General features: G+C 41.5%; 1 protein-coding gene across 1 annotated transcript; it reads left to right on the top strand.

The window, feature by feature from the left end:
• Positions 1-21,646: 21,646 nt before the first annotated feature.
• Positions 21,647-49,718, top strand: Tnfsf8 (TNF superfamily member 8). The gene is made up of 4 exons (XM_042678705.1): positions 21,647-22,114; positions 33,990-34,032; positions 46,002-46,073; positions 47,576-49,718. Exons 1-4 carry the CDS (start codon positions 21,920-21,922, stop codon positions 47,968-47,970), a joined length of 705 nt encoding a protein of 234 aa, XP_042534639.1. The 5' UTR covers positions 21,647-21,919; the 3' UTR covers positions 47,971-49,718.
• The last annotated feature ends 22,371 nt before the right edge of the window (positions 49,719-72,089 follow it).

Here is a 72,089-nt window from a genome sequence, read left to right as displayed (position 1 = left end):
CAGTAGTCCCATGCTTTGTTTTCTCACATAAAATGAAAAAGGCCACATTAGTAACAGAAGAGGAGGAAATGCCCCTGGCTAACAACACAACCCAGGATTAATAGCTGTTTTTCAGGGAGTTCACCAAGACCATTGGACCACAGTTTTGTAATCATGGGTATAAAGCTTGCAATCTTACACTTCCTATGATTCAGCTCTGCCATCCTACTCGGCTATTCACGAAATTAAACCGCATTTCAGAAAAGGAAACCATCATCATACTTATAATACTTTCTGTTATAAAGCAGGCATTATAAACCAAATGTGAAAACCTGTGCAGTGACAACAGATTTTTATTCCACCTTCTAGTCACAGAAATGTTGAGTGTGAAATACTTTGAATTCCAATTTCAGAAACAAAACTTTCTTTGCTGGCTCTGGTTGTTTCTCATACTGTTTCACAACCTACACACCCATGCTCCCACTCTCACAGCATTGCTTCCTCTTCTTCTCCAGACCCATGCCATGAACCCAATAGTACACTGTAGAGAGGCCTGGGAGACCAAAAACATGCGGAAAGGCCCTAGATGCCCTGCTCCAGGGCTTTCTCAGGCTCTTCTGGCTGCGTGAGAGTGGAGGAAGCCAGGCAGGATGTCAGCCTCGCTTAGATTCTGGGAATTGCTATTGGCCACAATTTTCTCTGGCTTTAACCTTAGCAGTGGGCAGGATAGAAAGTGCAAGATTGTACAGCTGATCCTTTGGAAGAATTCTTCAGAAGGAAAGCAGGCGGAGTCTTCAAGAGACCTCCTCCTTAACCAGGGCTACATCACTGTGCAGAACCTATCCATCCTAAAGCCCTAGCCACTTGCCCAGGCTCTGATGGATCTGATAGCATCAGCCTCCTCCCTTCAGGCTTCATTCAGTCTCTGTTGCATTCATATCTTCATTTGAGAAGAGACTTGTCTTGGTACATGTGAGGGCTATTCAGAGACAAATCATAAGATTTCTGTTCTTCTAGGATGCCTCTTGACCAAGTTTTAGAGTCAATACACTTTTATAGCTGACCAAGGACTAAGTCAAATCCTGAGTCTGTCAATTACCAGATATGACCTTGAAAAACACCTTTCTCTTCATGTCATCATTTCTTTCAATTCTTTGTGAGAACAACTCCTTACTCTATTTTCATTTTCTACCTGTCATGTTGCCAACAGTCTGACAAAGACATTTGTTCAGCCAGTGCTCCAGTACCCCAAATACAAGAACAAATGCATTGTCTACTGTTACCCCCATTTCATCCTTGGCACTGCTCTTTCTGCCAATAGGAACCACCAGTTACAGAAAGTCATCTATAACTCTCCAGATCAAATCAGTACAGTTTCCTGACTGATTCCTAATAAATGATGTATGATTCAGTTCTTTTCTCAGAGGATGATCAGTTCAGGATCCCTATATTCCTGCCAACCTAGCCTCATACTATAACCTGAAATCTACTCTACCTAAAATCCTTCTGACCAAAACACTCTACACTGCCAACACTGACACCTCCCCCAAAACACCATCAGTGAACTTCCAACCAGGAAAAGTCAATCCTTGGATTGGCACTCAAGACTCAGTTCCCATGTTTCCTCTTGTCAAACTTCTTCACTCTGGGCATATGTTTATCCAACAAATAATTGTATGGCTGGGAATGAAGCTCAGTGGCATAGTGCTTGTTTACAAATGCCTGGATTTGACCCCCACCACTAAAGACAGACAGATAGACAGACAGACAGACAGACAGACAGACAGATACTGCTCAATTTGAACCAAACACCTTTTCTTCCTAGTGGGAGAGCAAACAGGTGAGGAAACACATGGATAATTACAAGTCATGAACTTCTGCTTTTTGTTTTTAGGCGTTTTTTTTGTTGTTGGTTGTGAGCTTGAACTATGGGCCCAGGCTCTGTCCCTAAGCTCTTTTTGCTCAATGCTAGGGCTCTATCGCTTTCAGCCACAACTACACTTCCAGCTTTCTGGTGGTTAATTAGAGATAAAGAGCCTCAGACTTTTCTGCCTGACTGTCTTTGAACTGGGATCCTCAGATCTCAGTCTCCCGTATCTAGGGTTAAACATGTGAGCTACTGGCGCCCAGCTATAAACGTCTGTTTAATACTACAAATTGACCACAAATTTTTATCTTTTGTTCCTCCCAAGAAAAATGAGCTCCTCCCATACACAAAAATTTGTTTTAAGGTATAAGTGAAGAGGCAAGCTTAATTCAATTGTGTAAGGGAGGGAAGGGATGGTAGAGGGAAAACAAAGAAGGAGGCAACAATGCTCAATAGGAAATGTACTCATTACCTTGCTCATGTAACTTAACCCCTCTGTACAGCATTTTTACAATAAAAAACGTACAAAAAAAGAAAACATTGCAATAAAAAAGACAGGATATAGTTAGTTGAATAATGACTAACTTGGAAGAATTTTCTTTCAACTTAAAGGGCCTGAAGAGGAGAACACTGAACATAGCCATTCTGTGTGCTCTGGCAGAACCTGGCAGGTGAGACTCTCAAGAGTACTGATGCCCCTGAGAAGCAAAGAGATATGAATCCGCTTACCTGAACACAGGTGTTAAAACAGCTCCCCACCACACTGGGCCCCAGAGGCTGATGGCAACTCACAAGCAGAAGACAGGGAGATACATGTCTAGAAAACTATTTAAAGGATTCCAAACCATATACATCAGATACAGAGAAACAGGGGGCTTTCATGCCACCAAGATACATCACCAGGCCTTTCAAAACTGCCAAAAAAGAAATGATGCTAAGAGGTAGGAGCAGACAGAGAAGATTGGAATCATATACCAAATCATACAAATCATATAGAGAATTGTACACAAACAGGAATCTGACTGGAAATCAGCCTTTTGGAAGAAATAACTGGAGAAATCCTTCAAGGTTCTGATGAAGTCTCTCATCTAAAATACATAGGAGACAGATATTTTCAGACATTTGCCTCCCAGACACACCCTCTTTTTTTAGGAAGTTACTTCAAAACATCCTCTAGTTCAACAAAGGAATAAAGAGGAAGATGAAGATGCTGAAAAAAAAACAAACAAGGGAGTCCAAAAAAGGAAAATGGTGAAGTCAAGTCTCAGGATGCCAACAGGAAAGAGACAGAGAATGACAAGCACAGAAAGATCATCTGAGAGCGGGGCCCAGAAAGAGCTTCAGGGCACTGAAAAACCATCCAATAATGGATACCCTTCCATCTCTAGGAGGACAACGGACCCAAGAGAATATAAAAATATAATAAAAAAAAAAAAGAAGGGCACCACAGAGTAGGCCTATAGCAGAATCAAAGTGTCAAAGCAGGGGTATTGCTTTGGCTTAGTAAAATGCTCCTTTCCAGACTGCAGAAAAGACATGGCCACATGCATAAGCATGTCCCGTGGCTCCTGTGGCAGAAGCCTGTCCGTGTGAAATTCCCACAGGTGGACTTCCTCTTTTAGTTTTCTCCGTAAAGAGCAGATTCTTTCTCTGTTAGAGGAACTGCAATTAATATTTAAGAAAATTGTGTTCTAATTACCTTTCACGATCCCTGCCCTTGGGTTAAAAAGGTACCTAGCTATAATTATTTTTTATGAAATTGCACGTTCGTCTCTGCATATTAATTCTTGCTCCCCCTTTGAAAGCAGCAGGCAGTCTCTACATCGTTGCTGCTGGCATTTCTTGTTGAAATTACTAAGGATTAATTACAAATTATTTTTATTGTACTGGGACCAGGCAGCACTGAATTAATAATGTGCCCTCAACATTAATACTGAGCTAGGCCAAATTCTCAGTGGTTTGGCATAAGAACTCCTTATCGTCTTAAAAGCTGAAGACCCCATCCAATGAACTTGTGTGTTTATGGCTTTACGTATGAATATTATCAGAAATAGAAATATAAACTGAGAAATTTTCAAAATCTTTATTGATTTGTTCACAAAAGGGTCCATTGGATGTTAGCATCAATAACATATTTTAATGAAAAATATCACCATATTTTTAAACTACTATGTAGAAAGTTGTTGATGTAATATTGTTTCACACATCTCTTTCATGTCTGGCTTCATGGACAGTTGGATTCCTACACATGCTCCTTCCTTCAGTCTGACAGCAGATGCCCCTTGTCAAGTCACCTCTGAGAAAGCTACTCAGGCTCATAAGAAAACACATCTGTGGGGCTGGGAAGGTGGCTCAGTGGTAGAGCACTTGCCTTGCATGCATGAGGCCCTGGGTTCGATTCTTCAGCACCACATAAGCAAAAAGAAAAAAGCTGGAAGTGGTGCTGTGGCTCAAGGGTTAGAGCGCTAGCCTTGAGCTGAAGAGCTGAGGGACAGCGTCCAGATCCAGAGTTCAGGCCCCAGGACCGGACCCCCCCCCAAAAAAGAAAGAAAATACATTTGCAAAAGGTCCTGGGTATGTTGGTGGTAATGAGAAAGTAGTCTGACTTCATGAGTATTGTAAAGGGGTTTTAAGAATTCTCAGGAATCCCTGGGCCACATTATTGAATTTTTATTTTGTATATGAATTAGTATAATTAGTATAAAATCCTACTATGAACAATAGTTTATACTATAAACAATAGTAGGATTTTATTGTGATTTCATATATGCAAAGAACTTTAAACAAGCCCACCCTTCCCATTATATTCCCATCCCTTCTCTTCTTTCTCCTTGGTTTTTATACTGTCTTTATATATGTGTATATGTCTATCTGCATGTATATGTAAGTTACTTTAGCCTTCTTTACCCCTCAGAAATCTTTCTTTTATTCCTTTCTGCCACGGATTCCTCATATGGTCATCTTTTTATGTCCATTTCCTATCATCATCATCACCATCATCATCATCATCATCATCATCATCATGGTTATCACCACTGTAGGTCTATATTCCACAAAGGTGCAAGAGCACATAATACTTAGCTTTTTTAGCGTGACTTATTTCACTTTGCATAAGGATCTCCAGTTCCATTCATTTCCCTGCAAATGACATCATTTTACTTTATAGAATGAGTAATATTCCATGGTATATATGTCATATTTTCTTTATCCACTCATTGATTCATGTCAACGATGAACTGTATTGATCAAACAGGTCCACTCTATCACTGACAAAATTTTGTCCCTTGGCTGATATTTAGGATGTCATTTTCAATTCATCCATCCTTAATGCCCAATTCCTGCTGGTCCATAGGCTGACCTCCTGAGGGAGAAGGATCTGCCATTCACTGTGGCTGCTCCAAGCTCACAGTTGTGGGTTAGACTTCTTCCTTTATCTTCCTGAAGTTATCACAGCCTCCCCTCATCCAATGATCAGTTCTCATACCTGCTCTCAAGAGTACCATGATGAATCACCCTTTGCCAGTTACCACCAGCTTTAATTAAATAACAAGACAGCTTTCAAAAAAATGTTTACTTAGCTGGATTAGTAAATAAAACCAAGATCAACATAGAAAATGTGTTGCCAGCTGCTTGGTGACTCATGCCTGTAAACCTAGCTATTCAAGAGGCTGAGATCTGAGGATTATGGTTTGAAGTCAGCCCAGGCAGGAAAGGCTGTGAGACTCTTATTGCCAATATTAACAAGCATAAGAGCCAGAAGTGGACCTATGGCTTAAAGTGGTAGAGGGCTGGCCAAGAACACTGAAGTTCAGGGACGGCATTCAGGCCCTGAGTTCAAGCCCTAGACTGTGCATATGATCATATAAAGTGATGCTTATCAAAATGAACTCCGAGAAGTGGAAACAAAAGGTTTTTTATTTTACTTTTTGTGATATTTTTTCTGCTTTCCCCTTTTGTTGCTGTTTTTGATTTCTGTATTTTTTTGTCTTCTATGTAAGTTTATCTGATTTGGGGAGGGGAAGCCCAGAAAGATAGGACTAACGGTAAACTAATACAGTAGTGATACTCACTAGACACTATGTTGGAAATGAACTACACAACTTTGCAGGGAGAGGGGTTGGGAGGGGAAAGACTAGGAGAAAATGATGGAAGGGGTGAGTCTGTTCAAAAAGAAATGTACTCAATACCTGACTTATTTAATTATAACCCCTCTGTACATCATCTTTACAATAAAAATATAAAAACAAAATAATGTTCAGAAATGACATAATAAAAATAAAATATGTTGATAATTTTTTAGGAAGCATTTATAGGGGGGAAAAGATTAAGCTGAGTGAGGACAGTGTGAAGTGTTGTAGTGAGGACCGAAATATATTCAGAAAGTGACTTCAGATCATTTAGGAGTCTAGTTCTGAGGATTTCAAAGGGAAGCCTGACTCCAACTCAGACTTAGTTTCTCCTTCTGCACATTTACAGTCCAGATCACCCCAACACCAGATTTATGAGGGTTTTCCCTACCCATTAACCAAGCCATCCTGCAGCAGCCAACATCATCTGGTCATCCTCTAATCCAGTTCAGTTATAGCTATATCTGGACTTACTGTCACATCCCACATGTGGTAGACTCTGTTTTCAAGACCTTCCCCCTCCCAGCTCAGATTTCAGTCACAAGACTGAGGTTGTATTTATCTGTCTTCTTGGAGGTACACTGTCCCCACCACTGAGCTACAGGCTTGATGCCAGTTAATCCATCTACCTGGAAAACATTCTCAAGAAGCTCATTCTTCCTTTCCTCTAACTGCAGGTAGCTTCCCCCTCCCCTCTTTCTCTTATAAATATTTTGGAGCCTTTATTAATGGAATACTTGATCTCTTCTCCACCATGGAATGGTGTGCAGGTGATTCATCAACTTTCTTTGAATAACACTGTGAAAATGGTGAATCCTCCTCACATTCTGTAATTTCTCCAAATTCACACAAGTCAGAGGGAGGCTAGATTGTCCCCCAGCTCACACTTAAAAACCAAAACTGAAGATTAGCATTCTGCAATTCACTCACTTTTCATCTCAAGAATTCTATTCTATTTTATTGTGATTTCTGGTTTTGTTCATCAAAAGTAATCATCATCGAAACTAGTATGGAATGGAGGAGGTAAATAATAGTTCCTTAAAAGATAAAGCAGCTCTTGTTCAATGAATGAAACCGCAAGAAAGAGAGAATTGAGTCTCCATTGTCCTACACTCTCTTCCCTGGGATCTATCCAGTCCTGTACTGCTAGGTAATGTTCCTACATGCAGCTCTTAACTTTCCATTTTTCTCACCAATGTTCCATGGCCCGCCATTGTCCACAGTACAAAGGCCCAAATCTTACCCTGAAATGAATATCCTTCTGTGGTCTGATCTGGCTGCCCCCACTTTACCAATGTTTCAATAAATGCTAGGTGACCCACAGTAAGGCTTCTGGCTGAAGAAAGCAATGTATCTATTTACGTTCAGACACAAATTTCTATCTCATCACTCACTATACTGACCAGCTTGTTTGAACAGCACTGGCTAACTTAGTCCTAGCTCCATTTCATTAGGCAGCTTCCTGGAACCAGCAGAAGATGGATGTATAGAACGTCTCTCTGTCTATCCTCGGTAGGTAGAAAGGAAGTTGCAGGGAAGACTTTGGTGTAGATGGTAGTGTTTGGTTGGAACTTTAGCATATAGACTGTAGAGCTGGACAGTGGAAATGCATCCTGGACACACTGTGTCAATGGATAGCTCTAAGCAAATTAATGCACTAATGTATCAAAACTGATCATGACACACTCCTGCATAAAATCCTTCAGTGACTTTTATTGCAGTCAAATCCAAAGTCCCTAACAGCTTCTACAGTTCATTTCTCCAACCTCCTTTCCCTGCATATGTGTGTCCTCAGTAGGTCCTGTGAACCCATGAAGTTCTGTCTGGCTAGATGGCCTGTATACATATTGTTCCTTATTACTGAAACTCACCTCTTCCCATTAATTATCTGGTCCACATGGTAATTTCAGGAAACCTGCCATTTCAGGTTTGAACATAAGATACCTTATCTTCAAAAGCACCCTGTGGGATGCTCATCCATCAGGTAACAGGTATCACATAGCAAATGGGTAATACATTCATAAAGTAGCTATACAAGGCATAGGCAGGTTCAGGGACACCCGGGAATACTCCATGGCTATTGACAGCAAGGAAAGGCCTGAGGTAAAGAGGGAAGGAAACAGGTCCTAGTATAAGGAGAGGGCAAGAATAGCAAGTTGGCCACTTGAAAGAACTGGTAGAAGGCATAGGGGCCATGGCTCATGTCTGTCCTAGCTATTTGAGAGACTGAGATCAGTAGGATCAAAGTTCAAGGTCAGCCTGGAAAGAAAAAAAAATTCAAGACTCCATCTCCATGGCAGAAAGCAGAAGACGATGATGTGAACCTGCAACACAGGAAGCCTAATGTATAGGGATCGTTTGCCAGGTACTTACTTAGGAAGAAAGAGAAGTCCTACCCTAAATATAACCAGCCAAAAATAGGGGTGTTACTCAATGGTATAGTACCAGCCTTGAGAAGCCTTGAGTTCAAATCTCAGTATTGCCAAAAGGAGTGGTGAACTTCAGTAAAGGGTCACAATCAAGCAGGAAGATCTGGTAGGGAGGGACCAGGGAAGAATACCCCAGGCTTATTCTGCTCCCTCATTCCAATGGCTTATCCCAACAGAATGGCAGAGGAGCTCTTTGACACAGCAATAGGCAATCAGATTCCCAGGGTTGGTGAAGAGTAGGAACAAGGATTTCTGGGACAAACAAAGCTCCTCAGGGCATCTCCTATCTCTTGTTATTCTGCCTTGTAATGACTGATTCTTTTCTTCTTGGTCAAAAGAGCTTTCACTTCCACAAGTCTATTTCTGAATAACTTTTACAAGCACCTTCAGAGTATCCATCAATGACATGAATTCTATTTTCAAGAGATTATTACTACATTCCCAGCACCTACCATCTAGGATTTGTTTAAATAAATACTTGTTATACAACACAAGGATCCATCATAAATGTTGACATGTCTTTTGTATATGGGCAATGCACATATAATATAATATAATATAATATAATATAATATAATATAATATAATATATAATTATGTACCTACATATCTCAACTTCACAGAAAGAAACCTCTGTGGAGCAAACAATTGCAGGACATTCATTCCTAAGACAATTCAATGAAACAAAATGCTGCCAGAAAATAAAAACCCAGCTTCAAAAAGAGCCAATCGTTTGCTCAAAAGAAGAAAAGGCCTTTCCTATAACCATTCAATAAACACATTTAGAATCAAACTAGACAAGCTGTCACAGGATTATCCAAAGATCATTACCTTCCCTGATCCATAGTGTAGATTTAAATGAGCTCAGGTACAAGTATGTCCTCCTTGAACTCACAATCCTCCCAGCGCAACCACATTCAACATCACCATAGCAAATGAGAAAATGTGATAGCAAACCTAAATGCTCTCCTGCTGATATGGGGTTTTATGCATCCTAATCTCACATTTCTCTGAGTCTTATGGTAACATTATGAAGAATACACACACACACACACACACACACACACACACACACACACAAACTTCAACGCAAAATCTCTCTAACTTCATATTACATAGTGAACATATTTTCCATATATCTGTGTTTGATGGACACAAAGACTTTTACATTTGCTTTTTTCCTCCTTCACTCAACATATTCATGGGTAGCAAGTCTTCTCCCTTCAGCATTTTATCCAGTGTGACTCCAAATACCTTCCTCCAGTTCCTCACATGAGTCATAAGCCACTTTCTTTCCAACCACAAAGCCTTTGTACTTCCTACTTTTTACTGGACCATGCCCCTCCACTTCGGCAACAAATTCTGCAAACAGAAAGGGATAAGGGCTATCATTAACAACTAGACCTTAAAGCATCATGAGACATTACTGAGGTAATAGAAAACAGCTCCATCCCTAGTAAGATCTTATAAGTGCTGTCATCATCATTGTAATCCATCATTCCAAATGATCCTCCAGGTCTATAATCAGTAAGTTTTTATGGTCCCAAGACTAAATCAGGTACCTTTACTTTCTAACATTAATTGAATATCTATAATTAGGCACAACAATAATGCATATGTCTCTAAGGAAAAAAGAAGTATGCGAGGATTTATTGTTGGTCAACAAATATCTGATTTCTAGAAAAAAAATTGCATTTAGTACTCAAAAAAAAACATGTTATCCAAGCCTGGTGGTGCACACCTGTAATCCCAGAACTCATAAAAATAGTGATGCAAAGACTGGCCTGGATGTTAAATGAAAAGCTAAGGAATCAACATCTCTCTTTCTCTGATTGTACCATGATAATTACCACTTTCCATAAATCTCCTTCCTGTTCATGATTCCGTAAGCTATAAAAATAGTCACTGGAACTAAAGCATGGAGAAGCCACATGACTAGAAGTCACAGTTCCCAGCATCACAGGTGGGCCCAACCCACAGTTCTGGTCAGAAAGTGTCCCAGGCAAAGAAAGAAAAGTGGAAGAAAATATCTGTTATCAACTGAACATATAGACTGAACATAAATTCCCAGCCCAAGATTCATATATTGAGTGCCCTGTGTGAGATTTGGCAGTAAGACCACGAGAGGTGATTAGGTCTCTCTAAAATTATGAAGGGGAACTCATAATGTGATTAGCGTCCCTAATAAAATCAGAGTGCAATCCCCCTCGTCCATCACACAAGAAGAAGGCAGGTGTCTGCAAGCGAGGAAGACTAACCTCACCAGCAGGTTGGTGCTGTGGGAAGTGGTGTCTGGTAGGAGGTGCTTGGGTTGCTGAAGGTGTGCCTTTGTGCTGTGGGACTCCAGTGTCTTCCTCTTTGGATTCCTGGTAATCCACATGAGGAGTCTGCCTGCCACTTGCTTCCTGCCATTGCCATCCAGCACTCCCATTAGAGGCATAAATGCAATAGCACATCACATTACGGACTACAATCTCTAAAGCTACAAGCCCAAGTAAACCTTTGCTCTTTATAAGTTATCGTATCTCAGGTATTTTATTATAATAATGGAAAACTGACAAACACCCACACCTTGCAGGCTACAGGGCTGCCTGTCACCCATTATATCTCACATACATGAGAAAATATTTTATTTGGACCCTGATATTTAAGAATTAACTTGTTACAGAAGCTTATCTGTGTATTGTACTAAAACAGAGGCAGAGTGAAAAAGGAAAAAAATCAAGCTTGAGGCTTCTGTCACAGCAGATAAAAGAAGACTGCAGTGTGATATAGATACACAATGGAATTCTATGCTTCCATCAGAAAGAATGGCATTGTACCAATCGTAAGGAAATAGAAAGACTTGGAAAAAATTATATTAATTGAAGTAAGCCAGATCCAAAGAAACATAGGTTTCATGGTTTTTCTAATTTGTTATAACTAGAATATGCCTATACATCTATAAGTAAACACACTGGATGGTCAAAGACCAAATACATTTTTTACATGATAAATTAAACAGGACTCCAAACATTCAGACCAAAGGAGGATATTCTTAGGAGAGGATCACCAAGGCTCATTTATTGACATAAACTCCAAGATATGGAATCAAGAGGATTTTTGTTGGTTTTGTTTTTGTTTTTGTTCTGTTCTGTTTTTCTCCTTTGTTGCTGTTTTTGTTTTCTATACCTATTGTCTTGTATGTAAATTTATCTGTTTTGGGGTAGGGGAGCACAGAAATGGGAGGACAAACGGTGAACAAATGCAGCCGTGAAACTCACTAGACACTATGTTGAATATGAAGTATAAAACTTATGGGAAGGGGATCAGGAGGGAAAATCTGGAAGAAAACAAAGGAAGGGGTGACATAGCCCAAACAGAAACATACTCATTACTTGACTTATGTAACTGTAACCCTTTGGTATATCACCTTTATAATAACAATAAAAATAAATAAGAAAGAAGATTGCTATGTTCTCCCTACCCTGAATGTCTGTATCTGTGTTATTCACATAACAATAGCTCACCAGGCTAGATTTCCTATCCAGAAGCTGTATTTGGTGTTTCATTACATCCCTGCCCATCTCCCACATGCATGCGAAGCTCTGTTAAGTAAAAGTAAGTCACACGATCTTCAGTAAAGAATTCATTGGCAGAAAACAAAGTATGTTGTATCTAGTGACCCTACTTGCTACGACTTGGCTAGTACAGTCCCCATTTATACCACTTCCGCAGTGTGGCTCAGCATGGTTATTAAAAGTGCTCCCTTCACCTCTTAGGAATATGGTTTAAACAAGTATGGGGTTAAGCAAATTATATTGCCCACACCACACAGCACCTCTTACTCTCTCTGCTCAAACCTCTGTTCTTGCCCACCTTGAAGCCCAACCTCCCTCACAAGTCTTTCCTGGAGTCTTTCACAGGGTCATACATATATCTAGTTAGCTGAGAGGCTACTCACAAGTCCCCATCTGATTCCACTTGGTCCAAATTGTAAGAGGGGCCGTGGATTACAGACTAACCTGGTAGTCTTGAGTGGCTCAGGAATAAAAACCAAATGGGTGAGTATAAACAAAGTTTGAACAAAATGCCTTCTCCTTCTCTGTGGGAAAACGACAACAGGTTGAACTTATAGCTCTGTTTATTCTCTAAACGCTATTTCCGGATATGGATGGAACAGTACTGTCCGTGGAAAAGGACTCTGAATGAGCTAAGAAGCCCTGGTGGGAAGGAATAGAGTTGGATTTCCCATGGTACAAGCCCTGGAGATTTTTTCAGTAGCTCTGGTTGCTATGGAGCTTGGAGCTCTGTAGAAAGTGGCATTTATACACACCTGTTGTAGTCCCATCACCACAAAACAATTGACAAGCCTGAGACTGCTTCAATCTCCTGCTGAAGAGATATGTATGATACTCTCCTGTTGGCCTGCTGCATTCCCTTGGCTTGGTCTCCCAAGAGAAGCAAGCCACGGTACATCAGCTCCATTCTCTGTTCCTTGTAAAAGCAAAGTGAACATTATCCTAGAACCTACCCAGATCTTCTGGATTAAAATCTACATGTCAGAAGTTCTCTGAGCAATTCTTAGTTATACTAAGAGGCAAAGCATGGATAATCCAGGATCAGAACCGGTGGCCACAGGAACAGGCATGGCAGTGAATGCTAGCCAACTGCTGACATTCAGGTGCAGGCTCATCTATTGCCAAGTAGAATCAATATTTATGTATACATCTCAGTGTTTCTAACTTTTATTTGTAATCCTGAACCACAGCATTACTGATCTCCAGAGAACTCTGTAAACAGAGATGTTAGGTCTTGTTTGTTTGTGTTTGGTGGGGGGTGAGTTAGTGCTGGGATCTGGCAGTGCTGAACAGGACCTTAATCCTCTTACTGAGACCTCCTTTGTAGCTAAGATGACAGGTTTGCTCCACCACCATCACCTCTAGCTTATCTGTTAAGATGAAGTCTCACCAACTTTTTGTGGGGGATGACATAGATCCTCACTTTCTAAATAGCTAAGTTTCCAGGGGTGAGCCACTGTGCCAAGCTAGGTCGTTTTATTTCAACAAATGATTAAGCAGTTTTCAGTCACAATGCATTATGAACACATACCCCCAATGATTTAAGGTATTCACAGTTACACTTTATTTCCTCTCCTATTAATCTTGTCAAGTTTCATCATGTCAAAGCAAGGGAATGAAGGGAGAAAGGGAAGGCATGTGTTCTAGGAGGAAGATTCCCTTGATCCAATGAAACCCATTTGAGCTGGACCAGTTTTGTTCAGTATAGACCCCAGTTTTGTTCAGTATGGCCCGACTTCACAGAAGGGCACTCGGGCCCAACAGCCTTTCCCAGCTGTGCCTGTCCCATCTTCCACAGTTGGATAAAAATGGCAGGAGGAGCCCTTCAGACTAGTAGCTGCTTCTCTCTCTCATTTCCCACACAGGGTTTATACCTCTCTAACAATTCACCAGCTACATTAACATTTCCTGAACTGAAAGATGAAAGAGGCTACTCAGAAAGTGATTTTATAGAGAAAGAAGAAAAGGATGCACCACACTGTGGAATTTTAATTGTGTTTCTATTTGTTCTGCATTCCCTGGAAAGAGGTAGTGAAATATAATACATACATACTCAAACAAGGAAACATTACATTTTTTGCTATGACACATAGGAAACTACATGTATTTTAAAAACACAACATTATAATATAAATTCAATATAATTCCAAGATAATCTTTATAGATTGCCTTGTGGGTAGGGATTATGATTCTAGTACTTTCTTGATTAAAAAATTATATATATAGTCATATAAACAATTTGAGACAAATAAAAAACACAGGATACCAAAAACTGAGATAAATTCACTGGTAAAATTGCAGCTGGGGAAGAAATGTGGGATCTAGACGGAACAAAGAAGAAGTCAAAGAGCGAAAACACCTGGAAGTGCAGGAGGAGGAGAACAGTTGCCGCTGGCGACTACTCCAGGGAGTTGGGAAAGCTTTGTTGTCCATATGAAGTGCAGGGATTGGCTAGCTTGATGTCTAAGACTCGAAATCCACCAAAGGAAGGCTCAGATTCTTCCAACAAATATAAATCCAGCCCCCACAATGTGCCTGGAAGAAGCCTAAGGTGTTTGCAAAATACATCCTCCATCATTGAATGGACTGAAAAGCCAAATTATTATCATATTACCAATAAAAAGACCTGAGACTTGGGGTACCTAAGCAAGCCCACTTAGGTGACCCTATTGCATTCATACATGCAATGTTTGCTTTGGAATGGAAAGAACAGGGAGGGGTATTGAGGCCAGGTCTTAAGGACAGATTTCTTGGCTAGGTGCTCCATTCCAAGTTTTCTCATTCTCTAATGTCGCTAGCCACGACCAGGAACAACACGACAATGGGATACCCATGCCAATGCCAAATCACTGAGAAAGGAGAGAAAATAGGGAAGGGAAGACACCAGGGGATCCAGTGCTCACACGGCTTCTGAATCCCAACATCCCATTAACATGTTCAGTGGGGGAAGGGGAGGGGTGACTACTGGTACATGGATACTAGGGTATCTATCTATCTTTGCAGTTACAATCATCAACATGAGACATCGTTTGTACAAGTGATAACTGACTCCCTTATCTTAGGAAGCAGAGGGAAGCAATAAACACTCCAACATTAACACAGACTTTTCTCATCTCCAGGGTCTTAAATTTTGGGTGCCCAAGCATCTTACTCTTAATGTAGGAACCTCTTGCTTTGCCTAGACTATTTGATCTCTCCAGGGCCCAGCTCTCAGCCTTCTGAGTGCTGTTTGAGATGGCCTTCCAATCTCTTAACCCTTTCTAGGTCTCACAGCTCCGCTCCAGATTTCCCTACACTCCAACACCTTTTGGTCTTCCACATTGGTTATCCCCTCACTAGCCCATTCCCACAGGGCATCAAATAAAGGTTCGTGCATTTTTCCTTTCCTTGTCCTTCCCACCTGAAAATGGTCTTGCAGGGTCAGTGCAGCTTTCCAATTGGAAATAGCTTACACAGTTTTCCCTAACAAACTCAAGATATTCATATTCAAAAATGGTGCACTTACAATTTCCTAGAATGAAAAAAAACGTGGCCCACTTTAAAGAGAAGATCATTTCCTGACTTGCTACATCAGGAAACAATGCTACCAGACAGCTGTACACTCAGCCTAGGGAAAAGACTCAGGCCTGATTGCACGCTTAAAAAAACTGAATTGATGGTCCCAGAAATGAGCCATTCTCCTTTTCAAAAAATCTGATACTTGTGAGATGTACTCAAATTTCTCTCCTCTATCCATCCCTCTCTCTCTCTCTCTCTTTCTCGTTCTTCTTTCTTCAAAATAATACTTGTTCACTTGAACGTTTTGTAACCGGTGATGGTCCAGGAACAATTCCACTATGATATCCCCTTAGATATCTCTGGGCCATAGTTTCTGTCTGTTCTATATGCATTCCAATGTATAGGGGCAATGACAGGAGTTCAGCAGTGACAGGAACTTAGAGGATGAGAAATAGCACTCACAGGATTATCCTAAAATTAGTAAAATGATGGGTATATGAGTAAATGGATGTTTGGTACATAATGACCTCACTAAATGTAAGTTGTAGAAGCTATAAAAACATTATTCTTCTTCTCATCCTGTTGACAAGGAGGCACAACCATGCTACGAAACCCCACTGAGGAGAAAGGGACTTTATGCTTCTGGAAGTTAGGGGTGAAAGTGCAGAGGAGAGACTATAGCTGAGCAGCAACTTTAAAAAAATGTGTTGAATTGCAAGAACAAGAGAAGCAAGAAAGAGCATTTGATGTTGCAGGAAGGATGCTGCCCACACAAAAGAGGAGTCAGGGAAGAGGTTAGTAGATACCAGGACCAGAAAAAAGTAATGTACTTGCAGTGGGGGTAGGGAGTCAGTGGCTAAAAACAGGACTGGGAGGAAAGCCAGAGAAGACTTGCAAAAAAAAAAAGAGATGGTGATTCCACATGTAAGAGGAGGATGGCTATTCTCCTCTAAGAGTCTGAGGTAGATTCCTACTCTTTCAACTCCTGTAGAGGACAAAGAAGATGATTGAAAGAAACCCACTAGAGAATGATAGATCAGCTTGACTTCTCCATTTGTATATATAATACTCTGAACCAGATGTTATTTTGTCTACATTTCAGAATGTTATTTAAACAGCCATCTCTTATCAACCCCATCATAAGCCCCACCCCATCATAAGCTTCATGAGAGCATGAAGCTGTTACTCCCTGTTACTTTGACAGTACAAGGCAGAGTCTCAAATCCTAATACCTAGTAGGGTCTCTAATGCCTCTATCCATTACTTAGCAGTATGTAAGGACTCTTCCTTTGGAGATAAACATACATGCAGACTCAGCCACGTCCTTGCAAAGACAATGGAGTCTGTGAGGGTCATCTCACTGTCCCTGAGTTTTCTAGCTCTGCACCTGCCGTGGAAGCACCTGGAGGTCAGGAAAGTAATGTTATTTTTCTGCTATTACTTTTCCCATTTTCACCATTAGTTAGGAGTGATGGAAAATTACAAAATCGCACCTGTTTTTGAATGTTACAGTATTTTCACTTGTCAAGATTTTTCACTTGTCAAGATTTTATCCCAATGTATTGCAGGAGCATACTTTAAATTCATAGATTTCAAAATATGTTATGCATTTCAATGTATCTGTTCATGCAGCAAAGTATCTATTTCTCCTCTTGAGCTCATCCACTTTTTATGACCGGAGAGTTATGTAATACAATGTGTTTCCTTCTTTGTCCTGGTTACCAGGAAACTCATAGGTATACATGTTATACATAACTGCTAAAACTGTCACCAACCAGGATTTCTTAGTGACTTTACTCTCAGCCTTTCTACCTTTTATCTATATTAATGGCTTCAATTCTTACAGCTCTGTATTCATAAATAAAGATATAGACACAGAGAAAGACCACAACCACCCATTAAAAGTACATCAATCTAAACATTGCTCCTATTTCCCTTTCAGCTCCCATGTCCTCTCCAGGAGTCTGTTTCTGGCACACACCAAAAGCATAATCTATGTGTGGCTTCTCTCCACTTAGTGAATCCTAAAAAGAATCTTCTTACATGAAAGCCTAAGTTAGCAATGTAGACAAAAATGAAGATTTCCTAAAGAAGACATAAGAAACAAACTTCTTTTATTTTCCTCAAACTCCTTTCATTGTCTTTATTTTAGTCTTGTAGATCAGAGTCAAAAAGGTTCTGTAAGGAGCTCAAGAGTAAAAATGTTCAGATCTCATGGGCTATGTCTCTGTTGTCACTACTCATCCATGCCATTGTAGTGACAACAGAGCCATAAGCAAATGTCCATGATTATGTTTCAATCAAAACTGATTAATTAAAAATAGGTGATTCACATGGCCAAGGATCACACTTTACTGATCCTGTTCCAAATCTTTCCCCGACTTTACTGAATCCTCTCTGCGACGTGTCACTGTGGTTCAACTCCAATGTCCAACCGCTTCCATTTAGCCATGGCCAAGACAAATGGCTCTCCAGTTATAGTTGAATAAGGCCCTATATCCTCACAAAACAGCTTAGCTACATTCTTTATTGTTAAAATACAACCCTAGGTGAGTCTGTTCCCTTCTACATACACCAGTCATTTTGCTGCAATATTCCTTCTTACCACATACAATAATAAGACAAGAGAATTTTAGGTGCGTGAAAACTAAGATCACTTTGCTCCAAATTCATCTCCATCTGTACATATGATGTATTTTTGGAGCCTGCAGTCATAAATGGATTGAAAAATATGGCTCCATCAAAATACAGAAACAGGATCTTCCTAACAACACAACCCAGTTACAGGATCCTAGAGGGTAACTTCATTATAACTCAGTGCTCTCAGCTACACAATGGTAAGATCTAGAAGCTCTTGAAGTTCTCTGATGTGGCCAAGTGATGCTGCTGCTACTGGTCCAGAAACCATGTTTTGGAACTGCTTGCTTATATGATAAAAGTCCCTCTATCCATTGTATAAAGGAAGTAATAAAGCAGGCTATAGAAAGATGATTCCTCTCCATTATTTTCAGAACAGGGTTCTCTCTTAAAGGGAGGATTAGTTGGATCAGTCCATCAAATGGCACACGTAGGGCCACACCCTAGCAATAGCAACTATTTATAGGCTAGAAGAAGGCTAATGACCCGTCTCACAAAGGCATGCTGGAACTCAAGGCCTATTAGGCAGCCAGATATACTGTGTGTGGAAGGACGAGGGAAGCAGAGTGCAGGCAAGAAGTGAGACACAGAAATGGCATTCCAAACATCCTTTGCAGGAGCCACTCCTTCTAGAACTTTCTTCTTTCATAAATGCCAAGTCAACAGAAACACTGTGAGGTTGACCATATTCATAGGCCTAAGTCCCAAATAGTATACAATGTGACAGAAGAGAGACTGAGAAGTGAGACTGAGTGGAGGCTGCACTCAGGGACTCCCACCTAATGAGGAAGGCAAAGCCCATATGTGTTCACCTTCCTGAGACAAGCAGGGAGTTGGATCATTCCCTCACACAGTAGGCACACAGAGGAACTCCAGGCGTGATGGCGGTGGTGGAGGGCTGGGAAGGCTTTCCTGGACGGGGAGAAGTAGGGGAAACAAAAAAGGAAATGTGCAAGCTTGGGAATGTGAGAGAAAAAATGAAAGGAAGCCTGAATGAGGGTACAATTTTCACAGAGAGGTCTAAGAATAAGCAGCGAAACAGATGAGGTCTCCCCCTCCTTGTGTGAGCTCCAAGCTACTCCCACTTCTGTGTCTCATGTCCTTCATTGGAAAAGTGCAAAGTTAAGACCCTATCACAAATTTCCAAACTGTTTGCATCGTGGAACAACTCCAAGACAAAAAATAAGGGAGGGGGAGAGACAGGCCCGGCCCTCGTTCCTGCACAGCCTCTGCAGTCGGCCATTCGTCTTTACCCTCCTCCCTGGGCAGTTTGCTTCCAGCAAGTTTGTAAGTCACATCACAAGAAACTACAAAGACTCTGTCCATTTGGCACATGGGGTGTCTTGGAGAGAAGAGAGAAAGGAATGAGCACTGCGTGTGGAATGCTGAGTCCAGTTTACAATAATGGGAGTAGGAAGGAGGGAGCCCTTGAAGGCTTGTGAATAGAGGCGTGCCATGGCAAAAGGAGTAGAATTAGACCCACAAAACACTAGAGCCCGATCTGAAAAATCTCAACTGTTGAGAAGGTTCTGAGTAAGAGCAAGGGGTGATTTTCCCCCGTGTCAGCCTTCCCTCCCAGGACATTGTACTGTATGCAAAACGAGTAACTGTAAGACAAACATTTTTTTCCACTGCCCTTCTCAGCCCCACAGGCCTTCAGGAAGACCTAACTTCAAGCAAAACCTTTTTATTTTTCAACACCCACAGCTTCCATTCAACTATCAGAAGTTTTCCACTTTGATCAAAGTGACTAAACAGAGAGGGCCGAGGAGGCAGCCTGTTCTCAGCAGCTCTGGGCAGATGAGAGTTCTGCAGATCCCTGCCACCCACTCAGTGTCCATACCCACCAGACCTCCATCAACCAGGTACACACCCCCCCACCCCACACCCAGGCTTGCCTCCCTCTCACCCCCACAACCTGGCTGAGTGAATGCACATCTTCAAAAAACAAGCCCAGCTTGGGTACAGGGGATTTCAGCTACCTTGACTATAAATTCACCACTTATGAAAGCCAAGAACACAATTCATCAATTCGTCTCCAACCCCCTCTTCTTACAACAGGATTTATGATCTTGTCACATCACTAGGAAGGATATCTAGACTGACTCCAAAGTCCAAACTAATTCAGGAGATGCTCAGAAGCTAGGGGGTCTCCATGAGGACATCAATGACCTAAATCTGAGCATGGCTCAGGATCCAGGGCATTCATTCTCTCAGGGGATCCTGGAATCTTCAGTGGCTCACAATGACAGACTGAAACCAGAAAGCTTAAAGGGAAGGATCCCGATGATGGGCAGCCTTTAGGATGATAACAAATGAACATTTCTCTAGGCAGTGATCACTACTTCAAACCATGTTTGAACAGAGACCGTTAGTCACCACAGATGTGACTCAGCTCTGGGTCCCAGGCAATCCACTTACTATATTTGAATTCCAGCTGTGGCCCAGGGGACCACTTTGGGATGTTTAACTGGAATTGTCCAACAGAAGCTGCCAAGTCTATTCCCATTCATGAAGCACTCTTACATCATCTCCTTGATCTTTAGGATGACTGTAACACAAGGGCCATGGTGACCTATTCAATACAAAACAAAAACAGGGAAAAGCTAAGACAGCCTCTCAGCTGTTCAGCCTTTCTGTGGAGTACAGAAGAAAAGATTTCATGTAGGTTTGGGGGCTGGCCAGGATGGTTGATACAGCCATGTTCTATCATCAATAACACTGGCAGCTTTGATTGAGAGGTGTATATTTATCCTTGCTGAGCCTTTTTCCCTTGGAAGAAATGCAGCCTGTCAGGGAGAATAGAAATGAAGGTAGAGATGAGGGTGGAGTGGAATTGTGTGTTTGTACATGCCCAGGACTGAGTCTGAAAATGGTGATTCAATTCTAACAGTCACATGCACACACAAACCATCACAAACCACCAACATCACATCACATGAACACCAACCCCATATAACATCCCCCACACAACACCCCACAGACAGTTCACTGCATACCACCTCCCCACCCCACCCTCCAGGCTAATTCCTTCCCCTTTTCATGAGTGTTAAGGCAAATCAGATTCTCAAAAGCGTTTAATAGAAACAATGTGTAAAACTGCAGATTTTAAAAGCACTGGATTTCCAGATTCCTGCCCTCTTCCCCTGTATCCTCTTATCCCCAATTTCATAATGCCAGTCTCTTTCCCTTTTAATATATCTTGGCATTTGTGGGCTTTGCCTACCCAGAGAATGGATGGCATTTCCAGTTTTAAGAAGGGATTATTCTCAAACAACTTGTCAAATCTACTGTGGTCCAGAGAATGTAGCCTCACCCAAACCCAGATAAGTAACTTCATCCACCAGGTCCCCTGAGCCCTAGGCCTCCTGAATGCAATGTGTAGGCTCTGGGCAGGAAGGAGTTTTGTGACTGAGTCTAAACCGAAACAGAAGTAGCTTCATGCACGCGCACACACACACACGCGCATACACGCATACACACACACACACACACACACACACACACACACACACACACACACACACACACGGGGAACTGTCGTTTTCCTACGCGTGTCCTCTGACATCAGCCACCTTCCCTGTTTCTCTGCACTCAAATCAAATTCTGGCAGATGAAAAATGAACCTCTCCCCCACCCTTGCTGCCTCCTTTTGCCTCACACCCCCAGAAAAGGGTTGCTCCGCCAAGCAGAGGGTGAAGGTTTTTTTCCAAGTCACATGATCCAGGATGCATGGGGAAAATCCTTGGAACTGAGATGGGCCCAGAACCGAATCTGATGAGGAGAGAGATAAGGTGTGATGCGGGGCTGCCTATATAAAGCATGGAGCCCGGGCTGCAGCGAGCACCCTTCCGCAGGACCCCTTCCTCTCAGCCAGCCATGCAGGTGCCACCTGGCTCCGTGGCCGGCCACTGGGGAGCCACAAGCCGCAGCTACTTCTACCTCACCACAGCCGTGCTGGTTCTGTGTCTGGTCGTCACAGTGGCAACCATCATGGTGCTAGTGGTACAGAGGACGGTGAGTGCACATCTCTTCTTGGCTTTTCCTCCCTGGTTTACTCTCAGCTTCAGCTCCGAGGGCAAACAAATACCATAGCTGGGAGCAGACTTTAAAATGAAAATAAATAGAATGATATATATAGACTTGTCATGTAAGAGAGAGAGAAAGAGAGAGAGAAGAAACAGGAACTAACTTTCTGAAATCATTTGGATTTGGGAAGAGAATATTATTGGACCATCGTCTCAAAACTTTCCAGTTCTACAGGAGCCAAAAGAGTAGAGGGGAACTTTCAGCCTTGAGAAATTAAGATTTAAACCCTGCCAAGCCAGCTACTGATAGTATACGGGAGGAAAGTAACAGGGAACCCTGACAGCTTATCTGCAAGAATTGCTACCGAGTCTTGAAGACCTTCTGGTTGGATCCTGGGTTTCCATGCTCTTCACCCAGGTCGTACGGAGGTTTCTGAAGCCTCATTCATTGCCGAGTTCATTTGCTGTTAGCTGTGTTTGTTTTGTAACTTCAGAAGCCCCGGATCTAGAAGGTAACGAGGCAAGTGAGCGGCGGCCAGGCTGCCAGGCTTTCTCACAGCGTTGGGTATTTCACCATTAAAAACCACAAAAGAAATTGAAAGCTTCCTCACCAGCTGCTGTTTGAAGAGCCAGAGTCACAAAGAAACAGCGAGCAGACAGGCAGGGAGCAGAGATGTTTTCTACCTGTGACCTCAGAAACACCTCAGAATACTAAGCAGTTTTGGGATGCACACTGTGCTGGGTTAAGCTATGGAGGAGATTTACTTTTATTTTTTAGATAGTCAATGGTGAGATTTGCTTCTGAAAGCAGTGAAGTCATGGAGAAAGCTTCCTCCTAGCTCAAAAAATGGCTATGGGAAGGGCATCCACAGGACAGATTGTATAGAAAACACTGCACTGGATGGCATATGGCTTTTTTTTTTAATGAAGTATTTAGTGATCTGGGTAATGTAAAAACCACCCATCATACAACACAACATCCTGCCAATGTGAGGATGTTTTTTCTGCTCATGTTTTGTATCCCTCACTTTCCATGTACTGTAATCCTGGAGAATTTGTTCTGGTTTTCCTTCTGCTGTCTTCAGGCAAATATTCTGCTATTTATCAATTGCTGAAATTAAGTAGGCTTTTGGAAGCTTTGATAGCTATTTCTGGAATGTCATCAGGCCCTGAAATTTCAACAGAGCCTTGAAAGCTCAGCTCTCCATAAAAATGAAAGAAGGGGGCAACTCACGTTTGATTTAGATGGTACATTTGATTTAGAATTTGTACAAGCTGTTGTTGAATGGGCTCATGTTCACCTCACTAAAAATAAGTCCAGACACATTCTAGGGCACTTGTAGACTCCACAACTTCTGAGATTGTCATTTGGAGTGAGCCAGAGATGTGTTTGTTATTATGTAGTAATGGCCAGAGGAAAAGAAGCTGAAGTAGCCTTTCAGACATTCTTAGTTGAAGGATGGGATGCGGTTAAAGTTGCTGGGTTCAGGAGAGAAAGCCAGAAGTTGGAAAGAGGGTGCTGGGGTTCTATACTAAGCTACAGTGGTCCTCAGATTCAAACCTGGAATTGAAAGTGCTGGACTGGATCTTTCTATAAATGAAAGAGGAGCAGGCTTGAACTAAGCTACTTAGAGCAAGCATTTGAGTAGAGATTGTGTAGTTGCTTATTGAGAACAGCTTTCTCTTTGCCAATACAGCTAGTCACAGAAGCATAGAAAATCTGGTCCCTGTCCTTCCCTAAGGAGCTTCATATCCTGGGGAATCCCTTTCCTTCACTTGCTTACCCCCTTCATGTTGGATATGGAAAGATGCTCTTACAATCTGACTCTATGCTATGCTTTGCTCTGTTTTCTTTAGTGCATAAACTATCAGGCACTTGCTTACAAGCAAAGTCTGCAACATTAATAGTTGCAAAATTAAGCAGCAACTGTCTAATGCCAATCATTTCAAACATGGTGCTCAGGTGTTAAATTGTGGTAAGAGCTAGGGAAGTGTAATTCCCCTGAGCCTGGATTATCAAGGAAACATTTGATAAGAAGCGGGGCTGGAGATCTATTTGGAACCAGGTGGGGCTTGGGCAGAAGAAAGAGGCTCAACCTGAGGAAGGCTGCAAGAGGAGTATCCAAGGAACATCCTGTTATTAAAGAGAGACTGGGAGGGGCTGGGAAAGTGGCTCAGTGGTAGAGTGTTTGCCTCACATGCACGAGGCCCTGAGTTCAATTTCTCAGTACCACATAAGCAGAAAAAGTCAGAAGTGGTGCTGTGGCTCAAGTGGTAGAACATTAGCCTTGAGCTGAAGAGCTGAGGAACAGCGCCCAGGCCCAGAGTTCAGGCCCCACGACCAACAAAATAAGTAAATAAATAAATAAATAAGGAATGGGAATAAGTGTTACTGATCAAGATGCATTGTACTCATAACCAACATGCTGAATCCCTTTTGTACAACTACATAAAGATAACCTTGTAAATTTAAATAGAAAATGGAATGAGCTGATGACCACACAGCATTCCTCATGTGTGACAAGGACAGGGATAGAGAACCATGAGGGATTTCCTGCCATATATAAGACCGCTATGTGACTACAAATGAAGGAGAGAGTATTTTCCCGGGAGGTTTAAGAAAAACCTTCACTATGTTGAAAATGAACTTTACAACTTTGGAGGGGAGGGAGGAGTTGGGAATGTGGGGAGGGAAGGGATGGTAGGGGAAAAATAAACGAGGAGGTAAAAATGCTTTAGGAAATGTACTCATTACCTTACTCATGTAACTGTAACCCCTCTGTATAGTATCTTTACAATAAAAAAAGAAAGCAAGATTAAAGTTTAGAATTATTTATGCAAAAAGAAGGAAAAACCTTCACTGGATACTGGAGTTTCGAGTCAGCTTCAGAAAGGTGAATGATTTCAAATGGATTAAAAAAAGAAGAGGAAAGCAGATGATTCTGGCCGGTGGCATTGTGAGGAATGACATGGAGGGCACATCGGAAAATCAACCACCATGGCTTTGTGATTTAACTTGAAGATGAATTAACAAGGTCAAACTCAATGGGGGAGACAAAAATATTTAGGGTTCAAACTAAATATTTATTGAAAAATCTGCTATGTTCAGGGCATTGTTCTAAGCACTGGGTATATATCACTGTACAAAACCAATAATATGCCTGCTTTTGCACTGCTTGTGGAACTCTCTAGTAGGCATTAAAATCTCCTTGGTGGTTGATTTTGTTAAATTTACATTTAAAACAGTATAGTCATGATAAAATATTCTAGCCAGATACCAGTGGCTCAGACCCATACTTACTTAGGACCCATACCTACTTAGGAGGCTGAGATCTGCAAACTGCAATTTAAAAAGCCAGAAGGGGCAGGAAAGTCAATGAGACTCTTATCTCCCATTAATCACCAAAATGCTAGAATCAGAGCTGTGGCTCAAATGGAAGAGCACTAGCCTAGAGCAAAACAGCTCAAGGACAGTGCCCTGGCCCTGAGTTAGAGCCGCAGGACACTCTATCTACCTATCTACCTACTCATCTATCTATCTATCTATCTATCTATCTATCTATCTATCTATCTATCTATCTATCTATCTATGTAGACATAGAGATAAAGATATATACTTATATTTTATATTTTATGTTTAGGGTAAGAGCCAACAAATAAAAGAAAGGTAGAAATCTCTCACATATGCCCAAACAACAATCCTTCTTTGCTGAGATGGCCACTATGAATAGATTGTCATGAGTCCTTCCATAAATCAGAGCAGCCACAAATTCATAATCCACACAACATAATATGAGAACCTTAGTTCTTTGCTTTGTGTACTTGATGGTGTATCTTAAAAGATCCTTCTGTGTCTAAATGTAGAAACAGCTTCTTTCTCTTAAAGAGTCACACAGTATTTTATTTTATTATTTTTTAAGTTTTGTTGGTTGTGGGGCTTGAACTCTGGGCCTGGGCACTGTCCCTCAGCTCTTCAGCTCACAGTGAGCATTATACCACTTGAGCCACAGTGTCCCATCCAGTTTTCTAATGGTTTATTGGAGATAAGAGTCTCATGGGTTTTCCTGCCTGGGCTGGCTTTGAACTGTGATCCTCAGATCTCAACCTTCTGAGTAGCTAGGATTACAGGTGTGAGCCACCAGCGCACAGCTAAGAGTCACACAGTATTCTAAGGCTTCATAACTTCTTTTCTCTGTGCATAGGGTGAGACATTTATAATTCACTCTAGATTTTTGTCCTCAGTGCATATCTACAAGTAGATCTGTAGAATAAATTCTTAGAGGTGGGAATAGAAAATGTATATTCACTTGAATAACGATGTCAATGTGTTTGCAAACGGATCGTACTCATGTGCTCTTGTTTTTTTTGCTTTTGCTATTTTGGGGTGTTTTGGAGACAGGGTCTCACTTTGCAACAAAGGCAGAACTTTATATTCGCACCTCCTGCCTTTGCCTTCCAAGAGCTGGGGCTATGGGAAGGTGCGGTCACTGCACCTAACTAAATCTAAATTTCTTCTCTTTCTTTCTTTGATGATAGTAAACTGGGCTTTGTACTTACCAGGCAAGTCTGCTACTATTCTAGCCATACCCCTAGATCTTTTATACTTGGTTTGTTTTTCGTATAGGGGCTTGAGTTTTTGCTCTGGCCAGCTTTACACCTTGACCCTGCCACCTACATTCCCAAAGAACTTGGATGACAGATACATACAACCATTCTCAGGTTTTCCTATGACATGGGATTTTGTTGGCTGTGACTAAAGGTATAAGCCACCTTGCCTGGTATTCTGCTCATTTTTACAGTGGTGGGGATTGAACCCAGGGCCTTTGTTTATGCTAGGCAAGCACTCTACACTGAACTACATCCACAGTCCTTTGTAGCACTATACTCTTGAGGAAGGAAAAGTTCCCTCAACAAAGATACCCTTCTAAATGGGAAGAAAAAAATGGGTATAAGCTCTAGGCAGCCTGTGAAAAACTACAAGATCAAGATAAAATATCACACAATATATACACAGCAAGGCAAATGTGAATGAACAATAGAAGTTCTCTTCTCTCCTCAGAAGAAAAATGAATTTATAAGAGACAGGCCCCTAAATTTCTCCTGGTTACATTTCAAGGGAGCCTTAGACCAAACCTTCGAGACATCTTTCCTAAACCAGGAGAGTGAAGTAGCCCAGCTCCTGGCAAGAATGTAAATGATAACCTTCCAGAAAATTTAGAACAAGGAGTGCACACCATTTCTAGAAAGAAAAGAGGAAGCCGCTGCCCCTCCCTTCTCTTTATAAGCAAAAATAAATCATTTAAAAACAACTTGATATCCTCCCAGTTCTCTTTCTCCACACTCACAGTGAAACTGAGCTCCCATCCCCGAGCAGTGATTCTTGGTAGGAACAGGGGGGTGTTTTTCTGAAGGCTGTTTTTAAGCTCAGAGCTAACACATAGAAGAAGTGAGTTGAAATACACCATGATGTTTTCCTCTTCCCAAGTAACTCATTACATGTGAAATTCATTCCATTTAAGAATGAAACACAAACAAATCTCAGGATACCAGGAGGAGCAAACCTTATGCTGGTCAGTCAGAAGAGTACCCACTTGGCCACAAGAACCGTATCTCTCTGCCAAGTTAACTATATAAAGTCCAAGAGTTTTGGCTCTGCGCAGAACAGTACAGACTAGAGGAGGGAGGTAGTTTCTGTTTGGGCACTGGAGGTGTTTATAGAAGAACTAGAATGTCAGCTAAGCTTCTGAAAAATTTCAAAAGGCGAATGTGAATATATCCTTTCTCCTCCAGGGTCCAAGTGGCAACATTTGACCACATTTGCACTCTCTCAGGTGTAAGTATATGGAAGCTGCAGACAGTGTAACCTTCCACCCACACACCCCTTAGTGTCCATCTCATACCTAACTACAGTGCTGTCACCAAGCCAAGAGGGTTCAGGTTGACTCTGGAATGTCACCTGATCATATACAGTCCATATTTCAATTTCTCTATTCACTCAAAGATGTCTTCCACAGCTGTTTCATTTTACTTTGTTTGGGAACTCAGAATCCAATCAGAGCCAAGCTGCATTATGTGTGGTGATTATGCTTGTTTTCATCTAGAAAGCTGCTATTTAAAGGATAGTCCTGGGAGCTTTTAGAAATGCAGAGTCTCAGGGCCCAACCCGGAGCTACTCAATTAAGATCTGCATTGTACTAAGCTCCCTAAAGGATTGGTGAAGCCCATTAAAATCTGAGAAACCTAGATCTCCCAATCTCCCTGCTTTTTGTTATTTACTTTTGATGACACTGGCCTCTTTTAAGGGGCACAGGTTAATTCTCTTGTAGAATAGTTCATGATCTGGATGTCTCTTAGTGCTTATTCATGATCATGAAACTTTGTGTTGGTGAAAATAGCGTTTTGTACTTATTATAACGCAGCTAGGACCTCGGGTCAGGTTGATCCAGTTTCGATGGAGGTATGTTTAACAATTTGATTGTGGTAGTAGCCACAAGCTACCTGTTTTACAAAATACTTTTAAATTTGTATTACTATTTACTATGTAATCTGGGGGCTGATACTTTGAAGATATAAATGTCCTTCCTTCTACAATTTCAGCTTTTCTTGGTGATCCTCATTTTAATAGTTAATGCACTGAGGGTTGGAAAAGGATGGAAGACCTAATTCTATCCTTCCTTCAACACTAGTTAGCTGCATTTCTTTGCCGAGATGAATTCTCCCTTGACAGAACAGTGACAAGGAAAGGTGGGACTGAGTATTCCAAGTATAACAAAACAGGGAAGCGAGGCACTACCTAAAGGATGGCAAACTCAGGTGAAGACCCTAAACACAGTGGGTCCAGGGGATTATCACTAAGCAGAGCTAGATAGCAACCAAGAGGAAGCTGAGGAAGCTGAGGTAGCAAGGCACCAACTCCATCTTCAGACCAGAAAGAATTTCTAAACCCATGTCTCAGTCCAAGTCTACATTCAACTTTGTAGTCATGCTCTAGATCAAGGTGTTCTCGCTTGTCTATTGAGTGATATCATTAACCCCTTGCTGCTCAAAATGTGGCCCATGGCCCAGCAATGCTAGTCACACAGATACTCATCAGAACTGCAAAACCTGAGACCCCATCCTAGACCCCAGGAAATGCAGTGGCTCTCCTTGAAAGCTGGAGAAGCACTGCTTTAAGTCAAACTAGTCACTCCCTACTCTCACAAGTCCACCAATCCCTTCCTCTGGGGATTTCCTCTGGCCTTCATTCCCTTTCCTATTGGGTGTCAGGAGAACTTTCTGCCCAGTTTTTCCCCTTCTCTCTTCTAGAGAGGCAACAATAGGGCTTTGCAAAGCATTGCTTTGAAGCCCGCAGGTCTGAATTTGTGTCTGTCTTCTATTGTTTTTCACCTGTGAGACTGCTCGTAATCATTTAGTTTGCTAAGTCTTAGCCAGTTCCAAATTCTTGGGAACTACCTAAAGACCAAATAAGATAAATCATGTAAAGATTTATCCTTATAAAGATGTATACCATCCAGGGCAAGCTAGCTTGAAAATTTTATAGAGACCTCCATCCACTGTGAGTCAGAAAATCAAGGCCAGAAAGGAAAAGGATATGAAATTCCCTGTGGTATATCCCAAAGATGGATGGTTGCCTTTGATGACTCATTTTCAGTCATAGAGAATATTTCATATCCAAAGCAAATGTGGGTGCTGATTGTTACTATTCTCCAGTCATTGCTGTGAGAAAAGACTGAGTCTTTAAAGGTATTAGACAGATTAAGTACATAATAAGGATCAAGGTAGTCCTCCAAACAGCAATCATTTTTCAAGCTATAGCTAATCTGTTATGTACAGCATCTCATTCTGTCTGAAACAACCCACCGGAAGAAGCATTACTGGCCTTCTTCTAATCATAGTCACTAAAAAAGAAGAAAACACCTGTAGGTAGTAAAGATGATTGCGAGAGGGGACATTTTTGCCAGAGGACAAATAAGCTGGTCATGACCACTCTTCCCTCTATACACAAAAGAATAATAATATTGTTGGGATGCCCAAATGCTTTTTCAGCCATAAATGCTGAAAAAGAAAGAGGAAGTATGATTTAGAACATGTGGCAGGTTGATCATCATGGAGGTAGAACTTCCTGAGCTACCAAAGAGAGCTGAGAATGACAATGACAGCCTGGGAGGGTTGAGCCTGTGGATTACTTACTGAAAGCCAAGTCACTGAAGGAGTTGGTTCACATTTCTTCAGGGTCCAAATCTCCAGGCAAGATTTGGGAGAGAATTCCAAGACCCTGGGCACCTTGCAAAAGGAGTTCATTGAGAGCACTCGATATAACGTCTGCACTCATGGTATTTGACACATTTAGACAGTTCCCCTGTCCTTAAATCCCACTTCTCCCCCACTCAAGGGCAAGGACTGCGTTGTGGAAAGAGGAGGGGAGAAAGAGGAGCTGTTCTGTGCTTGGCTTCTGAAGACATCATCTCTCCTGAGGCAGCAGAAAAGTACCCTGGATAATTTCTGTCCAGGACCAGCCACTTTCTTACTAGTGCTTTGATTGCCTCTCTTACAAATTTAGTTTGGTGAACTGAAAGATGTCTAGGTTCCTCTCTGACTTTGACTAATGGTGTCTACTATGGATATCCAGGGGAAATTGTGGAAACCTTATGCTCTTCAAAATAGAAACCCTGTAGGCCAGGCACTGTTGGCTCACGGCTGTAATCTTAGCTTCTCAAAAGGCTGAGATCTGAGGATCACAGTTCAAAGGTAGCCCAGGCAAGAAAGTCTGTGAGACTTACCTCCAATTAACCACCAGAAAACACAAAGTGGAACTGTGCCTCAAAGTGGTAGAGTGCTAGCCTTGAGCATAAGAGCTCAGGAACAGTGCCCAGACCCTGAGTTTAAGCTCCACAACTGACAACAACAAAAAATAGAAACACTTTTGTCCCAAATTTCCTGAGCCCTAAGTCAAAGGTCTGACAACGGGATTCATTGTGTTGCCAAGATACCTTGCTATGAACATGCCCTCTAAAGTTAGGAAACCAGGAAAGCACTTAAATGACGGAGAGTCATTTCTTCCCTGATGCGCCTATACATCAAATCTTCCTTCCTGATATCACCTCTTACACTCTTACTGATCAAAGGTGTTCTGTGGGCCAAGAGTATTGACGTCACTTGAGAGCTTGTCAGAAATGCAAAACACCAAGCTCTACTCACACCCACTGAGTAGTCAGAACACTAACAAGAGCTCCAGATGATCCATACAGACATTAAAAAATTGAGAAGCACTGTCCTAAAACACGCTGTTTTCTTCCATAGCTCTTGCCACACCTACCAGCCATATTATATATTTAAGTGTATCGTTTAAATGACGGTCTTAATGACTACCCCCACTGCACTGATTCCAATGGTTAATGCAGTGTCTACCTAAGTGCTCACGAAGCAGGTACTAAATAAATGATTCTCCAGTTTCTCCCTATCTCTCTCCCCATCCTCCATCACCTGCTATTGGATGGCTCTGATGCTTCTCAAATTCTAGCATTTTCTCATTGTCTCCAGATAGGCCTGAGCAACTACTGAGCTCAGTGATCTTAGCGCCACATTTTAATGTAAGCCTTTCTGTAAGTACTAAAAGTCAGTATTCTTCCACGTACATTTATATATCACACTAATCCATAGTCGTGTTCAGTGGCAAATTAAGTATTTGTTAATTTTGGAAATGCTAATGGTTATCTCACAAAGGCAACACAAAAGGGAACTGGATGTCAGGTTTTTTGAATAAACTGTATGCCTAGCTGACTGACCACAAATGCAAAGCATTGTTGGTAGGTTAAGAACTTTTGACTAAGGCAATAAAATCATCAGATATGGCAGGAGAGGGGAAAGAAACTTCCAGAGCAAGGGTACCTCCTTTCCCCTGAGCAAGTGTCGCTCCCCCAGCTCAGATGAGGGTGATGCTGCTCTACCTGCCTGCCTGCCTGCCTGCCTGCCTGTCTGTGGGAGACTCTCAGGAGCCAGTACAACCCATTGGGCTAGGGAAGAGATCTATCCATCAGATGACAGGATGTCCATGGAAGGCAAAGAACATAGCTTCTGGGGCATCATGAAATAAAGAGCCAATCAAAAGCTATGTACATATGACCATATAAGATGATGTTAAGCCAAATAAACCCCAAGATAGGGACACAAATATTTTTTCTTTCTTGCTATTGTTTCTAATGTATTTATAATGTTCCATGTGATTTTTTTGTTTCTTTGTATGTTCCTTCCCCACAGTATAATCCCTGTTTTCACTGTATTTGATGTCAGTGCCCTTTATCTTGTATATACACTTCCCTAATTTGGGGAGGGGAAGGGGGGAAATTGCTTAAGTAAGGATACAGGTTGACCCATTGTAACAATGAGATGTACAAAACACTATATTGAAAATGAACTTTACAACTTCAGTGGGGAGGTGGCAGGGGGGTAGGGATAGTAGGGGGAAAACAAAGGAGGAGGCAACAATGCTCAATAGGAAATGTACTCATTATCTTGCTCATGTAACTGTAACCCCTCCATACAGCATTTTTACAATAAAAAACATATAAAAAATAAAGGGCCAATTCCAGATGTTCCTCAGCATTCATAGAGAACTAATAAAGTCAGATGTGGGCAGCTGCCAAGTTCAAGCTTGGTAGAGGTTCCATTTTCCCATGTAAACCCTCACCCCCTTTGTTAATACCTCAAATCGGTGTGCTACAGGAGATCCCAACCAGTACAAGTCAAATGGTAAGTAAGATCCCTCCTCATGGCAGCACACTAGAGGTGTCTCCATGGCTGATGTGAGAAAGAAGGGAGCTGGAGGAAAGTTAGCCGCTGAGGGATTTATTGTGGTAGGAGAATTGTGCTTCTCCACTTCCATTGAATCCATTCAAATCACCTGAACTAAACCTCTCTTTATCCTCCTTCAATTGGCACTCAAGCCCAGGGACCCCTCCTTTGGCAGACAATCTATCCATTTATGCAAAAAAATTACATATATGTTTACATTTACTATGGCAAAAATAATTGTAAAACCTAATGTGAGTGTATGAATATATAATATACACTGATGCTTATTCATGTTCTATATTTGTAAATATTCATATACTATTCAGACCTCAACTTGTAATAAATCTGTGAGTGCAGGGACCCAGTATATTTATGACATCTTCACAATACCTGGCATATATACACTTAATTCAGAATTTCCAACCACAGGAGAAACAGAAATGTACCTTCTGGGTATGTTTACAACATATTTTCACAGATGAATCAAATGTGGAAAAAACCTACACGTATTTGTAAACTTCACTTGATCTTATGTTGACTACATGGAGAAAAATAACACACATAGAGGAGGGAAAGCCCTGAACTGAGAAGCGGGGATTCCAATCATGCTTCCTGAGATCCATGAACTTGCTGGGTGGTCATGTCTCCTGCCTGTGAAATGCAGAGTAGTCAAGAAAAATGGGCAGAAAGCCTGTCAGTGAATTAAGTCAATGAATGATGCTGATGGTGAGCTATTTTTGCTCAAGGCTAGCATTCTACCACTTGAACCACAGCTCCACTCACTTTGTTTTTTGAGGGTTAATTAGAGATAAAAGTCTCACAGACTTTCCTTCCTGGGTCTGGTTTCAAACTATGATCCTCAGCTCTCAACCTCCTGAGCAGCTAGGACTATAGGCATGAGCCACTGGTGCCCGGCCAGGGAATTAATTTTTAAAATTTAAATGGCAGATGAAGAGTGAATTCTAAATTACGTAGTACTTGAGAAGAACCAAACAGAAAATTAAAAAAAAAAACACCAAGTTGCTTCAACCAACTGGCATCTTCATTCTGCTCTTTTCTCTCTTTGCTTCTAGGACTCCATTCCCAGCCCACCTGACACTGTTCCCCTTAAAGGAGGTAAGATCTTGAGAATTTAGAGTAAATGTGTCATAAGGTATGATTTGCCATTACCAACCAGAAGCTCTTATGACTGTGTCCAACATGAGGAGGAGTGAGGTGGAGGTGGTTCCTGCTCAGGATGCACTTGATTCATCCAGGCAGCACCTGATCACCTTTCACCACACACCAGGCCCCTCCTCTCCCCGCCCAACCATTAGCACTCCTGCTAAGAAACAACATATTTCTAGCAGAGCCACGGTGTGGACACTGACAGGAACACAAAACAGCACTGTATTAACAGCTAGAAATCCTAAACTGGGCAATGATTCTATATGACCATATACATGATTCTATACTCCAAACTTCAGAGCCTTGTTCCCCATCTCTTAAAATGGGAATAACCATACTCACCTCACTAAGGTACTGGAGGAAGCATTAAGGCTTCACGTGGAAATTCACTGGCATGGCAACCAGCAGGATAATGGTAATAGCCAAAATACGCAATGAAGTTGAACACCTGTCAAAGAAGACTACCCTCCTTACTTCCTACATTACCAGTCACTGAAAGTTATTTGTGGATTGTCTCTGTTAGCCCAAGGGGAGTGATTGGAGAAGTTCAGTTAACATTGAAAATAAAATAGTTGGAGATCATCTGACTAATATTTTCCTTGCTCAGAGGAGGAAAAATCAGACTTACAGAAAGAGAATTGTCTTGCCCATGGTCCTATGGACTAAACCCCTGGGGTCCTCAGCTCTCATCCAGTGTCTTTTCCATCTAAGAATGTCCACCTCCAGCTGGATAACCAGATAGCTCTGAGAAAAGAATGACTCATCATAGGTACCACAGTAGAGATATCAGAACAGTGGGGACCCTAGGCCCACTGACCTTGATACAGCATAATATTTGACATATACTTCAAGATACCCCTGACCTATTTTTGTCATGCTTAAAAATTGAGGGGAGGGCTGGGAAGGTGGCTCAGTGGTAGAGCGCTTGCCTTGCATGCATGAGGCCCTGGGTTCGATTCCTCAGCACCACATAAGAAAAAAGAAAAAAGCCGGAAGTGGCACTGTGGTTCAAGTGGTAGAGCGCTAGCCTTGAGCTGAAGAGCTGAGGGACAGCGCCCAGGCCCAGAGTTCAGACCCCATAACCGGACTCAAAAAAAAAAAAAAAAAAAAAATTGAGGGGAGACTAATAGGCAAATATTCTGCATCTTTCAGAACAGATGAGCAATTGCAGCTTTGTAAACAATATCTCAATCTGGGCTGAAATTGTTTAGCACTTGGCATGTGGTCTCAATTCCCATGATGCTGTGTAGACAATCACATTAGCATAAAAAGGAGCAAGGCAAAATACAGAGGTAAACAAACTCTTCTGTAAAGGCCCAGATAGTAAATATTTTAAGTTTACACAATTCTTAACGTCCCCCTCAACTGTGCTGTTACAATGATAAAGTGGCCAGATGACACACAAATGAGTAGATTTGGCTGTTTTCCCCCTAAGACTTTATTTACAAAATGAAGTGCTAGACTGGCTTTGGCTCCTAGGCCCAGAGTTTGCCAATCTCTGAACTAGAGGAAGTACAGGCTTTGGAGTTAAATGCCTGAGTTAAATCACGACACATTGCTAAGTACAGAAGCATGAACTATTGATTCTGTTCCTATCAATCCACAGTGGAATGTAGTGGGGAAGGCAAAGCAGTCACTTTTTCCCATGGCCAGTTAGAGTTAATGTAGCTTCGAGAGCACATCTCCTTCCCATGCGATTTGGTATTAAAATGTTCTTTTACAGTAGGCTGACACGGATTGAGTGGGAGTTAAACTGGTTTGCTTTTAGCAGTTATGTTGTTTTGTTTTATTTTGTTTTGCAATGGTCATTTTTTTTAATTGTGAAAATACTGTACAGAGGGATTACAATTACATGGGCAAGATAGTGAGTACATTTCTTATCAAGCATTGTAGCCTCCTCCTTTGTTTACCTTTCCCTTCCCTTCCTTCTTCCCCCCCACCCAATACTCCCCCCCCCCCAAGTTGTAAAGTTCGTTTTCGACATGACAACTTGTACTTCTCATTGTTGCAACAGGTCCACCTGTATCCTTATTTAAGCGACTTGTTTTTCCCCTTCCCCTCCACAAATTATACCGACATCAAATTGTTGTTTTGTTTTAATGAACACAATAGACAAAATAAGGCCAGTCCTAGAGCTTGAACTCAGGGCCTAGGCACTGTCCTGAGCTTTTCTGCTCAAGGTAAACACTCTACCTCTTGAGCCACAGCTCCTTTGTCAGCTTTTGATAGCTAATTGGAGCTAGACATCTCACAGATTTTTCCTGCCTGGGGTGGCTTGGATCTGTGGTCCTCAGATCTAAGCCTGCTGAGTATTCTAGGATTACAGGCATGAACCACCAATGCCTGGCTCAGGTGACTTTTTTACGCTAATAATACTCCCTACTGGAACTGTGAAGTTTTCATTGAAGACCTTCCTTTATGTTTCTCTTAGCCCCAACCCTGAAATCAAGCAACATGGGGACTAGTATTCTCATTTTCAAATAAACATTTGAGGCCCCAACAATCAGGTGACTTGCCTAAGATCATAGAGGAAGCTCATGGCGGGGAAAGGCTGAGAATCCAGGGATCCTCTTTCTGTCCCCCATTTGATGTGCTTCTGGACTGAGATGTCAGGGTCCTGCTATGTATGGTCCCTGACTCTCTGCTTGTAATCCAAGTCTATACTTCCTTAGCTGAGCACACTACAGACACTAGCAAGGTGAGGTGGAAGGAACATCATCTTAGGGCAAGAGCTGAGCTCCAGAACTGGCCTCCACACCAGCAGTCAGGCCTCTTTTGGTCTTTTCTTTTCTTTTTTTTTTTGGTCTTTTCACCTAGCATAGTCCTTCCACTTGGATACCTCTTGAGACTATAATTCTCCTGTCCTGTATGTAAAGACAGAAAATGAACAACAGACTAGAAACCATCTTGAGGATATCTGAAGCCACAGTCTTCTTCCCCATCAAGCTGGTCTTGAATCTACACAAGCAGCTTAAGGCCCCTTGGGAGTGGGCATTAAAAAACACTCTAGGAAACAGAGAACCTCTTTCCAGAATCTGATAAGAAGGTCCAGGGGTAGGAATGAGTTTTGCTACTAGAGAGGGCCAAGATGGAAATGCTGATACCTTCCAGGGAGTCCTCTGCCTCAGTGGTTGCTGAAAAGCTTCCACCATCAGCAGGAAACCAGCAGTGGCTGGAACCTAGGTTGCAGGGCTCTGCACACATGCTAATGTAAACCAACACAAGATACACTTAGCTGCAGAGAAACCACAAAAACCCATGCATTGCTGGGTAACACGTCCTGTTCCTGGCCAGAGTGATTCCCCAGCCCACTGCCACCTTGTACCTAGACTACTGTTCTTGGGCCTACTGGGCTACCCCAGGGTCCAGCAAACCACTTGGAACCCTAGGATGTGAACCTTTCCCCTTATACTAGGGTCCTAGTATCTCCTCTACAAGGTAATAAGGACTCCTGGCTAAAACTACCATGGCCATGAAAGAAGATGGCAAAGATACCTTCAACTGCCACCTGGCTGAGTCTCTATCCTTTGGACATAGGGTCTACTTTTCCATATTCAAGTAAAATGATCTTTCTGGTTCCATAAACAATCTGGAACCAAGGAGAGTAGGTGGATAAAGACCTGTACTTCCTTGTCACTCTTTGCTCTAGTCCTCTGCTCCCATCGAATTCTGAATCTTGTATGTACTCATCGTTCCTAGCTTTGTCGTCCAATTCACAGAACACAGGTACTTTGCCCTGATTTCCCCAGAGTTCCAACTGCGCTTTAATCTGTACACAGAAATACCTACAGGAAGATTTAGTCTGTGCAGAACTGCTGGCAGGGCAATACAGTACACCCCACAAGCCACCCAGGTGGGTGCTGTTGAGTTGAATTAGAGATCTTCTTGCTGAGAAGGGCATAAAGGACTATGCTCTTCCTAGGGCTCAGCCCTTGTCCACATGGCCTAACCCACTCTCCTCCCTATTTGCTCTTAATATCCTCATCTCCATTTCTACCCATCTCCTTTCCCCATCTCCAAGTTTGCAGAAATGCAAAATCTACTGATTCTGAAGTTTTGCAGAATGATTCTGGTCCTTGAGTCTCACCCCCAAGCCTTTCCCACTGTTCCCTGGGCTCTTACATAACAAAACACCCCACCAAACAAATCCTTCTTCTCTGCAGTAGAATTCTGCAATTTCCCAAGGCATGTGTATGAGGCACTGGCAGAGTGAAAAAGAATGGTGTTGATGGGTTTCCATGATGGACTGGGTATTGGTGTATTCATCCAGCCATCAACAAGCCCCCAATGGTAATTATTAGCCTGTTTTGTAAGTAAGGAAATAGGAACCCAGAGATGCCAACAGAAAATACCTAAACTAGCATAGTGCGTGAGGAATGACCTGCCTCAGAGCCTTTATACAGGGAATGGGTTGTGGAATGCTTTTACCTGCTATCACACATTAGAGGAGCTCTGAGGCAAAGAGAGCCACTGGAGGCTACCATCCATTGGTTGGTAGGAGGTTGAGACCAAAGGGTCACGTGATCTGGGATAATTCTATCCCCCTGGCTATTAATTGAAGATATTTTTCTTTTCCTGTGAAAGTGAGTCCAGATAACTCCCTTAGCAAATTCCCTGCCCTTGCCTGAATTCTTTCTCCAGCTGAAAATGGGCATAGAGCAAAGAATTAAACTGGAAATTGGTATGCCTTCATCCTAGTCCCAAAAATGACAAAATAAGTCACTTTTTCTCTTGGAGATTTGAGTTTCCCATGGCTGAAGTATTGGGAGGATTTGGTGTTTGAGAGTGACCTTCCATGATAAGATTCTCTAACTTATGCTGACATTTATGATTTCTACCTCCTTTGGCAGCACCCTCCCTTTTCCTCTTGAAAGGCAAATAGGGACATGAAAGGAAACCAAATGAGATGGACTAATGACCCACCCCACAGAAATAAGAAAAGCTGCCCATAGAAAACAATGAAATGGAACCAAGGCATCTGCCCTTCCCATACTCAGCTGTCCCTGATGCTCTGTGGCCACACCCCAAGTGGCAGGCAGGAGATGCCTATCCAGGGTAGCACACTGCCAGAGAAGGAGAAGATGGAAGAGCAGCAGCCTCCCTCTTCCTTACAGCCCCTTCCTCTAGAGAAACTGAGCACTGCTTTAGCAGAAAAGGTTTAAGATGTTCCAAAATGCATTAATATTTTTCTCTCGACTTTCTTGCTTTTAAAAAATTTCTTCTTCAAAGCTATGGGGCAGGCTCCTGCTCAGGAGATACATTGATCTTCTGATAATCATGAGTCACAAGGAGCCTATTTCCTTCTCCATTCATTTTAAACATACTCACTAACACTGACTCTTAAATGCTCCATTTTTCTCAGGGCAGAGCTAATAGGAATTAGGAATTTCTCTGCCAGAAATAACTAGAGAATGAGTCCCTCAGGATAGAATCCTGAGGAAGCCATCTCGTATTCCAAAGTCACCTACCCTTCATCTGCACACCCAAAAAGAGAGAGGAGGGAGCTAAAAAGAGACAAAAGGGAAGGGAGTTGAAAGAGAAATAATGGCGCTGAGATACATATGAAAATGTGTACTTGGATAAAGCACATGTAATTTAGTAGCCCTGAATCCAGGGGAAATCTCCATGTTCCCCACATTTCCATTCAGACATTTAATCAAGCAAAGGAGAGAAAGGCAGGGCCAGCAGGATTGCTCCTCAAGCTGATTTTCATTATATTTTTCCCTCACACTCTCTGGACACATATTGCGTTGGCTTCAATCTCTATAAAAGTCAAAGAGCACAGGACAAGGGAATGAGAGCCAAGCAGCATTTGGTAAGGTCTGAGTGGCTAGTAGACAGCAGACTCGTTGTTGTAGATTATCTCACCAGATCCCTCTGCCAGCTCCTGAGATAGATATTATCATTATTCTTATTTTGGAGAAGAAAGGATAATTCAAAACAGATCAAAGCCTTATTCCAAGCCACACAACTCATAACTAGCAGAGGTGAGATTTGAATCTGAGAGGGTCTGACCCCAAACCTAACTCTCTGAAGAGTGTTACCCACTTTTGCATTGCAAATAAACTAACCGGAAGATTCTAAACATTATGAAAATGCTAAAGAATTTCAGGAGGACTTCAGACTCATTTTTCCTTTTAAATTAAAGATGAACTAAGTGGCTCTTATAGGGCAGTTCAACTCACCCTTAATATAAATGAATCCCAAGGATATATCCATAGTCAGATAGGCTTAAATTGTGTACTGAAACAGGTCAGATTGAAAAGACTTCCAAGGTACCCAAAGAGCCTTTGGAGGATTTACGTAAATCCCAACTTTTCCTACTGACTGATTATTTGCCATGGGCTCACCACTAAGCACGCTGGATTTGGCATTTCCCAGATGCTGCTGTAAATCCAGGGTCATCCCGTTGCAGGCTCGGCCTGCAGTTCAGTTTTCCGTCACTAGTTGGCCGGAGGCACTAAGGGAATGGTCCGGCCCGCGATTCACGTGGATGCCAATCTGACTGAGAACAGAGACTCCTCTAGGTGTCGCTGTAGGGACTCTCTTGATTATTCTAAGGAGCAAGTGAACTAAAATGCAGTCATTAGGCTAAGCCTCCCTTTTCTTCAAAGAATTAAAATACTTTCAATAGATGAAAGGCAGCTTCTGCACGTTCCTAAAAACACCCAATGGTCTGAAAAACTTAAGTACATAATGAAGAATCTCAAATCTTTCAGATAATGTCATGGACTTCCTTTCAGGGAGCCATTTCATTAGTCCATTCATTCACTCTGCTACCCGGCACTGCTATGCTGTGACAATAGCAAGGCGAAGAGGTGGGAAGGAGATAGGAACCAACATCTGCAGCATCTCCTGCAGCCTCCAGCCTTTGCACTGTGCTGGTGAATTCACATCCCCAATCTTGCTCACTTGTTTGGGTTGGTTGTCACTTCCCTTCACTGGTGTAGCAGCAGATCCAAAGGTAAAAGACTCCTTGCACCAGATGCTCTTTTCTTTGGAGATGTACTGCATCTGCCCTCCCCCACCCCTTATACCTTAGGTACCACAGAGCTACAAGTCATCTGGCACTCAGACCACTACCATCTGGATGGAATGATCCACCTGGGTGCTTTAGCTGAGGTAGAGCTGCCCTGAGCACTGTTATATCTTTACAGAAGCCTGATGGCCCCTGACTGGTGACTTGGCAAGGTTTAGCACACGAGCCTGAATTCATCTGCTGGCATTCTCCCACACGAAGACCAGGCAGGCTCATTAGTGTTGTTTTCCCATCACCTCCAGCTGTCTCCACAAGCTTTAGTTCCAGTGTCTGTGGTGATTGAAAAACTTCTTCTTTCTGGATTTAACCCTACCTGTACCATGAGAGAAATAAGTGCACAGAGGCAAAGGTCCAGACCGGGAGTCAGGAGCCTTGTGATTTGAGTGCAGCTCTATTACTTAGATAACCTCCTCTGGGGTCTTGAACAAGACCCTGTCTCTCTGAATTCTGTCTTCTCAGTTATAAAATTAGGATTTCTGTTAACATGGCCCTTGCAGTTTCTCCAAGTTGGGTCTAGTTTAAAAGTTGCCATAAGCCTTCTACAACATGGTCCTTAAATCTATCCTATCTGTTTCCCCTGAGCAACTGGAGGGTTTGATTGGCATATTTTTCTCTCCAGCCTTCCAAACAAAACCAAAGAAAAGTCCAAGATCCTTCTAGAGCCTTCTGTGCCAGAGCTTGGAGACATTCATGCATCTGAAAGCTTTGGTCTTCAGAGAAATGGCGAGTACTCTGATTATCTGAAGATAGAAAGCCCCACAAAAGAAGAATGGAGCTCTGGGCTCTGGTCCTATGTTACTCACTCCCTGGGTAACTTAAGAGTCAGAGCCATGGGGCAACATTGGGGAGCACATCCATTGTGTGTACACCAAGCTTGGACCCGGTGCTCCCTCAGGAAACGTACAATATCCCCCAGCAGTAAAATGTTATGTCATTGAAGACAAGAGCTCTGGAAATCTGAATATGTGCAGAACATGTGCCCACAAAGACAAGCTTCTGGGATTAGGGCTGACATCCCAGTCACTTCTAGCAAAAGAGAGTCAAGTCTGCATAGCCTGCTAGAGTTTTCTAGGAAGGATCTTCTAGGTCACGAATCCACACTGCCCTCCATCTAAATAGGAATGGAAACTCCAAGACTCCAACTCCCTATCAACTCAGTCACTACCTACAGACAGTTCTCATTTCCCTCATATTCTGATTGTCAAAAAAAAAAAAAGCCCTCCAAGACATTCAGCAGGGAGACAAGGAGACCTTCAATGCTCCGTAAGTCCTAAGCTCCAGGAAGTTTGCAGGATTCCCACTTTAAGTGGCACTCTCTTTCCCAAGTCAGTCATTCTTTTCTTCATGCCCAAAGACAGAGTCCTATCATTAGACTCACAGGGTGATCAGGACACTTGAGCCGCACATCTGTTTACCCATAGAATATTACTAGTTTTTGACAAGAGTCTCAGGATTCAGCCCACCCCATCTCCGTGTAGTGTGGTCTGGTCAAACGTCTGAGGTGCCAGCTCAATGACTTGCAGGGTGACACCTGTTATTAGTGGAGGTCTCCCAAGTGCCACTCTGACAATGGGGAGGTGGGGGTGAGGGCTGAGGACTTTGTTTCTTCAGCCTCTATCTAAAGGACTCCCAAATCGGACTTCAGCTTTGTCAAATGCAATAGATGTGTCCTCTTTTGGAGTCATCTCCAAGTTCAACAGCACCCATCCCTCCACGGCACCTCTAGAGTCTTGCTTCCAGCCCCCCATCCCCACCCCTGAACCAGCTGTGGCAAGGCCATCCTCTAGTTTGAAAAGTATCTGATTCTTTAAGAACAACTAAAATATGTCCTGCCATTTGCCTTCAGGAAATGCAAATGCTTCAACATAAGAGGTTTTTTGTTTTTTTTCCCATCCTTGGGTTTCTCAGAATTACAGCTGAGGTCACCTCACTAAGCAGTGAAGACCAAAAGGGGGGAAAACAACAACAAAAAGAATCTGCATGTGAGAGGCAGGCCTGGGCTTGCCTTCTCTCACCATCTACTTGTAAACTGGTACCTGACAGATGCCGCCCTAGGCTGAGTACACAGGGCTGCTGCTGATGTGAGCCTCAGCCCAGAGCTGACCTGCACACCCTGGTGTTATTCCAGCCCTGAGGGGACCAGGCCAGCCAGAAGCCCACATCACCTCATTCATGCCGGGGCATAAGGACTTAACTGCTCTCCATGGAGGAAAATAAGGGAGCTGGACTAGAGGACTCGATTCAACATTCACAGAGCATATTCTGAGCTGGGCAGAGCATATTCGGAGCTTCCCTGAGAGTTTACAATCTAATGGAGGAGGCAAATAAGCAAAGAGAGGAAGGGTCAGAGAAGGTTCTGGAGATGACTGCCAGGCAGTGTTACAACAATAAGGCTGATGAAGGTGGGAGTGTCTTGTAGAGGGAACAGGAGGTACCACCCAGAATGACAGATCAACATGATGCAGTTCACAAGCCACTCAGGTCTGGAGTCCCACAGTTCTAGTTAGAATCTGTACCTTACCACCAACTAGCTGTGTGAATATCAACAAGTCACTGAACAGGTCCTGGAGTATGTAATAGACTTCAGGTCCTGTCTCAAGGGAGAGTTGTGAAAATTATGTAAATTGTAAAAATTAAATGTAACATGACTTAGCAGAGCACCTAGAACACTGCAACCACCCAATACATGTTAGCTATTATTATTGCTCGAGTCCCTGGGATGGTGGTAGAGATCATGACAGTAGTGATGATGGTGGTGATTAGCAGGTAGAGAGGAGGAAAAGGAGGGGGGGGGGGGAAGTGGAATGGGAGGGGAGAAGGGATGAGACTGGAGAGTTTGGTAGGGGTCAGAACCTAAGGGACTCTGAATACCATTCTAAGCAGCTTGGACATTATCACACAGGCAAAAATACCCAAAAGCGATTCTGAGATTCAAGCCAGAACTGCCTCTGACTTGTTGTAATATAACTCCATAGAGGAGCTCAGGCCAGGGGGAGTATAATGAAGCTTGGGCTGGGGGGGGGGGGGGGGGAGTACTATAATAGTAGTGTATAGGAGCATAGCAGTGCTCACATTCTGATTCCAGATGCCCCAAGAGTGAGGGCAGGGATGGGGGGGGGGGGGGATGGGGAGGAGTGGCTGCTGCAGCAGGTAGGACTGGAACACAGACAGCTGGCCCACCAGTCCTCACCACCAAAGGATGCTTTGAGCCAGAGTTCTTTAAAGATGAAAAATGTGCCCCCCAGTTCTTTCAACGGGCGTGCTTTATCAGTGAGTTTGCTCAGACAAGAGAGCAAGCAGCCTCTTCAGCTCACCTTGTACTCTTCCCAAGCCTGTTTCTCAGGCTTAAGCAGAGAAGATAATCAAGAAGCTTCTCAGAGAGGCAGTGGACACCTGGAGCTTAGACCCCTGTCATGTGTCTGAGTGGTCATCGCAGCTGCCATCACCAAGAAAACATCAATGTAGGTTAGAGACCTCTCGGTGGTACAGACAGGGGAACATTTGCTCTCAATACACTAAACTCCTGAGTCACTGAAGGAAATGTCTTAAGTTGATTCTTTGCATACAGAACAGTTACTATAATAAAGAGCTAAGCTATCATCCCAGGTGAAAATATTAAAATATTTTAATTTCCTAAACACCATAATGACATAGATGCTGTGCTTGCCTCTGCCAAAGAAGCTGCAGATGGTAGGCTTCCTGCTGAGATATCTTTAATCCGCTGTCCTATTAACATTGGGGGGAAAGCTGTTTTGATCTTTGTTGTCTAGCAAAATGGACTGTAGAAGGAAACTTGGTTTCTAGAATCAGACAGACAGCACAAAGGCCAGCATTTTGATGAGTTTATTCAACCTGGAGGATGTCCCTGATTTAGGCATCAGGGTTAACCCTTCAACATTATTCTGAGACAGCCAGATAAATGATGCAGGTCAAAGTACCAGAATAGTGTCTGGTATGCACACCAAAGGTAGGAAGGAGTAGCTTCTACCAGAGGAGGAGTAACTCCTGCCTGGCTGAGTAAGAGGACTTGATGATAGGTAGGGTCTCTCTCTCTCTGTCTGTCTCTCTCTCTCTGTATCTCTCTGTCTCTCTGTCTCTGTCTCTCTCTCCCTCTCTTTCTCCCTCCCTCCTCCCTATCCCCTCTCTGTTGCTTCAAAGATGAGAGGCACTTGCTACATTTGTAGGAACTCAGGGTGTTAGGAAAATGGAGGAGAAAGGAAAAGGGAATAGACTGGACCCGAATCTCAAGAGGCTAAGACTGTTTATTGGGACATAACAGTGAGGACCACAACCTTCCCTTGGGTAAGAGGTTGTACAAGGAGGTGGAGTTGGAATTGGACGCTTATGGGGTCTTAAACAAGGATGCAGAGGCTAATGAAAAAAAGAAAAAAAACATTAGGTCTAGGGAGGTGGGGGCGTTCAATTGTGCACACATGGAATATTTACAGGCAGGCTTATGTGGATTGCCCTACCTGCACATCAAGCCCATCCAAGCATACCTAGGGTTTTGCCTGACATCTGTATGCATCTGGGATAATAGGGTGAGGGTTAATCCCTCATATTTCATCTTTGGATATATAAAACAATTGGGCCAAGAAGGGAGAGGCAAGTCCTTCACAGGGCATACTTGTTTCCTTCTCCTGATTTCTATAGTCTTCTGTAGAAAAGCCCACTTGGAAGGCAAACAACGCAACAGAAACTTTAGAACAGTAAAAGTTTGAAGATAATTTCACAGCAAAATGAGAACTGAAGCAATTTTTATCCCTTCATGTGAAAACAGAATGCTAATTTCAGCCTCAAAGGGTCATGGAAAAGGTTCTGATGTCCACAGATACCAGAGTCACAGAAGGCGATTCATGTTTGATCTCCTTGCTTTTAGGGAATTGCTCAGAGGACCTCCTATGTATTCTGAAAAAGGCTCCATTCAAGAAGTCATGGGCCTACCTCCAAGGTCAGTACCCAAATCCAGGAAACCTAACCACATGAAGGCCACTGCCTAGGGCAACTTGTGAACCAGAAGGCTCAATTAAAAACTCATGGCTGAGTAGGACCTGCACATGTGCTTGGCTTAGCCTGTGCCACATTTTTTTATAATCTGAATTTGAAGGTTTAGAGGGAAAGGAGGAGGGAGAAAAGAAGAGCAAGGTTCTCACCAGAGCTACAAAGGTCCTTGCTCCTTAACCCTATTCACTCCAGTATTACCTACCTGGCCTGTGAAGGTATTTTTTGTCCTCTATGCACATCCCTCCATTCCCCACCTCCCCTCATCACCCCTGACTATTGAGACACCTAAGAGTTTTGACCAAGTACCTAGTCCTTTTCCTAATGCAAGGGAAGGGAAGCAGGCTCTTCATCTCTGCCTCTAAGAAGTTATTCACAAGAGAACCACAAAACTGCCTTGTCCCTCCATTGACAGCTTAATGAACATGTTGGCACAGGACCTATTTGCATATTGCAGTGTGCTTCAGGTATGAGTCCCTTCTAAATGGAACAATAAAGCCACTTAAAGGAGAAAACAATGAGATATGGAGGAGATGGCCAAGATTCTCTGAATAGCCATTTTGCTCATTTTAAGCATTCAGTTCTGCGATTAGATTAGCTCTTACCTTTCCACTGAATCATTACAAGGCTTAAAGGAAAAACACAGAATCAATTAAAATCAGCAAGCCAACTTCCCGGTTCTGAAGGCACCCTTATCAGTCAGTGCTAATTTTCATTTGTTAAGACTCAGAGACTTGGCGTTGACACAAATGTGTCAGCTCAGAGGTTCTGCTAATTTCCTGTTTGTCTTTAAATCCCAGGTGGCAGGGCTATTCAGTGTGTCCATGGGGAACCTGTGCAAGGATGTTTGGCTACTGTAGAAAAGACACATTCAAAAATTCAGATCACATTCAAGGATACACTTCTAATAAACATCAGTGTATATTAAGCCTACAAAACAATGCCTTTTGTTGTGATATTTTCATACCTGTATATAATACGAGGTGATACCTTCATATGAAAGCTAGTGAAGATTCTCTTGAACAAGTTGATACACCTCGATTCTTTTAAGTGAGTAATATCAAATGTCCTAGCTCTGAAACTTGGCGATACTTGTGCAGAACACAGTTGAGGAGCTTACAGTCTAAGACATGAAATAGCCATAAGAAGAACATAATAATATGGTAAAAAAAATTGACAGGGAAACTATTCTCTGGGAAGTAGAAGTCCACTATCAGGTATGCTCTGGTCCTCTGGCTTTGAACATTAGAGTAAAGGAAAGAGGAGTGGCTTTCTACCCATGCCTTGAAACCAAAGTTGACTCTAGCAGTAACATGAAAAACAAGCAGATGTTTAGTATAGGAGGAAAACACTATAGAAAACATAGACCCTTCATGGGAACCTTGAACGTAAAGACAGTTTCTCCATCAGTACCTACAATTTGACCAACCATTCTCTATCTGTTCCTTCCAGTGTCGAAGTACCTCAACAATTCCAAGCTCTCTTGGAACCCTGACGGTATCATCCACGAAGTCAGATACCGGGACGGGGATCTGGTCATCCAGTTCCCAGGCTGGTACTTCATCATGTGCCAAGTTCAGTTCCTCATGCAATGCTCAAATCGTTCCGTGGACCTGAAGTTAGAGCTCCGTGTCAACAAAATAGTCAAGAAACAGGCCCTCGTGACAGTATGTGAGGCCGGAGTACACACCAAAAGCATATACCAGAATCTCTCTCAGTTCTTACTTGATTACTTGCAGGTCAACACAACCGTATCAGTCACAGTGGATCAATTCCAATATGTGGATACAGTCACCTTTCCCCTTGACAATGTGCTGTCCATCTTCTTGTACAGCAGTTCAGACTGAACCATTTCACTTGGCCTTCAAGAAGAAAGCAACTCTCAACCATACAATACTGCATCCATCCAAACACTTGGGAAAAAAAAAGACTGAAATCACAAAAAAATGAATTAAATAGTATAGTTTTCTCCTTGTATGTCTTGGAAAGATACAACTCCAAGGTTTAAAAAAAAGTAAGGTATCTTTCAGAGGCAAACAGGGAAGCAATGTGGTATGATTGACAGAGAGGCGCTAGGGAATCAGAAGGGACTGGGTTGCTCCAACTCAACCACTAATTCACTATTTGATGCTGATCTATTCTTTCCTTTCCTTGGAGCTCAGGATACAGATCTGAATAACTAAGAGGACTGGGTTTGAATTTTGTTCCAAAAATGTTTTCACCTCTGAAGATCAGATTTGTAAGCTGAGATTCTGGATAAGTGTTCTGGAAGTTCACAACCAAAGGAAGGACCCATATACCAATATAAAAACTATGGCACCCCCAACATCCGGCTGCACTTTCTTTTAGCTGGTCATAAGGACAAGGTTCAAGGCACCTTGTAGAATGCTCCCATGTTCAGCCAACCCTCTGCCAGCTTGTAATGGTCAAAGTGATGACGTCATTTAGCAGGGCAAAGCTGCTTCCACCTCCTTGGTAATTGATGTATATTTCCTACTTCCAACTCGTGAGAGACAATTCTGTGAGGGTCTTTAATCCCCTACAAAGTTGTTGACAGAAAACAGGAACCCTGAAAATGGTGAAAACTTCGAACCTACAGCTATTTCCTCTCCTGACTCCAGGGCCATGAGATTTCTCTTAACTACAACAAATTTGACTTTCCTCCTTCATCCTTTTGGATGACTCCTTATTTGTTGAAGTAGGTCTTTGACAAACTATTTCAGTTGCTGTGAGCCCTTGGGCTTTGAGGTATCCTCAAAAGAAAAGAGGCCTCCTTGGGTATTATGCAAAAAAAAAAAAAAGCAAAATTTGCATTTTTTCAAGGAAGAGAAAAGACTGTCAAAGAAAAGGTTTAAAGAAGAAAGAATAACAGTTGTGGTACAGATGAGAGGGCTGTGGGTAAACAAAAATGACCAAAGGAAAACATCATTAGGTCATTTCCTGAGCAGGAGCCATGCCAACTTCCTCCTCGGTCTCCTCTATGAAATGTTCAGTAAAACTTTACATTTCTCTTCACCCTTTTTATTGAGTAGGTTCTTCAGGAGGAATATGCATTGGAATAGGCCTTGAATTTCCCAAGCCAAGTGGTATGTAGTCAAATAGGAACAGCTTTTGAGAACACAGAGCTGGAAAGAAACGCACATCTGCATTTGAGTTGTATTCAAATGTAGGACAAATGAATCTTCATAAATTCCTTCATTCTTGAAAAGTTATGTAACCTAAGTGTGTATAAACTAATGTTTCTAATCTCAGTTCCTATCACACAGTGCTCAGAGAATCAACAACAAAAGATACAAGGAGCACATTTAAAGAATAATATGGCAGGCTAAATGTGGTAGCTCACAGCTGTAATCCCAGCTACTTGAGAGCCTGAGATTAAGAGACTCTGAGTTTAAGGCCAAAACAGTCAAAAAGTTAGTAATCTATATTTCAAAGAGTAAACCAAATATAGTGATTTGGTACAATAATCCCAGCTACATAGTAGGCAGAGGTGGAAGTATCAGGAACCAAGTTTGGACCTGGGAAAAAGCAGGACAACTTAACTAAAAAATAACTAAAAATCAAAAAGGGCTAGTAGTATGGCTCAAGTGATAGACTGCCTGACTAGCAGGTATAAATCCCTAAGTTCAAACCCCTCTAGTACCAAATATTAATGATGATGATAATGATGATGATACAACAAAGCAAAAGTAGAAGCCAATAATTATTAATAAGTCAACTAATAGGAAGTAAACAATCCAGGAAGTTCAAATTCTATTATTCTTGAGGATTAACTAGGCCCTGGGAACCATATAAGCAAATGATATCTGTGCAAATGAAATCAGTCAGGCATCTCACAGAGAACCCAGGCTATTTGAGACACATGCCTCTTTGGTAACTTGAGCTTAACACACCTTTCCTCTTCCCTTCCTCCCATACCCCACACTGAACACACACATGCACACACACACACACACACACACATACACACACACACACACACACACACACACAAACTTGCAGAATTTGCAGAAGGAGATGGGTGAGTTGCTGAAATATAGCAAGTGCAATGTACATAGATCAGTGACTATTGTCACCTGTTTTCTATCACCACTGAGCTCCTTCCTGTTACTAGACAATCTTATCCTCTGCAGAATCCTTCAGCTGCAGACAAGATGGCTCAGATAATGGCCCAGTGCACAGAAAGGGTTTGTTAGAAACAGGTACCCAATGGAGAAAGTACTGAGGGAATTAGACCACAATTCAAAAAACCAGAGAGCGTTCCAGAAACACCAGAATATCACTATCATTCTTTAATGGGGACAAAACCCATAAATCAAAAGGGAAGTCATCAGAGTCATCCCTAGAACGAGCCTTAGAAAACAGCTAACACCAATGGAATTCCTACTGGATGTCAGCCCCTTGGGAACAGACACATAGCCCTCACAAGGATTTCAATCCCATCTCCTGATTCCTATCTCTGATATTTCTCACCAGATTTTATTGGGTTTCTCCTGGACCCTTTCTGTAATTTCTCAGGGCTCTAATTAAATAGTCTTCAACATCCAGAGATTTTTCTCTTCCCTACCCCATTACATCCCAATCACTTCAGAATCATAACTGAAATATAAGACAACAATGGTCTCCATCTTCTGTAGCACATGGTTGAAACACAGAAAAGTGTTAGTGTCTCCCAATCTTAAAGTTATGACTCTCAGAAACTAAAGAACTATATGGGCCAAGTCCTGGTGGCTCATACCTGTAATACTAACTACTCAAGAGGCTGAGATCTGAGGACCATGGTTCAACACCATCCTGGCCAGGAAAGTCTATGACACACTTTATCTCCAATTAAATACTAGAAAACTGGAAGTGGAACTGAGCTGTGGCTCAAAGTAGTAGAATGCTAGCCTTGAGCCAAAAAAGCTTAGGGACAGTATCCAGGCCATGAGTTCAAGCCCCATGACCAACAAAAAAGAAAAAGAAAAAATATTATATGATCAAGCCAGTATTTTTTTCAATAAAGAATATTGTTTCTTTAATTTGAAGTTATGTCTGTCTGTGTGCCTCTGTGTGTGTGTGTGTGTGTGTGTGTGTGTGTGTGTGTGTGTGTGTGCCTACCAATAATTTTTACAAGTCATCTACTTAACCTGGTTCAAGGAAGAAAGTTTGATTCTTGCTCTAGGAACGGCATTGTTTGTGTATGCTTCTATTTATTTTTAATTAAGAACAAAACAGAAAATACTTCTTCTTTGCTTTATCAGCTTATTTAATAACTATTGATATTTTGCCATCTGTGCTTCTCTTGAAAAAAAATCCAGATAACTAAACTCCTACTGTCCCATTTGCCCATTTCCCATCTAGAGTTGACTGACTCTAGAAGTTTGTATGTGCCCTTTATTTACATACGTTGGCATTTTTCATTAAGAATATATAGTTCAATTTTGTGTGACATTATATTTTAAATAAATGATATACTTTATATAACCTGTTGTGATCTGCATTCTTCATGGTTTTATTATTACACAGATTGCTGTGATAAATAAATCTGGGGTTCAACAGCTCCCACTCCCTGTTAACACATTTCCTTTTCTGAAGTTTAGAGTTTGAACTCAAGGCCTCACACTAACACCTAAACCAATTACCCAACCCACTATTTTTCCATACTGCCGAAGTACTCTTGGTAAATAAATGGCTCCCCAAAGCTTCTGTGCAACCATGGCGAGTGAGGGTTTAAACTCTTCTATGCTCACAGCTTGTGAGCAGGAACTTCATCTCTGGAATGTGAAGGACTCTTTGTATCTTTGCTAAGCACTTGTCCCCTCTGTGCATCCTAGGAAACAGTCATGTACTTAGTGCTAGTGCAATGCAGGACCCATGCTAGGTGCCAGTCTCCGATCCTGCATGTATGGCTTTCCAAGGTTCTCTGGGTCTTGTCTGGATCCACCTCTTTTACTAGACAGTAAATGTGGGGGAAAAAAATCCCAGAGTGCATAAACCATGCACACTTCTAAAAACAGATTCTTCCCTTTAAATCAAAAATCTGGCCCAAACCATCAGCTTGGGTGACCACTCTCATGACTATAAACACTATTTTCTTTCTCTTAAATTCTAACCCTAGATGATGCGTAGCCACTGGGCTCTCCCCACAGTTCTCTCACGAGACCCTGCAATGAAAACTGGCAGGTAACACTCAGCTCAGTGGATTTCTAGCTTTTTTTATTGTTGTTGTTTTTAACCATGACACAGAGAAAGAAATAAATTGTCAACAAGAACTAAAAAAAGAATCTTGTTACCACCTGACTTGACTTTATGATGCTCTCATCAGTCACACACTGTAGTTTGCCAAACACTGTCCTAGTGCTTTCCTAACTACTGATGTTGCAAAGTTAAAAATATACTTCACTCTCTCCCTTATAGCTCAGGCTCTGGTGCTGTGGAGTTTGAAATGGACAAGATCTGGAATCGTCTGTACATTCTTCACAGCAGGCACAGCTGGGAAAAGCACTTTGTTTTCCTGCAGCTGCAGTTGCTGAAGTTTGTGTGTTCTGCAACTAGTTCACTAAGTCATGATGAATCTAGATGGAGAAGGAAGAGTATTCATTCTGCTAATGCAATCTGTTGCAGAAGTACATCGGTTTTAGAATCCCAACAGTAGCAGTTTCCTGGCTGCAGTGGTTTCCTGTTAACAACAGCATTGCTGTGATTCTACATGGATCAATTTCCTGGTTGCAAAGCTACTGAGGTGACAGATGGTATCACAGCATCTCCCTTCCTAGAAGTGACTTTAAAAGCTGCTCCTGAAAGTACACCTGTTTCCTCATCACTCAACAATTCTACAGGCCACGTAGAGCCTAAGATAAACCCTATTCACCTTGTTAATGTATTCTGTCACTGATCCTTAGTGGATGCAATCACAGTATGTTCAAATTGACTTATTCCATGAGACTCACTCCAGTCTTTTCTCTAGTCCTCTTCCAAATATCATTAACTAACTCAGCCTCTCATAGTCCTCTGCCTTTGCTACCTTGTGACTGTCTAAAAAATCTATGCAATATCTAGAACACTGCCAAGTATTAATGTTGTCTGCATATGAGTGTGTAAGGAATGAGATTGGAACAAAGCTGAGAGTTGGGAGGTATTGCCATCAGTGTATAGACGGTGTCTGGAACTAGTAATAACAGTCCTTTATCAAGTTATTACATTCAATCCTTAAAGCAATCTTACAGAGGTAAGCATCACCATGCCCATACTCTTCAACAAGGACATCAAGAATCCCAGATTTTGAGTAATATGGCCAACAGCACTCACAGCTAGGATTTGGGACTCTGTCTTCTACAGCCCATGCCTCAATTACATGCACAAGTTCCTAAACTGGCTCTTTTTATCAGGCTCCTTTCCATTGAGACTCTACACACATCTCTCTAGCTTTGTATACAAACATCTCTACCTCCTTGGGCTCCTTGCTCAAGTCACACTGAACCTCATCCTGTTTCTCACCTAGTGTTGACGAATGCTCTTCTTTCTAATGAGAGATTCAATTCATTCTCCTTATCTCATTGCTCTAGTCTCCATTTCAATGTTACCTCCTCAAAGAAGTCTTCCTGACCCTCTGGTCTCACCTACTTCCTTGTTGTCTCTTTCCTTGTCCCATCCTTAATGCTATTATACTTCTGTAGACACTTGTGGTTTTTTTCTATAGCTTTGCTCTGATATCTAAACTCCAGAAGATAGATACCCTATCATTCTTCCTCAGTGCTAGGTCTGTAGAGTTCAGCACAGTTCCTAAGAGAGGGAGATGTCTATTCAGTAAGAATTTCTTAGAAAGCATGGGAAGGGGTGACATCCCAAAAGAAATGTACTTTTACCTGATTTATGTAATTGTAATCCCTCTGTACATCACCTTTATAGTAAGTTTAAATTTGTTTAAAGAAAGTCCTTAATAACTGAAGAAAACACTTAAAATGCAGGTCCATTTCAAAGCAAAACACAAAAAGCAACTCTACATAATATGAAAATGTGAATTGAAAGCTACCATTTTTCTTATTTAAATTAGTATTAGTGTACATATAGTGCATATATAGTTTATATTAATTGTAGCAAAAGAGGATTGTGATATTTCCATACATACAGATAATGAACTCTGATCTTAGGAAAATCTTTTTTTCAACACTCAAAAGAAGGCCTATTAAAGAAAAACAAAGTTTTGATTAAACTTAATCCACCTGTGCTACCTGAGAATTTGGAAGAGTAAAAGGCAAATTTTCACTTACTCTTTTGTGTTGTAAGGAAACTCAGTCACAAGAAACAGAAACCACTATGTAAGAGGCCAAATTATGAGCCTTTATTGGAGAGCCAGAGGACTGCCGGACTCTTGTCTCAAAAAGCAGCAGCCCTGAACGCAGCTAGCACAAAGCTTGTATAGGCCAGCCCCTATAAGGTGTATATAATTAAACCTAACAAAAATGTTATACATAAACAAACCAGATGAGAACACTTAAACCTACTATAAGTGTTAAATAAAAGCAAACCTTCTAGGGGAACAAACAGGGGAAAGCAAGGGCCAATAATCTAGGGGAAGCATAGCCCCAGTCCCCTTACTTCAATTGAACACCTTATGTGAGTAAGGCGTAGAATAGTTACTATATAATCCATCTCCTTTCCTTCTGCCTTCCACGCTATCCTAACTATTCAGTGATTCAAAACATTTTAAGACAGTAGCTCAGTGTGCTTGCTTCGCATGGATGTTACGGTCCAGGTTTGGTCACCTCCACCATGGGGGGAAAAAAGAATTAGTGATGATATGAATCTTAGAAATACTAAACCAGACTTTGATGTATCCTACAATCAGCCAAAGGCTTTTATTAGTCCTGAAACCATAGGTCACATCCTAGACCGACTAACTTAGCATCTCTGGGGTTAGAACCTGTATGTTGCTAGAAACCTTGCCACAGTGACCAAACGCTTGACGGGAACAACTGAAGAGGAGGAATTAACTACTTTGACTCACAGTTTTGGTGGTGTCAGCCCATCATGCAGGGAAGGTGTGATGCAGACGAGCAGCTCACCAAAGCAGCCAGGAAGCAACAAGCACCGGGAACCTGCATAACCGTCAAACACCTCCCTTCCGGTGATGGTGACGTACTTCTGGCGGCTCGGCCCCTCCCCAAGTTTCCACTACCTCCCACAATAGCGCCATCAGCTGGAGAACAGGTGTTCCGCACTTGTGACTGCGGGGAACCTTTCCTATCCGAACCTTCACCCCAGAAATCAGGATTATTTTAAGGTTTCAAACATGAACGTTTAAACTCTAGGATTCCGTGGCTTAATTATGTGTATTTAGATATTTTTTTCTTCTGGATGTGTGGCACCATCAGAGAGCTTGTTATTTGTTTTTTGTTTTTTGTTTGTTTTTAAAATCTTGTTTCCATTTCCTGGAGTTGATTCTGATAACTATTCAAGGAAATGGAAACAAGAGGGTTTGTTTTTCCTTTCATGCTGTTTTTATTTTCTTTTCTTTTGTTCTTGCTTGTTTGTTTATATGTCTTTGGGAGTATAAGGGGAAGCCCAGAAGTGGAGGGACAAAAGATAAACAAATGCAGCAGTGGTACTCACTAGATACTATGCTGAAACTAAACTATACAACTTGTGGGTGGGGATGGGAGGGAAAACTGGGAGAGAGTAAGGGAAGGGGTGACATTGTCCAAAAAAAAAAAAGTGTACATTTACATAACTGTAACCCCTCTGCACAGCACTTTTATCTTAAATCTTTTGTGTGTGTGTGTTTTTTTGGGGGGTCTGGTCGTAGGGCCTGAACTCTGGGCCTGGGCACTATCCCTCAGCTCTTCAGCTCAAGGCTAGCGCTCAACCACCTGAGCCACAGTGCCACTTCCGGCTTTTTTTTTTCTTTTTGCTTATGTGGTGCTGAGGAATTGAACCCAGGGCCTCAGGCATGCAAGGCAAACGCTCTACCACTGAGCCACCTTCCCAGCCCCTTAAATCTTTTTTTAAAGCATCATCTCACCAGACTCTGGTGGCTCACACTTGTAATTTAGGAGCTACCCAGGAGTCTGAGATCTGAGAATCAAAGTTTGAATTCAGCCCAGAATGAAGAAAGCCCAGGTGACCCTTACCTTCATTTGACTAGCAGGAAGCTGGAAGTGGTGGTGTGGCTCAAGTGGTAGAACACCAACTGTGAGTGGAAAAATCCCAAGTGAGAGTGTGGAACCTTGAGGTCAAGTAATAGGATTGACACACACACAATAATAATCATAATAATAATTTTTAAATGAGCATCTTATACAGATACATGTAGAAACAGAATTTTAATGGGATTCACAGGAGATGCTTGAGCCCTGTACAGTTCACAGAACACTGGCTTCCTTAGTGAAGAAGTTGGCTTTGAGTCCATTATATTCTTGTTTGCCCCAAGCTGCCGACTCTCTCCTATCCCTTTCCGATGCTTATGCAAATGTGAAAGTCTAGAAACTAGGGCCTGAATCACTAAGTCTACATGATGCTGTTCAGTTTTTAATTAGCATCAAAGAGTTTCAAAACCTTGTGATTTCATCCCGCTCTCTTTCTTGAAAATCTTGGGTAACAGCAGGGACAGACATCTGGCCAGTTTAGTGAAAGCCTTGGATATAGTCCAGATGCTCAAAGGAAGGGCTTTACTTTCTCTGGGACCAAAGAAAAACCATTTAAGCTAAATTAGCTCATGGGAAAGAAAATAACCATGGCATTTACACACCTGAGGGTGGGTCCTAGTTTAAGCAAATTGCTAACACTCTGACCTTGGCAAGCCACCAAGCCACTCCAAACTTCAATATCCTCAACTGTCAGATGAGAAAAAAATAATCCTTCCCAAAGCTGTCAGAGCACAAACATATATACTAAGCTAGACAAAGATTCATCTATGGGTATTTTTTATTATGTTTGATATCTGTAAATAACTTTGCAGAAGAACAGAAAAAGAGTGCAGATTTGAGAGGAATGAAGGTTTCTCAAACATACTGAAACCTGTTCCCATCATATCAGGAGAAAGGAGAAAAAAAGCACCCACTGAATAAGCAAAAGTCTCCCCATGAGACAAACACTCAATGGACATGTTCATACTGTAGGGAAAACTGAATCAGGTGATTAGGCATGGGGGAGACACAAAGCACTGTGTGGGTCCTCTCCCTCAGCTCCCCTTGACACACCAGAAATAAGCCCTTTGTCCCTAAAGAAAAGAAGTAAGACCTCCATCCCTAAGCCATCAGTCAGACTAGTGTCTGTCACAAAATCTGTGACTAAAATGTGATGTCACAGATCACTAACTGTGGGACTTGCCAGGCTGGGCTATCAGCTTAAGTGGCTACAGATGCACAGAGATGAAGGCCATAGCTCCCCATAGCCAGAAGTTCTGAGTGATAGTAGCTTCAGATGACCTACATGCTGTCCTTCTAATTCCATATTTATCAGTTGGCCTGATACAGCTAGGCATCCAGGGAAGAAGTCAAAGGAAGGAAAGCCACAATCTATCCAGGATCAATACCACAAGATCAAAAGGCAGCAAGCAAGAAAATACTTCCACTGGTACAGTCATTACACACAAACACCCCCCCCCCAATGGTGTCTGATCATTTCCTGCTCCTTCTTCATTGACTGTACTGTTAACTTAAACAGCTCTATAGTGCAGGTGCCTATCACTGATGACTCCTACCGAAGGCTTGCCCAAGTTCCAGCCACCATGGAGAAGCCTTCAGATGGATGCTATGTTGCCTTCCTCACAGGACTATCAGGAGCTGGAGACTGATGAGTGTTACCCATGTTCCAGAAGGGGCTAACAGAGCCTTGAAGAAATACAGAAGCCTTTTCAGGTTTATCTAGATTCTGAGCTAAAGAACCAAGATGTAAATGTTGTTCCTTCCACCCCAGAGCCACATCCTTACCAATACTACATGACACTGCCTTGCAGCTAGGCTTCCTGACATGGAACACACTGTTTGTCTTTAATTTTAATTTTATTGTCAAGGTGGTGTACAGAGAAGTTACACTTAGATAGGTAGGGAGTACATTTCTGGTCGAACTCGTTACACCCTCCCTCATTCTTTTCCCACTCTCCCCATACACAATGGCTTCTTCATCCACAATGGCTTCTTCCTTCTCAACTTGGTTAACTGGACCTAAAATCCCAACTCAGACATTATTTCTTCAGAGCTATTCCCAGACTAAAGTCAGCATCCAATGGAGATTTTGCTATCTTTACCTCCATCCCAGCACCCAGCAAACTGCACTCTAAGGCTCTTTGCTACGCTGGGTGTGGGCTTCTGTCAGACCCATGTCCTTCTCTTGGTGGTATCTGTAAAGTAATGATTCTTCCTTTTAATTATTCTGGCATGACCCTTCCGACTCCACCACCACCACCATCATTCACATCCTACTCTAGGCTCTTGATAGGCTCTTGCTCTCAGCATCCCCGAGCTTTGACACACTTTGCTCCTTAAAGCATATTTCTCTTCTTGATCGTTATCACTAAGTGGAAAATCATGAACTTATGATGAACCCAACATAGCCAGGAAACAGCATTCCCCTCAGACAAAGTCATCCAGGCCTTTCTGAGATTTGGAATTTTAATAGTACTCTTCCTGGTTCCAGAAAGAAGAAAGAGAGTGTAACCACCTCCAACTCAAAGGGCCACTCATTTCCTGCCCAGGGTTAACCACTTCCCAAACTGACTGCCCCAGAACACTAATTCCCTCCAAGAGAAAACTCCACCCCCACTGTCAGGCTGTCATTGTGCCCTAGGACAACACCAAACACTCCAATATTGGTATCTTTACCAAATTCTATGTGTCTCATCATTATCTACCATCACCTTGATAAAGCTCTTGCCATTCAGCAGACGTTTGTTACTTTTCTTGAAAACATAACAGGCTGAGTGGATACCATCACAGGTGACTTTATAGAGTACTTTTCAGATTCTACAACTATTCTTCCAAGATGAGAGAATATTCTCTTTTACAATATAACTTTACAGAAAAGAGAACATGGGAAGACACATGGTCAGTTCATTGCTGGCCTCCAGAGTCATCAATGTGTTCTCATTTCTTATCCAGAACTGCTCTATATTCTGGAATCAGCAAATTACAGCCCTGGAGGCCTCTGCCAGTTGCCAGATCACAGCTGCATCCTTCATTCACTCATAGTCCACAGCTGGATTTTTGTTCCAATAGCAGATGTGAAGTGATGCCTCTGAATACAAGAGATCCTACATGCCCCCAAAAGATTGACCTAATGGCTACCTGGTCTTCTACAGAAAATGTTCACCAGCACTGCCCTCCTTGCATATTCACACACACACACACACACACACACACACACACACACACACACACACACACATGCATGCACACACACATTCATCCCTGTAACTAACTTCCCAGATGTAGCTATGTCAAGTGTGTTGCAATTAGCTTGCACATTTCCCATGGCCAAGCATATGGGCTTTGAGCATGGACTTGGCAAATCTCTCCTAACAATGTAAAAAAGTAACAAAAAAAAAAAGAATGAAAGAAAGAAAAGGCTTCTGAAGCCACCAAAAGGATGATGCAGGCCTATTCATAGAAATAAAAAAGAGTCATATTTGTAAAAAGCTACAGCTAACATCCTATTCAGTGGTGACATATTCAATATTTTCCCTGTGTTGGGAAATAGATGAGAATATCTGTTGTCACTAAAGCTATTCAAAATGGAACTGGAGCTTCCAGCCAAAGTGATAAAGTAAGAAAAATAAATAAATAAAGTATAGGAAAAGTGATCAGTGTCTCTTTATTGACAGATGATACAAATTGAGCTACAATTGTAATACATTTACAATTAAATAAATTTACTAAGCTGCTAGATACAATGCCAATATATAAAAGCCAATTCCAATTGGTAACAACTGAAGGATGTTGATTTTGTCTTTCAATGGAGCTAGCTCCTGGTTTTTGTCTCCCATTAAGGGAGAATTCCTATTCAAAGGTCTTTAAGTGGGATAGTTCCTTTACCAACTACACATTTTTCTAGTGGAACTCCATGTACTTTATGTGTAGTACCTTCAGAGTTTTGCAACCTGTACCATTCATATTTTTTGTGAAGAAACACATAATCATTGTGATTTAAGGTTTTCTACACCAGGGTCCATTGACATAAAATCATGCTTCTGGCAGTCCTGGAAAATGTTTGTTTACATCTATATCTATCTATCTATCTGTCTGTCTGCCTGTCTATCTATCTATCTATCTATCTATCTATATGTACATCTACATCTATACACACATATACACACATACATACAATGGAATTTTACTCATTTATTAGAAAGAATGCTATTATGTCATTTGCAGGGAAATAGACCTGGAAAAATTCTGTCAAGTGAAGTAAGTCAGGCACAGAGACAAAATTGCATGTTTTCTCTCATATGTGGAAGTTCCATCTAAATTATAAGTATATACAAGGTCATATGCATATATACACAAATGCATTAACTAAAATATGATATATACAGGGAAGAGGGAAGACTCTGATAATGTAACTCCTTTGAACAACTAGTGTACAGTTTAACAAAATGACTACCAGTGCCAATACCAAGAAGCTGGGATGTGTTGGGGGGGAGGGGCTGAGGTCAAGGTGAAGGAGGTAGACAGATGGAGAGAGGAAAGACAGAATGACAGAGAAAGGAAAGATGGGCAAATGCAATCATCATGTCTAATAATATGTGAAATGGAACTAGGTAAATTGAAAGGATGAGTAGGATTGGAAAAATGAGGGAGAATGGTGGGAGGGGTGCCATTCATGACAATTCACTGTACTCACAAACTGAAATGTTGAATTGAAATTCAACATTATCCAACAGTTATTAAGAACAATGAAAATAATGTATTAGTAGAAAATTATGTATTAGTAGAGATTAATTGTAAGGATATTTCTTCAATGAGAGTTGATGACACTGTAAGAAGTGGAGCCTGAGAGCATGAGTATATCAATGGCTGGGATGAAATCATTAACCTTTATCTAATTCAAAAGTTTGACTCTTCTAAGACATATATCTTGATGTGCCCACTGAATTTCTGGGCAGAACTTTCCTCTTTTAATATTCAGAAACAATAACTTGATAAGAATGGCTCCATTTACAGCATGTCTTACATATAGAATTGCACTCATACCACATTCATTCAAAAGGTCTCTTTTATGGATAAAAAGAAGAATCTGTTGTAATTACACCTGTAATCCTAGCTACTCAGGAGGCTGACATCTGAAGATTGCAGGTCAAAGTCAATCCAAACAAGAAAGTATGTGAGATCTTACCTCCAATTAACCACCAAAAAGCTGGAAGCGAAGCTGTGGCTCAAGAGGTACACTACTACCCTTGAGCACAAAACCTCAGGAACAAAACTGGCACACACAAAATCAATTCCATTCTTAATACTATCAAGAAAAAACTGATGAATGAAATTAAGGAAAATATACCATTCATTATAGTATTCAAAAATCTCACATGTCAATGAATAATTCTAATGAAAGCTGTTAAAACACCATACTGGAAAATTTCAAATATTGCTGAAAAATTAAGATATATTATATATCTTAAAAGATATATAATATAATATAAAGTGTCCCAAAGTTAATCCACAAAACAATGTGATTCTAATTAATATTTACAAAGATGTATAAAAATTGACAGACTGAGCTGAGGGGTGATGATAAAGTTACTGCCTATCATGAGTAAACACGGATCTGATCTCTAGCATACACAAAGAAAAAGTTTAAGTAGAAAATAAAAACAGAAAAATAAGTTGGCAAACTGTGAAATTTATTTTGAAATGCAAAGAACCTAGAATAGCCAAGATAGCTTTGAATAAAATGAATTACAAAACTTGCCATCAGATGTCAACTTACTCTAAAGTATAAGAGATCAAAGCAGTTTGTTCATATACAAACAGAAAAAAAGGCCAATAGAATGAACTCATACTGTGATTATTTAAATTGTGAAAAATCTCAACATTCTTTTCGGTAAGCCATGTCAGAACAATTGCATGCCTATGGAAGAATGATCTGACTCTCACACCTCATAGCATACGTAAACATTTATTTGTGACAGATTATAGATCTAAATGCCAACAATAAGACAGTGAAAAAATGTAGAAGAATACGTTCATGATATCAAGGTAGGCAAGGCATCATTCACAGACAAAAAAATCACAAAACTGATACATCAGTGTTACTAAAATTACAAACTCTTCTCACATATGCGTTCATAAATGTCACTTTATTTTCAATAGGCGTGTGTGTTCATCATGAACATGAATAGAATATCTACAGATTGAGAAAAACTTCCTATATGACAAAGTATTCATGTTCACAATAAAAAAAAACCTCATATGTCAATGAAAAAGACAAATCAACCTAATTTGGACCTAATTTAAATAGGACTTCCTGGAAGTGGTGCTGTGGCTCAAGTGGTAGAGTACTAGCCTTGAGCTGAGGAGCTGAGGGACAGCGCTCAGGCCCAGAGTTCAAACCCCACAACCAACAAAAGGAAAAAAAAAAAACTTGACAAACTCAAATAGGACTTCCTAAAAGAGGTTATCTACATGACCAGCAAGTTGATGATTCTCTGTTGGCATCATTCATCATCAAGAAAACAGATTAAAACCACAACAAGATCTTGCTATCCTCCCACCAGATTCCTCAAATCAAGATGACTGCTGATGTGGAGGGTTTGTCGTTGAGGGTGTGAAGTAACAGAAAGGCTCCGCTGTTGCTGGAGGAAGTGAAAGTAGTTTGATTGCTTTGGAGGCCTGGTTGGCTTCCGGCTAAAACAAAACCTAGGGCCGCCTTATGATCCACCAACGATACCCCGCCTGTCCACATCGAGATTGATAACTTTATATCAATGTATCTCCATAGATATGTTAATAATATCTATCCTGATATAGATATTTATGTCCATAACTTTATTATATAATATATAGGCTATAATATGCAAATATATTATATCTTAATATAATTATATGTATATTTTACATGATTAATTATGTTGTGATAAAATATTTACAATATATAATAATTATATATCATATGTTTTAGACATATATATATGCACTCATTGCTTCCTGACCACCCACCCCACCCCTAGTCTTAAAGATCTAAGCTCCTGACCCCTGTCATCAACATCACAAGCTTCAACATCCTTGTGCAGAACTTCCCAGATCCACCCCTCCTCCATTTCCTCCCGTTTATCTCAGCTACCCATTCTCACATTCGCGCTCAGATCTTCTCATGAGCAGAGAATGTATCATCCTGAACTGCCCCCCCTCCACACCCTTCCTGACCACCACTGCTTAGCATTTCAGGATACAAGATCCAGGCTATCCCTCCCTCTCCACCAATCTCCCAGTATCCTTTGGATTCTCTTGACTTCATTCCCTTTACTTTACATCCTAGATTTCAAGAACTATCACTTTAAAGATTTTCTGGTAAATCCCTTCTACCTTTCTCACCAGCCACCAAATCTCTGTTCTTTGAGGCTGTCTCAGGATATGTGGAAAGTTGATCTAATGGTCCTATGACCCTCAGGCTCACCTCACTGCCTATCCCTTTCCAGTTCACAGATAATCTTACACTCCCAACCACTCTCACACCTCCTCCTCCATCTAATCTAGTTTCAACAGATGACCTTGCCTCATACTGGAGAAAAACAGAAGTTACCAGGAACAAATTCAGCTCCTCCACCACTCAGGGTGAAGCCCATGTATACCTACCTATTTTCTCTTTTTAACCTGCCATCACAGAGCCAGTATGCTTACGCCTAATAAAGGCCAATCATCTTTTTTGGGGTTCTGAATTCTATTTTATGGATTCCCTTCCTGCCTTCTGAAGAGTTGTGTGGTTTTTTTAGTTATGTACAGAAATAAGCTTAGTCTCTCCTTATAGTTGCCTCCAGAGATGGTTTCACATAGTTTTCCTTGGAGCCCAAGCCATCTTTCTTAACCTGGATCTGAGATGGGCCCCCACCAGTCCCCATTGCCACCCAATGTATTTTCCATCCATGAAGAAGGATCTTCTCAAAGAACAAAATTGGATCATGTTGATTTATTGATATCTATCTCCCCCTCCCTCCCCACTCTGTTTCACTCTCTCCTCTCTCTCTCTCTCCCTCTCCCTATCTGTCTTGTAGCTAATAAAGGCTTAGATGCAATGTTTCCAGGTATGAAGTCAGTGTTGGATTATTACATGGACAGAGGGCCCTAACTCAAGGGAGCTCTCTCCCAAATACATGACTGCAAGCCACACCAAGATGGAAGACCTTGCCAACGAAAAGCCAACCAACCAGACACCTGGAAAGCTGATCTGCCAAATGCACCTCTCATTGGTAACCACTCCCCCTACCCATCTGCAAAGAAAAGTTAAGCAATCACTTATCATTCCCTTGTCTTTCAAAGGACAAGGCTAAGAATTCTGAAATGAAAACAAGTGGCATCTACCAAATCATGTCAAATGCAAGAATGGTTGAGGCTTTTCAGTTTTCTAACTTCCAGAGTTCTATCCAGCCCCAAGTGAGTATGCTACCTCAATCATGGATGCTAACATTTGATGTAACCAGTAGGATGAACAGGAAACCACACAAGCATTAGAGCTAGCATTCCAAGCAAATGTCTCGTCTATTGTGAGGTGTTGAACAAGTCATACAACCTTTCTGGGCCCATTTCCACTTCAGGAAAGGGGTTACAAGGAAGCCAACTCTGCACTGAGTTTGAGGAGTATTTTTTGGGGGTGGGTACGGTTGTGGGGCCTGAACTCTGGGCCTGGGCGCTGTCACTCAGCTCTTCAGCTCAAGGCTAGCATTCTACAACTTGAGCCACAGCGCCACTTCCAGCTTTTTTCTTTTTGCTTATGTGGTGCTGAGGAATCGAACCCAGGGCCTCATGCATTGCAAGGCAAGCGCTCTACCATTAAGCCACCTTCCCAGCCCCATCTTCAATATGATACAAGTAAGCCCTAGTTGATTAGCTCATAGGAAACATTGATACAGAGACAATTCAACATTTGTCCAGGGTCTCCCATTCTTGAACTTGACAGTAAGATCTCTGAAGTTAACATACTTTTTATTTTCATAATTTCTTGAGTAAACTTTTTAGTGTAATGACCGTCATGAGATTCTTAATTTTCTTTTCAGTAAATCTTCTATGTTTTGACCTATACAATTCTATTATCCATACTTATTTCCTAACTACTCTGCATTGACCTAAAAAAGATGTCTAAGTGAGTATTTATGACACACATTTTGGTTTTCTTTTCCAATTTCTAAATAGCTTGGGTTTTATTTATTATTACAGCATGTACTTTACTTTTTAATTTTATTACACTGGGGAAATAAAATGTAGGCTATAAATAAAATGCTACCAATAGGAATCAGCCACAGATGTGAAGTAGAAATAGGATTTTGATTTTAGATATTTCTATCGGTGACCAAAAAAGTGAAAAGAAATAAGTGGAATTAAATTGAATCATAGTTCATTTAACACAGTGATTCAAGGGCTGGGAAGGGAGTTGGGAAACCTTGATGACTGAGCACCATGGCCTGGATGTTGATAAAGGATCATGCCCTCAACTGTGGGTGTTGGCAGAATGGCTTATAACCCCGCAGGATCTTAACCTTTCAAAGCCAAAAACTCTCCCACCTCTACAATGGGAGGGGTTGATGACAAAGCCCAGTCTCTAAAAGTTAATGATGATGCATTATCCAGTGATTCCAGCCTGGCGACCCCCATATCTGCAGATACCAATGAAATCTTGAAGTCCTGGGACACCTCCACCCCAGTGCAGTGTTCTCTCCTGAGTTTGCCCAACTCTCTCATCTGAAGGGGTTGATTTTTGCTTTGCTCCCTGGACCTGGGATCCAAATTTGTTGACCTATTTTGTCCAGCCAAGCCAAGAGACTTGAAGAAGGTCCTACGCAGGAGCAGGCAGCTTGTGTTCCTCTCATCCTGATAAGCCTACCTGAGTCTTTATCAAAGGATAAGAAAGCATTTTTAATTTCACTCTCTCGTTCTCAATTCTTACCCTATAAAACTTGCATCACAGTAGAGATTGAGTCCTTCTCTCTTGCCAGTGTCTAAGAAGACCCAAATAATTACCCAGCAATTGCCTTTTGTATCTTAAACTGTAACAATACAAGTTTAATATGTAAAGAGTGAGAGGCTCCATGGGAAATGTTTTTCTCTCCCTTCTGCTTTTCTCTTGCTTGCCTAAGATAGTTGTGCCATTGTTCAAAGTTATTCATTTTTGTTAGCTTTACCAGCCGTAGTGGGAATACAATAGTCTGTAACTCTTAGACCTGTGTAAGACACAAGGAGGTGTAAATATGCAACACCCTTGTAAATCAAGGTGGAAACCGATGAACGAAGAAAATATGGTATCTGTATACATACATAACATAGAATAATATGAAAAATAAGACAAATATCATAAAATTCTACTTATCTGTGGAATATAGACTTAAAATGATGATGATGATGATGATGATGACGACGACATAAATATATGGTTCTGTCTAGGGGTAGAGCAGCAGGAGAGGGAGAGGGAAAGGAAAGGATAATGGTGAATGAAGAAGACCAAAGGATATCACATATATACAAAAATAGTATAATGAAATCCCACAGAAACTGTTTGAAACAGCAGGGAGAAAGACGGGGAATAATAAGACTATGATAGAGGATGTGACCTTGAAAATGCCCGCCAATTACTAATGCCTTGTTAATTCAAAAAGAAATGTTGTTAAAAATTTAAGCTGCAATGAAATTTGCATGATCTCTATAGCTATGTGTGGATAGATAAAGGTTGGGGAAAAAAAAAAACCAGTAAGTAGATCAAGAGGTATAAGTAAGATTATAAAGAAGAAGAACATTTTTTTGGTCAAGGAAAGACTTTTGTATATAAATAAGATTTTTGTCCTGAAAGCAAAAATCTTTTTCCAAAATTGAAAAAAGGAAAATAAGAACAAACCCAGAAGGCTAAAACATGTCACAAAAGGATTGGGTTAGGTTTGGTGCTGTTATACCATTAAAGGAATAAGTGGGGAATGAGAAGACATAGGGAAGTGTTAAGTAAAAAAGACATTCTCTGGGTAATAAAAGGTATCTATGTGATAAAAGGTTTTATCTTAAACAGTTATTCCAAAATGAATATATGCAGGTCAGAATAGACCCAGAAGAGTAAAGGCGTGCTGAATAAGGATTGTGTAATGAGATATAATTGGTTTTTAGAGAACCAAGTGCTGTCCTGATGAATTTGTAAGGAGTTCTCTGAAGATGTCTTTTTAAATGCCAGCATAACTGGGAACACAAAGAAGCACATTTTCATTCTCTACTCTGAGACCAACTGCTTGCCTCTATAAAAATATATTATTCTATAAAATATATTATTATAAAAATTGTATTAAATAGCAAATATATTTAAAATACTATTATGCATTATTACAAAACACATTCTATAAAACATTCTATTAAAAAATATATTCTCCCCTGTCTTGATAAACTTGCCCATTATTTTCACTACATTTTGCATCTTGTTTGAAATCTTCTCTTAGGAGAACATAAGGTCCAGAACTCTTGGCAACACTCGGCTGGCCAACATATTACTGTTTGAACATTAATCAATGTAAAGGTATTCATGAGATCTTTTGTATGCCTTCTCATTTGCACTGTCTTGAAGTCTAATGTATATTTTTAAATTAGATCCCAGGCAAATTTAAACAAGACACATCTTCAGTGGTTAATAGCCAGAGGTCAATCATAGCCAGAGGTGAACCACATGGGACAGCCGAAGTCAATACTATTTCTTCTTTAAGGAAATCAAGTTGTTGTTTTGTGCAAGTCCTGGGGCTTGAACTCAGTCTGGGTGCTGTCCCTGAGCTTAGTGGCTAAGCATTAATGCTGTAACCACTTTCACCCCAGCTTCACTTCCAGAGTTTTTGGTGGTTAACTGGAGATAAGAGTCTCACGGACTTACTTGTCCAGGATGGCTTTGAACCACTATTCTCAGATCTCCTGAGTAGCTAGAATTACAGGTGTGAACCTTCAGCACAGCTATATTAAGGTGTTCTTTTTTTTTAATCTTTAGTTGTGCTAAAGGAGTTGCCATTTAACAAAGCAGTTTGTGAATCCAATGCTTCTTGATTAAAGTCACCCCTTTCAAGAGTCCCACCCATTCCTCCCAACCCACTGTTTCCCTTACTTTTCTTAATTTTGTAGGATCTACATTGAATGCTTTACTGCACTCCTCCCTCCCTCCCCCATCTATCCCTCCCCACTTTTCTCCTCTTGGTCTACTCCTTTCCCCTTGGTCTCAGCCCTTACAAGTACCCATTTCCTGATGCTTTTTTGTTGGGCTTTGACTTTGTCTTTCTAAGGAATTACACTAGAGTTCTCACTTGAATCTACCATATTTCAATTCATATATTTGTAACTAGTTGCATGTCATTCCACACATTTACTTATAGTTTATACACTAATTCTAGCTTCCACATATGAAGGAAAACATGCAATCTTTGTCTCTCTTAACATAATTGTTTACAAGTCTTTCTATTTCTGTACAAATGGTATAATATCACTCTTTCTAATGAATGAATGAAATTCCATTGTGTACATATACATTTTCTTGATCCATTTGTCCAATGAGGGACATCTAGACTGATTACATATCTTATTTTTTAAGGCCTAAAATGTGGTAAAATTTCATTCTATGAGCACTTTTTGAAAAGATTAATTTTTTGGTTTGCAGGCTCATTTTGTTTCTATTAAAAATATAGAACATCTTTGCATTCTCTTTATTTTTGTGTCCACTGGTTCTGCTAGTCATCATACTCCCTAAATATATGCAATGCCTATTTACCAATCACCTCTCCATAAAGCTAAAGATTTTTGTTTTTTGGGTTTGTTTTTGTTTTTGCCGGTTGTGGGGCCTTAACTCTGGACCTGGGCACTGTCCCTCAGCTCTTCAGCTCAAGGCTAATGCTCTACCACTTGAGCCACAGCACCACTTCTGGCTTTTTCTGTTTATGAGGTGCTGAGGAATCGAACCCAGGGCCTCATGCATGCAAGGCAAGCACTCTTAACACTGAGCCATCCTCCCAGCCCTGGAAATTTTTTACTTAAAAAAAAAATGAACACTCTAACAGGCAAATAAATAAACTCAGATATCTTCCTGTCTTCAAGATTGCCAACATGGTTTCCCAAATCAAGTCTCCGACTATTCAATTTAGCCATACTCTAATGTAACTGTACTCTGTACAGTCTGGAAAATGAAATTCATTTCAAACTCTCACACCTACAAAACTAGGTACACTTTGTCAGGGAAGAACAAAGTCATAATGGTCTTACAGATTTGCAATGTGAAAACACTTCTTCCTTTAAATAGATGGAGAAGCCAAGGCCCAACATCAAACAAGCAATGTCAGAAGCAACTCTAAGTGGCCCTCTCCTGGTTCCCAGTCCAGACTGTGTGAGAAAAGGCAGAGAGGAAGAGACAGTTGCAAAGTACAGCCAACTGGCCTCTCAGATGGCTTTTGGCTTGCTTATCTTGCTAAACTTGGATGTTATCATTTCATAACTGGAAAACCACAAACATTTTCTCCAGGAAACCTGAACTGGTTTTCCTTGGGGATCAGGGTGAACTTTGCACTCATTCAGGAAGTGCTGCTCAGGGACAATGAGAGGCTTACTGTGCTTGGTTGGTCTGCTTCATCTCCAAGCTTCCATTTAAGTCAAGCCACAAGGATGATTTCTCATTTGCTTTCACAGGTTGCTCTTAACCTTGGTTGTGAGCTAGATAGATATGGACAGCCTAAAACCACCATTAATAATCCTTTCTCCCCCTCCCCACCCCCACCCTTTCAATCCCCCCTCCCAAAAGAAAACCATTGTTCGCCCTTCTACCAGTACCACTAGTTATGTCCCTTGTTCTGATGTCTGTGTTTTTGGCATCTCAAAATCAGAAAAACACCAGTAACAAGTCTCATGCGGTTTTCCCATCTAAACAAGGACTTTGAGGTGACCGAGAACATGGTACCATGGAAGGAACAATTACAGACTCTATTAGGATACAATTCTAACCGTTACTAGTTTTGTCTTTATTATTATTATTTTGCTATTTTTAAATTAGGTCACTGTGGGTAGGCCAGAACAACGGTTGTTTTTTGTTTTTGTTTTTTTTAAGTTTTCCAGTAGGCAGAAATAGATTGGAATCCAAATTTTCCAAACTCAATTGTGATTACAAAAGAAATTCACCTAGAGAATATGATAAGAATAAAAGAGCCGGGGCCCCTTCCCAGATCAGCACATCCCAGATGGGCCCCAAAAATCCGCGTCCATGACAGGAACTTCCTGTTAATGCTTGGTAATTGGGGAAATTTTGGATCTGGCAAGTTTGGGAAACACTGTATGATGGAATAGGCTTTCTAAGCACACCCAAGAGAGCCGTCTACTTAGCAGTAGTCTAGAAGATGTGAGGAAGCATAGAATGGTAACAGAAGAAAACCCAGTTTGGAGCCAAGACTTCCCCTCCAAAGGCATCTGTCTCCATGCCGTCAGGCCCAGGCCCTGCCCTACATCCCGGCCTGGTGAGTGGCGATCTCACTTCTGCAAACCTGCTCATCCCCCGACACTCATCCTGCCCCTGCTACTCAGCTCAACCTCTCAGCTTTGCATTTCTCTTAGTCTTCTCAGGTCATGCCCAGTCCCAAATTTGCCCTTCATGCCAGCATAACACAACGTCTCCCTTGTCTGAGACTCAGAGCCGTGACAACTGTTTACAGTATTTTTCTAACCAAATTCATCCTAATTTGCTGAAGATCCCACGTGGGTACCCTTTCTTCTTTCCGATAGTGCCAGATCCCTGGGGACTATGCTACAACTATTCCACAGACTTAGAACAACATTAGATTCTGTAATAGTCTTTCCAACTTTAAATCCTAGCTTCTTCTCCATCTTTATCTGTGCTTTCCAGAGCAGCGGATAGACCAAGAGTGGCATAAGACAGCAGATGAAAATGATAAAATAAAGCCAGGCAAGGTAGAGTATTCCTATAAGCTCAGCACTTTGAAGGTTGAGACTGTAAGATAACAAATTCAAGACCAATCCAGGCTACAGGGCAACACAGGATTAAATAAATTCTTTTAAGTAGAGTGCTTAAGAGAATACCTGATTATTATATAATAAAATTTTCTTATGTATATTTTAAAGTTTCTTTAAAACAACTAGAAAATTACATTTCTACAGGTGACCCCATTCCCCATAATTTAGTATGCCTTCAAAAGATTCTTTAGGGGCTGGGAAGGTGGCTCAGTGGTAGAGTACTTGCCTTGCATGCACGAGGCCCTGGGTTCGATTCCCCAGCACCACATAAGCAAAAAGGAAAAATAGCCAGAAGTGGCGCTGTGGCTCAAGTGGTAGACTGCTAGCCTTGAGCTGAAGAGCTGAGGGACAGCGCCCAGGCCCAGAGTTCAGGCCCCACGACCGGACTCCCCCCCCCCAAAAAAAAGATTCTTTAGTAATCATTTTAAGACTGAATTCACTTAAAATAGACTTCTCTGTTTTCTCTGGAAGCTAGATCTAAAATACAAACATACATGAAAACATTTACAAGGTTTCATGCATACACACATGAACAAACTGGCTACAGGATGGTATATTTAGTGGAGGAGTCCAAAAGTATAACTCCTCTGAACAACTAATGACCTGTTTAATAAGATGAATACCAGTAAGTGAAAACATGTTTGGGGAAAGGGTATTGAGGGGGACACAGGAATGGAGGAAGGAAGGGTGAGCAAATGTAGTTATTATATTCAACATACATTATGTCAAAATTGAACTATGTAACTTGAGAATAAGGATGGGATGGGGAAAATGGGGAGGAATGATGGATGGGGTGACATAGATCAAGATACACTGTACCCATAATG

This window comes from Dipodomys spectabilis, unplaced genomic scaffold (assembly GCF_019054845.1).
Source record: "Dipodomys spectabilis isolate Male_0828 unplaced genomic scaffold, ASM1905484v1 ptg000046l, whole genome shotgun sequence".
Taxonomy (NCBI): domain Eukaryota; kingdom Metazoa; phylum Chordata; class Mammalia; order Rodentia; family Heteromyidae; genus Dipodomys; species Dipodomys spectabilis.
The sequence above is the reverse complement of the archived record's forward strand: the minus strand, read 5'-3'. Positions and strand labels throughout refer to the sequence as shown.

Bases quoted from the DNA above. Each gene is read 5' to 3' on its own strand.
- Tnfsf8 (XM_042678705.1), top strand. From the start codon at position 21,920: ATGGAGCCCGGGCTGCAGCGAGCACCCTTCCGCAGGACCCCTTCCTCT. The intron at 22,115-33,989 runs GTGAGTGCACAT...CTTTGCTTCTAG, and splicing joins TGCTAGTGGTACAGAGGACG to GACTCCATTCCCAGCCCACC. The intron at 34,033-46,001 runs GTAAGATCTTGA...CCTTGCTTTTAG, and splicing joins CACTGTTCCCCTTAAAGGAG to GGAATTGCTCAGAGGACCTC.